This window comes from Spermophilus citellus, assembly GCF_964194105.1.
Source record: "Spermophilus citellus genome assembly, chromosome: 2".
NCBI lineage: Eukaryota > Metazoa > Chordata > Mammalia > Rodentia > Sciuridae > Spermophilus > Spermophilus citellus.
In genome coordinates this window covers 197187679-197259767 of record NC_138183.1, presented here as the reverse complement: position 1 = coordinate 197259767, position 72089 = coordinate 197187679, and the positions used below count along the sequence as shown (strand labels likewise).

Below are 72089 nucleotides of genomic sequence, written 5' to 3'. Positions count from 1 at the left end.
ATTCAGTGAAATTTCCATGTATAAAATGACAAAACATTTTAAAAATCATAATTTATGTATACAATGGAACTGTGAATCATATTAACGTCTTAGGTAGATTTGATAGTATTCTATACCTTATTAGGACCAGTGAGTGAGTGTATTTTTGGAATATTCCCATTATAAATATGGTAATTTTGGTTAATAAACCCATATAGAAATTACTAAAATATTAATATTACCTTTTTTCTTTTTATTACTCTAAGTAATATATTTTTTGTTTGCCTGTGGTTCTACACCAAGTTGAGTCACAACATCCTATAATAGAGTAAGCATCAAAGGAAGATTGGACTTTTAATCATTTCAAGATGAAACAACCAAAGAAATAATCTTACTGCTAGAATATCTGCTAACACATCATTCTGTATCCCCATCCTATGAATAGTAACAGCTGGAGATATGAAAAGCCAATACATGTCAGAATGGAAAGAAATAGGCATTCATATTTAGTTTCTTATTACTAATAATTATACCAATAACAAGTACCATAATAAGACTATTTGAATCATTTGAAAATATGTACTTCAATTTCTTAGCTTTGTTTTATTTCATTCGAGTTCCTAATCCCCTTAAATTACCTAGATCATTAACATGGTGAAGTAACTTATTACCTATTTCATCTAGTAATACTCTGAAGTTGATATTGTTTTCTATTATATTGCTGTATTTTATTTTTATTTTATTTTTTAGGTTTTTTTAAGTGGCCACAATATCTTTATTTTACATTTATGTGGTGCTGAGGATCAAACCCAGTGCCTCATGCATGCTAGGCGAGCACTCCACCACTGAGCCACAACCCCAGCCCAGCCACAACCCCAGCCCATGTATTTTAAATATTCTTACAGATTAGATGACATGCCAAAGTTTTAGGAACTATTACTACATGATGGAATTTGGACATAGTTGTCTATTTTTGTTTCAAAATATGTGACAACTGTTTTCTGCTTTCCTTTTGTGTTTCTTTTAATGTGAAGTATTTAACTGGTAGGTGATCATCATAAAGCATTTATACATTTAAAAAGTACAAAAAATACTCAAAAATTAGGGATTCTAATAAAGTGTAAATATTTAGACTTGTATGTACTAATTTCCTCAAAATAGTATTTCTAAAATGATATGTACATAATTCATTTAATATTTTACAAGCAGCCTTATTGAGGTAAGAGTAATTCAGTTGGTAGATGTATGTGCACAGTGTGATGGGCTTTGAAAAATCTGTATAGTCACATAATCAGGATATAGAATATTTCCATCACTCAAAAGTGCCCTCATGCCAGGTGCAAGTGGTGCACACTTATAATCCTAGCAACTGGGAAGGCTGAGGCAGGAGGATCATGAGTTCAAAGGCAGCCTCAACAATGTCAAGGCACTAAGCAACTCAGTGAGACCCTATCTCTAAATAAACTATAAAATAGGGCTGAGGATGTGGCTCAGTGGTCGAGTACCCCTGAGTTCAATCACAGGTACAAAAAAAAAAAAAGTGCCCTCATACCTGTTTTTGGTACATCTTCTCCAAAAACCTAGAGAAGCTTGATTTCCCAGTTGCTAGTTATCTAATTTCTGTCTTATAAATTTGCCTTTAAAAGATAGTCATTTAAATCAACTAGTAGCAAATATATCTTTACTATGTTTATTATTTCATTTATAATAATATTTTGAGGTTCATTCTTATTGTTGCTTGAAACCATAGTTAATTTCTTATTTGTTGTTAATATCCCATTGTATCACATATAGGAAACTATTTATTCATCAGTTGGTGTCCATTGTACTGTTAGTTAATTTGATTTTGAATAAAGTTACTATAAATATTATACCATACGATTATAAAACATTTCCCCACATTTGGTAGAGCTTATTTTTTATATATTTTCTTTATTGTTATATGAGTTTAACATCCACCACAGAAAAAATTATCATAGTCTTCAAAATAAAAATTATTTTATGTTACCTATTACATGCCATACTATTTAGAAACACCATTAGTGACTCTAATTATCAATCTTCAAAGCAAATCTGTGGGTAAATAATAAGCATTCAATTTTATTTCTAAGAATATTGAGAAAAATGTATTTTAGATTACTAGAAAATAATTGGGGGACGATATGGTTTCAGAGTGCAAAAGCTATCTCTGCCTTTGTTCTACATATATATTCGCAGTGGCATTCATGTTATAAGGTAAGAATTTTAAATTTTATATTGACATACATGTTTATTTTCAAGGGAGTTACCAGCTCACAACATTATGTAATAGTTAACATTTTCCTCAGCCATTATCCTGTACTATATTCCTACACACTAGGCTTAGCACTTTAAGCTGTACTGGTAGGTGTGGGAAGTTTTTGTTCATTTGTTTTTTCTATTGTTATCAAATGACCTTATTTATGATAATAATTGTCTGCACTACTAACCTTCCACTTAAAGGTCAGTTTATGCTACTGAGCTTAAGACAGATCCTTGCTGTGGTTTAGCAAAAAAAATCATTTGAATAACCTGTCAACCTAAAGTTGATCCTCTGTGCTAGACTATTCCTCTTCTCCTCTGTTCTCAGACCCTCACTTCCACACGCATCCCCCAACACCCACTTTAAAGAGTACCCTGACATGCATTTGAGGACTCAGTGAGAGACTGGGGCCGTTCTCTGGCATATTATATCACCTAGATGACCCATGCAAGATCCCACCTCCCTTCTAAATTTGTATGGAGCTTTATCCTTTCAACATCTTCTCTTTAATTTTGACTGATTATTTCTCTAGGATACATTTACCAACCCTGTCCGTAATCTTGATACTAACTCTTGGAGTGCTGAAACCTGATCTACTTTTTCTTTTGTGATTAAATATTTTTTAATGGTCCTTGGTCACAGCATCCTTTGCCCAATTTAGACATAGCCAAGAAGGTATCTATCTTGAAAACTTCACAAGAGCATTTGCCTTGATTTGTGTTCCCTGTAGTGCTGTAAAGAACTACTAGATCTCTTTGCCCAGCAGCACTTTCACTGTTTTGCTGTTGCTGTTCTTTATAGTTATACATAACAGTAAAGTCAATTTTGACATATGTATACAATCAGGGAGTATATCTTACTGTCATAAGACCCCCTACTGAACATGTCCTGTGGCCATTTGCTCTCCAATGGACTGAGACTTCACACAGGGAAATTTCCTTAAGGTATATAAGTGGGAAAGGGGGTAATAGTGTCTCTCTGATTTTAGTTTTATTCTCAAAACACACTGGATTTCTATGTTTTTGTACCCTTACAATTTAAATGAGGACTGGAAAATGTACAGCTGAAACAGGCCTTGAAGACCATGTTTTCTTTATTACCCTTTACCAATATGTGTCTCTCCCAATATGATGCTGAAAGAGTTCTGCTGCTTTGTGTGTGTGTGTCTGTGTGTGTGTTTGTGTGTGTGTGTTTAAAAGAAATTTGCTTTCAAGCCTCTTTTTTCTCTATCTTATTTCTTTTTTATAATATTTATTTTTTAGTTATAGGTGGACACAATGTCTTTATTTTACTTTCTGTGGTGCTGAGGACCAAACCCAGTGCCTCACGAGACATGCCAGGCAGGCGCTCTACTTCTGAGCCACAACCCCAACCCCTCTATCTTATTTCTACTGTCACTTTCTAATAGAAGCATCTGATGACAGTTAGGCTTTAAAGGAAAAAAATGAGTAATCATCAAAAGGTACAATATATTTCCATTTCAAAAAATTCAGCATATATAATTTATATTTTGTATATGTGTTATATATATATATATATATATGAGTATGTGTATCTCTGTATTAAATTATATCTGTCCTGATAATATGTCACAATATTGGCAACTTCTACTCATAATATAATGCTAATTCATTCTTGGCATATATTAAGCATTTTTTCCACTTTAGTACTTTTAAAACAACTTCTAATCCCAACTGATCTTGCAAATGTGCAAACAAAATATGATTACTATATTTATAATTGCTTAATAATATTTATAAAACATTTATTATTTTCTAGACACTTCTATAAGTGTTTTATATATACTTCCTTACTGTAGAATAAATGAGCACATAGATAATTTTCCAAAATCTCTATAAATAGAAGCATTGGAGCAGAGATTTATTATGGAAATCTGCTCTTTATCATAAGCTTACATTTTGTTATAATACATAAATATTTATTTCCTGATAAGCTACATGAAAATGGTTGCACTGAATAAAATTAAGTTGCATGAGTCTCCATAAGTTTAACTTTGCTCCTATATGACATCTGCACTATTTAGTCCTGTAATTTCTGCTTTCACTTCTTGATTTTTTTAACAGTATCTTTTCTGGAATACACTTCCCTCCCCAGTTTCCACCTGACATGCCTAAAGTAGGCTCTAAACTTAACTTAAAGTGGCAGGACATACACATGTTGAGCACTTTTAAATAAAGTACTGTATTGGGATTCCAAAGCAAGGACAGGAGATGATTCTGAGTCATCGAGATCCTAAAACAATAGTTACATAGTACTGGGATCCATTAACAGGTCTTATTCCTTTTTTTCTAATTCTCTGCTGAGTTTTCTGGAGCTGGTATTTCCACTTGGAAAATTAAATCTCCTAGACCATCTTTGGCTGGGACCTGATTCTCCCATTCATCATTAGATCTCACAGTCCTCCCACATCCACAGTTGCAGCATCATTCCTCCCCTCTCTCTGCAAATCGCATTGTTTTAAAGACATAATATTGCATCTGGGAGTAGCCTTTCCAAAAATTATTGCCTCTAGAGCAAGTGGTCTATTTCTTTTAACTTGGCCACTCATTCAAACTAATATACTCTTATTTGCTTCTTTCTACTTTTTAATATGTGAATCAGCTCATTTCCAGGTATCTTTAGCTCCTTACCATCCTGGAGGATCGCCTTGGATTTAGTAATTTACAGACAACATCAAGAGATTATGCCTGTACCAGACACACTTGATGTTTCACAAGAATGCGTGCTTCAGTCATTCAATTCTATCTTCAAGTATAGAAATATTGATGAGAATTTGGGGCTAAGCATTAAGATGTCATGGCTTTGGAGAGTCTGACCTGCTTCTCTAGGCTCTTCGTAACAAGGAAAGTTTCTGTAACTTTTTTTCTGCCATGTAGGCAATGGTGCAGTACTCATACAAAGCTATCATGTAAACTTATTTAATGCTCCAGGAAGCTTGCACTTGTGAAATTATTCTTTATCTTATTAGATGTGTTTGAAAACCTGACAGAACTTATATTTCTGAACTGTATGTTACGTATGAAGTAGAGATTGGAGCTTATGGTGTGCCAATCTACACAGTAAGATATCTCCAAGCACTTGAAAATGAAGACTCTCCAAGACAGTGATAAGCATGGAAAAGCTCCAAGTATTATTTTGGCCTCAGATGCAGACAGTTAAGGACTAGATTTGCACTAAATGTGGAGAGAAAGTTTCATTTGTGAAATAAATTGCCAGTAGTTTTCTTATCTTATGATAACATTGTCTCCCTTTGTATCTGGGTAAAGCTGCCCACAAGAAATGATCTGGGAAGTATTTTCTTCTATAACATTTTTTGAGAAACAATTACTTGGCTTTCATTATATTTTTTTTTCTCCTACATACTTGATTGTATTCACCTTGTGAATCTCACTGAGCCTGGAAATGTTTTGTTAAAATGTTTCTAATTGCAATTTATTCTTTCTTTAATAATTTATTTGGAAAAAAGAATTATAATGAGTCTTTGCTTTGCATAATCATGTATTAATTTAATTTTTTATATATTCAAACCATTTCTTATTTTTCATGGTCCCATTTTGCATATATTTCTGTGTAACTATCACTAGGCAAAATGAGTACTTATTTAGTATGAGTCTAGCTCAGAAGACAGTGTTCTTCATCTTTCCTCACATATTACCTTCCTCCACTTATTCTCTTCCACCTACTCTGCTTCTTTCTCCCATTTACTTCTTCTACTTTGTGTTTGTATACTTCCTTTCTCTTCATTTTCCTTTTTATTTAAACTGGAATATTACTGGAGAAAATAAAAGTAGCTAATAGAAAATGCAGTTTAAAAAATAAATGAGTTGCAAGCACATATATTGTAGGAAAATAAGTTAATGAATATTTTAAAGTTCTCTGTGTGCATAGCTCTATGCTAAGAAAGGAAACAAATATAAGTCATAAATATAATTTTTTGAATTTAACTCATTCTCTTTTGTGAACCCATAGCTTGGACATAAATAACCACCTGTTAAAACATATCAGGATAAGAATTATGGGAGATATTCAATCACATGTCTCTATCAACATAAACTAAATGGCATCTTTAACTAGGAGGACAAGGCAAATACACATGAAGCTATAGTCATTAAGTTGCTCAGCAGAAAAATGTTATGGTTTCAAAAGAAATCTTGTTTTGGGGAAAAAAGTAAAAAAGCTTAAATCAGCAAAGTAAATCACCATAAATATCAAGCCATTTAGCATTTGAGGTCTTAGATACATGAGAAAATATGACTGGGCATATAGATTGTAACTTTGAGGATTTAGAAATTTTAAGTCAAGCTAAAGGCTTTGATTTAGCTCACTATGCTAAGAAAATATATTATTCAATAATATTTAATAATTTTCTAATATTTTTAAAAGTCTTAAGAAAAACATAATATGATCAATAATTAAGCTTTATCTTTTCAAAGCAGTCTTTACAAATATATTATATGCCTATTTTTTCATTCTTTTTTACATTTATACTCCTAGACAATTACTAATTACATATTTTATGTTTTTCTTCACTAATAAATTTTAAGTTTTATGATGTCTATGAGTATATTTTCAGCATCTAGCATATTTTGTTGAGCAAATATCATTTAAAAGGCAGCAAGATTGATGTGAAAGAAGAAAAGCTAAATGGAGTTGCTTGACAGACCAGAGCAGAACCAGAATTGTGGCCTTAACAGTGAAAACGGGATAGCATAGAAGTGGATGTGAATCAATAAATACTTTAAATGAAGTATACTGTGTCACAGGTGAATTAGGGATGAATAAAAGCAATGACATAACTTTCACAAATTGAGTTAAATAGTGATGCCACCAACCAACATAAGGAATAGAGTAAGAAATGTAGGATTCAAAGAAAGTAGAAGCTGTTGTTTAGAAAAAATAAATTCATCATATGTCTTAAAATATATAAGGAAATAAATCTGCTAAGTTATATCAAACCTGCATAGTGCACTGAAAAGGACTGGGCCAGCTTGAGTCTGTCTGAGTGACAGCCTCAGCTCTGTCATCAACCACCTGTGATGTTGATTGATGGATGTCATCACTCTGAACGCTATCCATTCAGGCTGGAGCAGAACTAACTTGTCTCTACATTCTTTCGCACATACAAACATCTAAAATTCCATCATGGATCTGGAGCTCACAGCGGGGGGAAAAAAGTGGATAGAATATTGAATTGTATTTTTTAGTTATACTATATAACATTCTCTTAGGTTCAAAAAGAAAGAAGAAAAAGGAGTAATATATGGGCATTAAATATCTTCTTTAAGAGCTGTATATATAGCACATAGACTAGTTGATAACAGTGTTAGCTCTTGATAATAAGCTGGACTGTTTAATTCAAAGGACTCATATTACTCACCTTGTTAAACTAACTTTCAAGAAGATTCTATGAGCTGTGTTCTGTGTTAACCATTTTATATAATTTAATCTTCATGAACTACTAGTTAGTTAAAATAAGAACCCAACTACATGGTTACTGATATGACTTTCATTTCATGCATTATAAAATTATAGCATGAACAGGTTAGGGTCACAGAGCCCAATGTCACAGAGCTAAGCAGAGATTCAAACTCAGATTTCAGATTCTAATGCACTGCTTCATTTATCATTCACAAGCAATCCCTTCTTCAAAATTGTTCTCTTTTGTTTTCCTTGATCTTATTAAACTATTGTCTTCCTACTACGTTTTTCACAGTTCTGAGTCTTTTGAGCCTTTTTCCAGGGCTATTATTGCTACTTCCATTATATTATTTTTCCTCCCTTCCTTTTTCTTTCCCTCATCCTCCTCTTCCTTCTTATTCAATTTTACTTCCCAATTGTTATGTGAAAACAGATGTGAATTAATATATTAAATCTTCTGTTATGGGCCAGGCTATATGGGCAATGACCAAACAGACTCCATTTACCCTAAGTCTCCATATCATGTAAGAAATGCTTCTCCCCTGGGAAAGCCTCGCCTCCTTACCCATTAACAGTTACCTAGCATAGCATACCTGGCAACACAAAATAGCAATTTTTATACAATGTAAATTGTTCTCTTTGCTATCCATTTTTCTTGAACAATGCACCTTGTCAGAGATTGATTGTCTGGACATTAGTAACCATTCTCTAACTTGTACTCAACTAGGGTCATTTTGTCCCACTTACCTTCTGCTTGCTTGCTGCTATGCCAACCTGGAAAGTCCTATGGGAAATACCAATGTACCCATTGCCTTGTCTTGCTAACTGCCCAATCCAGCTTCTCTACCTGCTTGCTTACAGCTACATCAACCGTGTAGTTTTTGCCTTTAAATATCCTGAAATGCTCAGGCTTGGGGCTATTCCTTGCAGAGACAGTTATGGGTCCTTTTGGGGAGCAGTGGCCGGCTGGTTAGCTAAATAAAGACTTTTCAATTTGGACAGAATTAGGAATTGGTGTGTTTTCTGAGTGACTTGCCCCACAACACTTCACCAATATTGACTTTAATTTTAAAAAACTAGTGAAGGCAAAGTCTGATTACATTGAAAAGTGTTGGTTGTGTGACAGCTGAAAACTTCAGTGGTTAGGAGATTGTTGAGAAGATTGGCACTGATGTAAGGAACATAGTATCTGGGAGGATCAAAAGGTATTGGCCTGTTTTCTTTTCAGTGCATAGGAAATGACTACACTGTGTTGATTTTTCTTAAGAGTGTGGTATGAAGAAAACTTGGAAGCAAGGAGGTAAAAGGATAACTTTTGGAATTAAATCCCATCATGATAAAAGATCATTCAATGTGGTTATTATGTTGTTGCTGTTTCTTCCTTTGAGCCAAAATGGAGTCTGAAAATGAATTTAAAAGTTACTTTTTAATACCAAGGGCTGTTACCTTTATCAACTAGATTATCTGCTAGAGATATGTTAAAATGTATGCACTGGAAAAAATTTTAAGTCTCACATTTGACCCAAATCTATATAATACAATAAAAGTAAATGCCTATTAAAGAGTACCAAAGATCATTCATTCAAGAAAGAAAAAAAAGAAAGAAAGAGAGAGGGGGCTGGAAATGAAATACAGTTTGAAGTTTAGTGGTAGAATATTTGCCTAGCATGTATGGGCCCTCATTAAAATCCCAGTACCAGAGGAAGAGAGAGAAAGAGGAGAGAGAGATATGGAAGAAATATCAAAGAGAAAAAAAAGTATGTGAAGTACAAAATAAGGATGAACAAACTATTGTGACTTGTGAGGGCTTTTCTTTTGTTTTCCTTGATCCTATTAAAGATGAGATGAGATAGAAGAAATTTCTAGAAGAGACCTAAGGGGACCCTGTGAGACGGAGAACTTGCATATGATGAACTAAGGATAAACTGATTTTTCAAGAGGAAAGTTCAGTTTTCTGAGATCAAGAAATAGTGAAACAGAAATAGAAATAGGAGCGGCACAGTTATCCAGCAATTAAAGGAGCATTCTGAGTAGATGCAAAAGGTATTCCCCAAGTTGAAAGCAATGTCAAAGAACCAAGAAAGAACAGGTTTGGTCCAGCTAATTTTCTCCTCTTTAATCTAATTCTCATCAGGTAAGTTTCTGTTCTTGTTTCTGCCAAACTTTCTTTTCTCTGATTTGCAGTCACATTTCCCCACTCATCATCTTCTCTATTGCTCACTCTGAATTATCTTTCCTCTCCAAAGTACTGACTACACTGATTTTTTTTAAAGAGAGAGTGAGAGAGGAGAGAGAGAGAGAGAGAGAGAGAGAGAGAGAGAGAGAGAGAGAGAATTTTTAATATTTATTTTTTAGTTCTCTGCGGACACAACATCTTTGTTTGTATGTGGTGCTGAGGATCGAACCCAGGCCACACGCATGCCAGGCGAGCGCGCTACCGCTTGAGCCACATCCCCAGCCCACTACACTGATTTTAAATGAATGTTTATTAATATATCAAAATCAACCCTAGAAGAAAACAGAAATGACCACAGAAACTAGCTTAGATATCTACTAGACCAACATTCATAAAATAACCAGACATGGCATAGTCCCCAATGTGGGCTTTCTTTCTTACCTTCAGTTGTTCACCTCTGATCTAGGAATCATCCAGACCTTCCATATCTTCTTCTAATTCATATCATTTCTCCTTTCTAATAATAATATTTATCTCATTAAAGTAACAGCCTGCTACAACTTTGGATTACACTAAATCTACAACACTGGCAGAGGAAGCCATAAATAACTGGGAATAACCAAATTGAGAAACTGATAATCCTCATGCAGTCTATTGCCCATGTGCTTTTTACTTACCAAGACTGAAATTTTCACTTAATACTCTCCTTTGGCATTTCCTTTTTAATCCTATTTATGTTTCTCATAACCTTGCCTTTTAATTATGAGAAACTGACTTCCACTTCCATCACACACCTGTTCCTATTTCTGTTTTGAATAAAGGGAGGCAAACTCCTTTCTGCACTTAATTTTCCATAGACATCTTTAATTAGAAAGCTGAAAGTAATAGAAGAAACAAAGCAGAGCCCATGAAGTACAACCTAACAGAATCTCAGGAATCTCTCTTCACTTTAAGGAAGTCTAACCTGTGATTGATAGCGGAACAGCAAACCCCAAGCTCTTGTCCTGTTTATTATCAGTTTGTAAATGCTCATCTTTCACATTCTAGTATAATTTTTCCTTATGGAGACTGGCTGTTATCAAAGTTAAAACTACACTTAAATGAAACCTCCATTAGCTTAAAGGAATATGCACTAGCTGGGTAATCAGAAATGACCATCAATAACAAGTATCATTTCAAGAGCATGGAATAGGACTCCATCCCAGCCTTGGATCAGCTGAATCCACTGCCAGGGGCAGTTTCTGTAACAGGGAGAGGCATGGCAGGGAAAACATCACAGACCCTTTCCTCTGAATCAGGAGTTTACTTAATCTGAAACCTGAGGGCCATGGGATTGAGTCTCTGCAGGATGCTTTGCCTCAGCATAGTCTAGGACACATCCTATAGATTTATTTAAAAGCAAACTACTGAAAGAAGAATTTTGCATCTAACTCAATTGTTCTTTGCAGGCCAATGTATATTCTTTGGAGATAAAAGCTTTTACGGTTACAGGAGCATCTGAGCAGAATTTAAGATTAGAAATCATTTGACTGAGAGAGACAGTTTTCAATGTATGGGATGGGTGCTTGTACCACTTTATCCACATCTCTTACTTCAGTTGTTCCTCTAACAATTCAATCAGCTGAGGTTTTCATCATATTGGTGGTTTTTCTCTTTGTAGTATAATGGTGTGGATTTGTTTCCCAGGGAATGGGATGAGAGATGATGCTTAGAACAAAGCAGTATTCAATGCCAGCCTGGAAGGAGTGTGGAGATGAGAAGTATGACAGCCTCAAACCGAGATGTAACAGCTGCATCGTCATAGCCAGGCCTTAACTGAGATTTTTAGTAGCCTTAGTAAAGCTACCCTGAACCAAAGTAGGGGGTGAGTCAACATCATCAATGTATTCATTTTTATACTTGGACAGGAGATATATGCTAAAGAAAATTTGGCAATGGGTATATCTCATGATCCACGGAAATGTTAAGCAATAAAGATAGTGCTTTGTGACAGTTATTCCTTTCAGTGTCTCAAAATTTTTAGATGAAAAACGTGTCAACATAGCGGCTTAAAATTGACTCAATTGAATATATATATTTTTTTGGCTCTTGCAGAAGGACTAACCCGGGGGCCTACTAGCACTACCTACCCAGTCACTCCAAGGCCTGGGCATTGTCAGACAAGCACACTTATTTATAGTTTTGATTGAGCCAAAGTAAGTAATGGTGGTCTGTGAATCAGGCTCAGCTCTGATTCTGACTTATGATCTATGTCCTGGGCACCAATCTTTGTACACCTTGCCCATCATCCCCCTTTCCCTAACCTTTCACCCCTTGAATATTCTTAACCTTTGTTCTGAAGGTCCATTTAATTTTGTAGGAGACAGTATTACTTTAAAGGCATAAGCAGAGAACACATAGTCTAGGACTAATCACTTCCCATTACAAGGACTGTTTTTCCATGTACTCTACTCATTTCCCTAAGAATTATGAGGCATTCCAGTATGCTTGGGGAAAGGTACTTATTCAGGCCATGTTGATCACTGGGCCTGTTTCCTTTTATACTTTGGGATGTCAGGGGGGGGGGCTTTGTTTGTTTGTTTGTTTTTGTTTTGACCCCAGATACTTTTCTCACATGCATGCAACCACAAATGACTGGGTGCATTTCTACAGACCCCTTTGTCTGTGAAGCTCTCTCTCACCCCCCTATGAACTCAATACTTTGATTCCCTTCATTCCTCAGCAATGAATTGTCATCTCTGTGGGTTTATAGGCTCTGTCTAGGTCCCCCCTTCATTTACCTTGACCTAAAAACTCAAAGCAGGGAGATGCAGTGATTGTAACTCTCAGCATGTTTGCTTCCCTATTTCTAAGAGATTATAGTACTTTGTTGCCAGATATTCATTATTTTGAAAACAGTTTCTTCATTTATTCATTATTTATATACTTTTACTGTTTTAGGTGGAAGATATACAACCCTTCTCCATTGACTAAAACTGGAAGTTCCCATTTATTCCTTATTCATTAATCAAACATTGATTCCTGTTTGTATACCAGCTGTCTTAGGCATTTGGGATAACATAGGAAATAAATAATAAAACTTTGAAAAGAGTGGGAAAAGTTACAATAGGAAATATATAATAAATCTTGAAAAGTGTTATTTCAGGAAATAGAAAAAGAGGGAGCTCTTCCAAATTCATTCTATGAGGCCAACATCACCCTGATTCCGAAACCAGACAAAGACACCTCAAAGAAAGAAAACTACAGACCAATATCTCTGATGAACCTAGATGCAAAAATCCTCAATAAAATTCTGGCGAATCAGATACAAAGGCACATCAAAAAAATTGTGCACCATGATCAAGTGGGATTCATCCCTGGGATGCAAGGATGGTTCAATATACGGAAATCAATAAATGTTATTCACCACATCAATAGACTCAAAGATAAGAACCATACGATCATCTCAATAGATGCAGAAAAAGCATTCGACAAAGTACAGCATCACTTTATGTTCAAGACATTAGAAAAACCAGGGATAACAGGAACTTACCTCCACATTGTAAAAGCTATCTATGCTAAGCCTCAGGCTAGCATCATTCTGAACAGAGAAAAATTGAAGGCATTCCCTCTAAAATCTGGAACAAGACAGGGATGCCCTCTGTCACCACTTCTATTCAATATAGTTCTTGAAACACTGGCCAGAGCAATTAGACAGACGAAAGAAATTAAAGGCATAAAAATAGGAAAAGAAGAACTTAAATTATCACTATTTGTGGATGACATGATTCTATACCTAGAAGACCCAAAAGGGTCTACAAAAAAACTACTAGAACTAATAAATGAATTCAGCAAAGTGGCAGGATATAAAATCAACACGCATAAATCAAAGGCATATCTGTATATCAGCCAAAAAACTTCTGAAACGGAAATGAGGAAAAACACTCCATTCACAATATCCTAAAAAAAAATAAAATACTTGGGAATCAACCTAACAAAAGAGGTGAAAGATTTATACAATGAAAATTACAGAACCCTAAAGAGAGAAGTAGAATAAGATCTTAGAAGATGGAAAAATATTCCCTGTTCATGGATAGGCAGAACTAACATCATCAAAATGGCGATATTACCAAAAGTTCTCTATAGTTTAATGCAATGCCAATCAAAATCCCAATTGCATTTCTTGTAGAAATAGATAAAGCAATCATGAAAGTCATATGGAAAAATAAAAGACCCAGAATAGCAAAAGTAATTCTAAGCAGGAAGTGTGAATCAGGTGGTATAGTGATACCATATTTCAAACTATATTACAGAGCAATAGTAACAAAAACAGCATGGTACTGGTACCAAAACAGGCAGGTGGATCAGTGGTACAGAATAGAGGACACAGAGACTAATCCACAAAGTTACAACTATCTTATATTTGATAAAGGGGCTAAAAGCATGCAATGGAGGAAGGATAGCATCTTCAACAAATGGTGTTGGGAAAACTGGAAATCCATATGCAAAAAAATGAAACTGAATCCCTTTCTCTCGCCATGCACAAAAGTTAGCTCAAAATGGATCAAGGAACTTGATATCAAATCAGAGACTCTGCTTCTGATAGAAGAAAAAGTTGGCTCCGATCTACATATTGTGAGGTCGGGCTCCAAATTCCTTAATAGGACACCCATAGCTCAAGAGTTAATAACAAGAATCAACAAATGGGACTTACTTAAACTAAAAAGTTTTTTCTCAGCAAGAGAAACAATAAGAGAGGTAAATAGGGAGCCTACATCCTGGGAACAAATTTTTACTCCTCACACTTCAGATAGAGCCCTAATATCCAGAGTATACAAAGAACTCAAAAAATTAGACAATAAGATAACAAATAACCCAATCAACAAATGGGCCAAGGACCTGAACAGACACTTCTCAGAGGAGGACATACAAGAAATCAACAAGTACATGAAAAAATGCTCACCATCTCTAGCAGTCAGAGAAATGCAAATCAAAACCACCCTAAGATATCATCTCATTCCAGTAAGATTGGCAGCCATTATGAAGTCAAACAACAACAAGTGCTGGCGGGGATGTGGGGAAAAGGGTACTCTTGTACATTGCTGGTGGGACTGCAAATTGGTGCGGCCAATTTGGAAAGCAGTATGGAGATTCCTGGGAAAGCTGAGAATGGAACCATCATTTGACCCAGCTATTGCCCTTCTTGGACTATTCCCTGACGACCTTAAAAGAGCACACTACAGGGATACTGCCACATCGATGTTCATAGCAGCACAATTCACAATAGCTAGACTGTGGAACCAACTCAGATGCCCTTCAATAGATGAATGGATTAAAAAAATGTGGCATTTATACACCATGGAGTATTACGCAGCACTAAAAAATGACAAAATCATGGAATTTGCAGGGAAATGGATGGCACTAGAGCAGATTATGCTTAGTGAAGCTAGCCAATCCCTAAAAAACAAATACCAAATGTCTTCTTTGATATAATGAGAGCAACTAAGAACAGAGCAGGGAGGAAGAGCAGGAAGAAAAGATTAACATTAAACAGAGACATGAGATGGGAGGGAAAGGGAGAGAAAAGGGAAATTGCATGGAAATGAAGGGAGACCCTCATTGCTATACAAAATTACATATAAGAGGTTGTGAGGGGAATGGTAAAATAAACAAGGAGAGAAATGAATTACAGTAGATGGGGTAGAGAGAGAAGATGGGAGGGGAGGGGAGGGGGGAATAGTAGAGGATAGGAAAGGTAGCAGAATACAAAAATTACTAATAGGGCATTATGTAAAAATGTGGATGTGTAACCAATGTGATTCTGCAATCTGCATTTGGGGTAAAAATTGGGAGTTCATAACCCACTTGAATCTAATGTATGAAATATGATATGTCAAGAGCTTTGTAATGTTTTGAACAACCAATAAAAATATAAAATGAAAGAAAAAGTGCATATGTGGGGTTGGGGGATTTCAACCAACAGCCTGATAAGGAAAAAAGAACAGAAAAATAAAACATTTAATGAGACCATACTCATTCAGATTAACTAGACCTATGTTCATAAAAAAATGTTCAGCATTTCAATGTTTTAAAACTGTATAATAATGATAGTGGGCACTTATAACAGCAGGTTAAAAAAGAGACCATTTCTAATTCTCAACTCCACAGAAAGAAAGTTAAGAATCACAGTTCAAAATTATTTACCTCACAAATGGACATTAATGAGTCATTTATCAGGAGCAATTATTTGTAAAGCAGAACTCATCACATGTTTTTGATGGACAGTAGAGGAACAGTGGTCTCATGCTTGAATTATGATAAATGGTAAGAGCTCTGGAGTATTGAGAGAAGAAACTTTAGCATGGCTTAACTCTAAGTAATTTGTTTTTGTGGCATCTCATTTGTGTCACATTAAAACCACAATCTCAAGAGAATATTTAAAACATACCCCTCTGGCACCTTCCATCTGTAATTCTCTACTGATTATAGTCACTTTAGTGTCAGACAGACACCTCTATCAAAGGTTTTTAGCAACTCCTAACAATGCACCTTTTCATCACCTGAGCCAAAGAGGGTGAGACTGAAAGAGAACTGTGCTGCTGAACTCATTTACCAACTTGTGCTGAGGCTTCTGGTTTCATGGTGAGGAGATTACACAGTGTGTTCACTAAACAACAAGGATAGGGTACTGCCTTTATGAGTTGCCTAACTCAAGGTTTCCTTCTTTTTCAATGAAAAGTCATGGAAGAGATTTTGGAAAAGGTGAAAATAGAGTCTTCATTGAGAAACCAAGAATAAAGCTAGAGGAGCTAAGGTTTAGCAGATGGGGAACCCTAGTGCACAAGTAAAAGAAAATGTGCTGTTTGGGCCTGCTGAGAGATTGGAAAACATAATTTAAAAGGATTTAAACTCAGTGGAGTAGGAGAAGGAGATGGAGGGGGAAGGAGGAAGAATAGGAAAGTGAGGCGCTGTGGAATGAAGTTGACCAAATTATGCTATGTATATTCATGAATATACCACAGGGAATCCCACTGTTATGTATATCCACAAAGCATGGATTTGAAAAATAAATAAAGATAAAGAAGATCATTATAGGATTGAAAGTGGAACAGGAGAGGGAGGAAGGAGGAAAAGTTGAAGTACTGGGATTGAAGTGGAAAAAAAGTATATTCTGTACATTTGTTAATATGGCAAAATGAACCCCATTACTAAGTATAACATTAATATACAAATTTACAAAAACGTTTAAAAAGGAGTTTAGGGGAGGTTAGAAGTGGGAGGTACTAGTTAGCTAAATGTCTTTGGATCTCCAAGTATAGTGGGAGGAATATCTTTTTGACTAGAATGGATAACCTACCCAAAAGGTCAATGGAAATCTGGGCAAAGATAGCTTACAATTGAGTAAGTTGACAAATTCTAGAACATTCTCTATCATATTATAAACATCTCTTCTTCTACTTTCAGGTTTAGTGACATATGTTGTTCAGTTCTAAATACTCCTAGAGAAAGTATGGCCTTGAAATCTTTTTATACATCAGAGTTTAAAATGGATCTTTGATTACTGGTGAGTTTTATGTCTCACCATATTTATGAAGAATATGCTACAGTAACACCCTCTAAACTATTGATTTATTTGTTGAAACAATATCTACTATGGGCCTCATATGTCCAAGCAGATCTGAAAAATCCTAATTGATCTTTGACGTCTACAGTCACAATTTCAAAGATATTTAAAGTCCCATTGGTTAAGGGAAACTCATTTAGGTAACAGGCAGAAGATAATATGTAATAAGTGTCAAATAGAGGAATGAAGTAGTGATTTCAGTAAGAATTTAATGGGGGGAGGAATTCTTGTGATATGAAATAATCATAGGACTATACCAATTGAATGTTGAATATATACTGATCTTTAATCTTTTTATTTAATAGCTGTCATGTTTAGATAAGTCCTGGTTACATTTGAGTATGTGATGAACTGATGCACAAAAATTCTGGTATGAAAATGAGTAAGTCATACGCAACCCATTTAGGTTAAAAAATAAAATTGGTAGAAACAAAAGATATACCCAGTTAAGAGAGCCAGGGATGTAGATATAGGAAGTATAAAAATGAACTAGGAAGTGATAAGAACCAAGTGCATCCTTGAGTTTTATGCTAGTGTTTGCAAGATGTTGATAATGGGCTTGATGCTGCCTGTGTAAGCAGTGCCTGAATCAGTGCAAAGAACAGAGGGAAAAAATGAGTCTAAAAATAGTGAGTGAGGTTCAATGTGTTCTGAAGGAGATAAGCAAAAGGAGAACTGACTATATGTGTATATAAGAATACTTGTACAAAGGAATGAAATTGCATGAACATACTCTACATACAAAGATATGAAAAATTGTATTTCTAAATGTGTAATAAGAATTGTAATGCATTCTGCTGTTGTGTATTTAAAAAAATAAAATCAATAAAACTGAAAAAAAAGAATTTGTAGTATGTGTATCTGTGCATGTTCAAGATGGGTGTGGTGATATGGTAGGTGAGAATTTCATGTTTAAAGGAAAATTCTTCTCTTAATGTGCTGAGAAACAGTGTGATAAGTTGGGCAGTATTTGTAGTGTGTATGGACACTCCAGTCTACTGTGCATTATGACTTTTTTCTCAGTCAGCTAAGTGACTCTGATACTCTGTGTGTCCAGATGGTAGAGTTGTATTAGGCTTATTTGTCCTCAGTATTCTAAGTTGCTAAAAATATAGTCATAGCATGAAAGCATGCAGTATTGCATGGCAGGCAGGCAGTGCTGAGAATGTCTGCATAGAGATTGATTAGATCAAACATAGGTCTACACATCCATGAATGGAAATCAGTAAATAGTAAATAGTGGCATTTTCTCTTCAAAGATATATTTACATGTAAAATATATTTTTTTAATTTACATAGTTCTAAAATGGTTCAGAATTTTGCATTTTGGCTGGGAGGGAAAAAATGGACTAGTTTCTTGCCAGAATCCTTTGTGCTTATAGCCCTTTTTCTGAGGGGAAAAAAGGTTCATTAACTTCTGTTTAACTTTTGTTCTGGTACTTCTGGACGTTTTGTCATATTTTTAATTGATATTAATTCTTCAAAAGGCATTGGGTTCGGATTCATGCTCCTCTTGTTAAGGGATTATATTGGTTAGGTACTTTCCTTCCTACCCCTTTCTCCATATTAAAATCTAGTTCCATCAGTATTTACTGTTTCTGTATATAAAATTGCAATTTTAAAGTATTTAAATCTAAATGTATTCAACCAAACTTAATTGGTATCTTTTCTCTCTTCTTTGTGGTATAAAAACACAAAATAATACCATTTCTTCCAATTATGCTACCTTAAGACATTTATTAAGATATTGGTATTTGTTGGTTTCTAATACATTGCCTCTGTATTTTGGAAAGAGATATTTCAAATATTTTCAAGAAATTATTGTTGTTTGATACTATTTTAGCATCAGCTGAGAAATTATAATGCCCACTTTAATTTCATCATTGTTATATATTGATGAAGATGGAGCTGGAGAATATCATGCTAACTGAAATAAGCCAGTCCCCAAAAAAACAAAGGCCAGATGTTTTTTCTGATATGTGGGTGTTAATTCACAATTGGGTGAGAGGGCTGAGTAAGAATAGTGTTACTTTACATTAGGTGGTGGGGAGAAGGTATGAGTGTAGGAAGGATTATAGAATGAATGAGACATTATTACCCTATATATACCTATATAACTATAAGACCTGTGGGATTTTATATCATGTACAACCAGAAGAATGAGAAATTATAATCAATTATATATTATGTATCAAAGTGCATTCTATTGTCATGTATAATTAATTAAAACAAATTAAAAACATAAAAACAATAAAAATAACAGAGAACCCAGAAATTCATTGTTATAGTGAAACGTATCACTTAAAATTTTTTAAAGTGAATTGGGGTTTATGTGAGTTATTGAAATACCCTGTTGTCTATTTTTACAGGAAGAAATATCAGGAAAACCACACATATTTCCAGATGCCTGAGTGTTCACAGGTATGATACTAATGGAGGAGAAGTATTACAATGTCTTCAAGAGATTTTGCAAGATGACTAAAAATAAGGGTAGACACAAATATAATTAAATAATACCAAGAAGGAAAGACATGAGAGAGTGATTTTTTTCTAAGAATTGTGATAATAAATAATATTCTCAAGTTTCATTTTCACTTGATCAATGTTTGAATGTTCTAGATCAAAGGAATTCTCTTAGCTCTTATATTTTCATAGCAGTTATTCATTGACCTAACTGCAAATAGTCATTCAGATACGTTTGAAAACTTTCTAAGGATTAATTCCATAAGGTAAACATATCTAGGATTAATATTGCACTGCAGGAGTCAGATGCATTATCTCTTCCTATCTTAAAATTTATGATTTTTTTTCTTGCAACAGGAACATTTGAAAGCTGCTCTGGGCATGATATGGAGCTTACAAACAAGAGTTGGTTTCAGCCACCTACTCTACTTCTAACAGGCATTCCTGGACTGGAGTTTGTACAAATATGGATCTCTATTCCAGTGGGCTTCATGTACCTAGTTGCCCTCCTAGGAAACTGCACCATCCTCTTTGTTATCAAAACCACCTCCATCCTTCATGAGCCTCAGTACATCTTCCTGTCTATGCTGGCAGCTACAGATGTGGGTCTATCTTTATCAACTCTACCTACAGTACTCAAGGTCTTCCTCCTGAATCACAGGGAGATTGAGTTCCATTCTTGCCTGGCACAGATGTTCTTCATTCATACCTTCTCCTCCATGGAGTCAGCCATCCTGCTGGCCATGGCTTTTGACCGATTTGTAGCTATCTGTGACCCGCTGCACTACACTGTGGTTTTAACTCCTCCTAGGATTATAGGAATAGGGCTCATAGCTGTGTTTCGGGGTGTGCTGTTGATGGTGCCTTTGCCAATCTTGCTCAAACGATTGCCTTTCTGCAAAGGTGTCATTCTGTCCCATTGTTATTGCTACCATCCTGATGTGATGAAGCTGGCCTGTGGCTCTGTGAGAGTTAACATCGTCTATGGACTGTCTCTAGTACTCTGCTCCTTTGCAATTGACTCTATATTCATTGTCATTTCATACATCTTGATTTTGAAAACAGTGCTGGGTGTTGCCTCAGGAGATGGTCAACTTAAGGCACTTAATACTTGTGTTTCTCATATCTTCACTGTCTTCATCTTTTATGTGCCCCTCATTGTGTTGGCCCTAATTCACAGGTTTGGTACGTTCACATCTCCTCTTCTCCATGTCACCATGGCCAATCTCTTCCTCTTTCTGACTCCTGTCCTTAATCCCTTGGTTTATAGCCTAAAAACCAAACAGATAAGGTCATCATTGCCCAAGATACTCAAGAGCAGGACAGACTTTATGTAGTCCCATATGGCCTTAGTCAAAGAGACACCCTGACCTTCTCTGCCCTTTGATCTATCTGCTTCTCTAGGGAATATGTCATCACTTCAAGATATGGTTTTGCAAGAACTGATATATTTTCTTGTCTGCCAAGATGGTGGTGTCTTGTTTATTGTCTAAGAAGAAAATTACCACACTGTGAAATGGTTGTATTTGTAAACATCAGTGTGTGATATGTGTATTTCTGTTTTGTTTTCTCTTTTACAGAAACACATGAAATGGTGTACCTTGAAAGTCTGTTGAAACTGAGCAGTTAATGACCATCTTATGGAAAATAGCAATGAAACCAGAACTAGGCAGCAAAAAGAAAAAAACATTAACTTGTTTTTATAAATTTCAAATTACTCTTCCAAGGAATTGTCCATTAGCATAAGTGAAAAATTTGAAAATTAGGGGAGGTAAATATATTTTTGTATTTTTAACTAGAAATGATAAATTTAAAGTTGATGAAAGTTTATCTACCATTTAATGTGTCAGTGGATAAACAATAAGGAGATCTATTTGACTTTTTGAAAGTGTAAAATTATATCAATATTAAAACTTAATACAAATGTCAAAAAACAATTTTAAAATGCAAAACACTAGCTTTCACGTTACTTTTCCAGGACTACACATCTATATTTACTTAGCATAGTCAGGCCAGGTCTTTTTCATTTGATGGGCAGGGAATAAACTTTAGGAGACAAGAGTTCATTGTTTGAAAAACACTAAATTTACGTTTGAGGATAAATTCAGAGGATACAAGAGTACCTAATATGGTATGGAGAGAAAAAATGGTCATCTGAGAAGAAGAGATTGTGTATATAAGAAACCACCCTGTCTTCTCAGTTGGAGTATTATTCTGATTGAACCAATGTTCTCAGAAAAGGTAGTATCTTGTGTTTTCCCTCTTCCCCTTATTTTTAGAATGTAAATTCCACAAGGGTGGGTAAACTTGCCCTGTTGTTCAAAAATGCATTCCTGGTACCTATATGAAGCCCTGGAAAATAACAGGTGGAAACAAGTACTGTTTCCTGAACATGATAAATTCCTTTGTGTCTGCTGAACTGCTAGACTTTCTCCTTTCCTCCCCCCACCCATCTTCCTCATTTCCATAATTCTTTTAAACTAATCGATATGTTTCTTATTTGCTGAAATCTGGGAATATGAAGATAATTCAGAAAATTGCTTTAGTTTTGAATAGAGTCTATGTGGAAAGGCAGAGAGTACATGATGAATATACAGTGTCCATCATAAAGCTGAGGTCAGAGCACTATGAGATGTATAAACCAGGCTGTAAGAGTCAGAGACTAAAATGAGGAAATGAAAAAAAAGTAAAAACTAACAGATCTTAGTCAGGGGAAAGTGGATTGAATATATTAAGCAAAATTAAAAGTATGTGCAAAGGCATGGGAGTAGGACAGAGGACTATACCTAAAGGAGGTACAGGTAATAGAGTACAACTACAGAAGACAGCTTGGAGGAACAGTGGCAAAGGATAATAGCAAGCGGTGGATAAAAGAGCTTTAGTCAGTGTTTTACATTTATTTATTTAATTTATTAATTGGTATTAACATATATCAATTATATTAAAGTCAATATTCTATTAGCCAATTTCAATATTTTTTGCAGGATGTTGAAGTGCTCTTCTTGGGTTGGGTTAATGTCTACCACCTTGATACTATTTTCACAATAGTCAAGGTCACTCTGATGATATATTAAGACATTATTTCATATATATTACTTAGCATTTTGTCTATTATTAGATTTTTCTTTTTGGAAGTCTCTTGAATATTTAATTTTATTATTTCTTCTATTGTATTTTAATCTTTCTCCATCTCCCAACCCCTCACACACACACTGAGAATACAGGGGGAAACCAACCTAAAGGATTTTGCCTATTCTCACAGCTACTCAATATAGCACAGAATGCTTCTGAAACCAAGCAAACAATTCTCCAGTGGATACTAGTTGGATATATGTTAATTTGATTCAATTCTGACACCATCTGTCACGAGATAGCATCAGATACCAATGAGCAAGGGCTCAGTCCCACAAGACCACCGCACTCAGGATCATTGGGTCAACAATGAAATTTCATTAACAAAATGTTGGTTGAAGAACTGGGTAGTGTAGTGATTCATGCCTTTAATTTCAACAATTTGGGAAGCTTGAAGCAGGGTAGTATCTTAACAAGATACTATCTCAAAAATAAACATAATAATTAAAATAAAAGAGCTAGTGACATAGTTCAGTGATAGAGTTCCCTTGGGTACAATTTCCAGTTCTGATATATATATGTTTTTTTTCTTTTTAGAACTTACAAGAGGATCTCCAATGATGAACATTTTTTTCCTTAATAAAGAATGAGAAGTGTATATAAGTATGAACAATACAAAAATATAAAAAGAATCTGAACTAGCATGCATTGTTCAGAGAACTAAAGATTTTTTAGTAAGAATGGGGTGTGAAAGAAAATGGGAAAAGGTCAGATCATGGACAGCCTCCCATATCATAAGCATTAAGTTAAATTTGTCATAACAGACAAAAAAAGATTCAATTGCAAAAACTCAAAGATTCAACATGATCATATTTGTTTTGCAGTTTATGGAGCAAAGTAAGCAATTGTTTGAGAATGAGTTAATGTTAAGTGAGAAAATTAAGAAACTAAAATAGATGAAGAAGGAAACATTAAACTAGTGAAGTGAAACATTGAACTAGTGAAGAAAATATAGAAATGTAAATGAGTGGACACATTTAAGATATATTTAGGAGACATAGTGAGTGAAACGTGAAGAAATGTAGGAGGTACATAGAGATAATAAGATTCGTTTCACTATAGCAACATAGACATTCTAATCATAATTTACATACAATAGGAATTTAATAAAAGGAAGAATTTGGAGCAGAATTTCAATAATTTAATTTTGACTGAGTGCTCACACCTATGTGAAGATCATAAATGAGTAAAAATTTCCTCAATGATAATATAGAATATGTTCCATGTCTGTGGAGAAAATAAAAAGCAGTAAACATAGTAAAAATGGTACAATCTGTAGGAAACTTGGATAAACAACAATTTTAAAAAATATGGATTTTCATATCTTGGTGGAGGAGTTGGAAAGAATTTTATTGTATTTGACTCAAATCTTGGATAAACAGAGTAATATACAAAATTATTTATACATTTTCTACTATGACCCAGGTACCTGTAATTTGAAATAGTCAAAATAATATGGAAGAATTTAAAAATATAATAAAACATATGGAAAGAAAATAAAATGGAAAGTTAGAATATATGGTTGGAGATTTGCTAAACTCTCTGGTCTTCTTGAAAAATTGTTGAATTATAAACTTTATTAGAAAATATGGAAAAACATTAGAACTATCTATGACAAGGAGATGACATGAATTCTCTAGCCAAGTATTTCTCATTTGTTTCAACTTTGTTCACAAAATATCTCAAAACACATGGTAAGTAGTGTGGGACAAAGACAATATTATGAATACATAAAAGTATAATCTTTATTCATAAATTGTAATTTAGAAGATTTTCTCATCATATTCATATTTATATCCACATCCTATATCTAAAATTATAGCAATGATATTCAATTTTTAAATAATTATAAAACTGAAAGTTCTATTTTCCCTCATTTAAATCATCTTTAACTTTTCTAATTCTTCATGCTTGCTGGACCTTGAAAGATTTTCTCAGAGCAGCACGGATCTGTTTGGTCTTCAGACTATACACAATTGGGTTGAGCATTGGGGGCATAAAGAGGTAAATATTTCCCAGGACTGCATGTGCCAATGGAGAACTTTTGTGGCGGATTCGATGCATTACAGTTATTGCCAGGAGAGGTCCATAATAAATAAACACAATAAAAATATGAGACAAGCAGGTATTGAGTGCCTTCATCTGTCCTTCTCTGGAAGCAATACCCAGCACTGCTTGGAATATCAGAACATAAGAAAGGGCTATGAGGAGAAAATCAATCCCAAAAGAAAAGATGACCAAAACCAGACCATAGAAAATATTGATTTTGACTTGACCACAAGCTAGCTTCATGACATTTGGATGGAGACAGTAGGAATAGGCGAGCATCTGGCCCTTGCAGAAAGGCAGCCTCTTTAGCAGGATGGGCAATGGAGTCATGAGTGCTACACCCCTCAGCAAGGCTGCCAGTCCCATTTTGGTGACTCGTGAGTTGGTGAGTATGGTGGTATATTGCAGGGGGTGACTGATGGCCACAAAGCGGTCAAAAGCCATGGCCAACAGGATACCTGAGCCCATGGAAGAGGATGTATGAATAAAGAAGAGTTGAGTGAGGCAACTATCAAATGCAATTTCATAGAGGCCAAGGATAAAGACCTTGAGCACAGACAAAAGGGTGGAGACAGAGAGGACAATATCAGCCCCAGCCAGCATGGACAAGAAATGGTACTGAGGCTCCTGTAGACTCCTCTCAGTCCTCACCAAGTATATTACTGTGCAGTTTCCTGCCATTGTAGTAATGTACATCAGGCTCAAGAGTGGTCCCAGCCATAGGCGGGCACCCACCAGCCCTCGGAGGCCAGTAAGAATAAAAAAAGAAGGCTGAAATGTTGTGGTATTGAATTCAAACATGAAAACTGTGAGGAGCCCTGTTCAAAACAGTTTCCCAGAAATGGATCCTAAGGAAGAAGAAAAAAGGAAATGTCAAATTCAGGAGACGAGTAATTTGACTAAAAGAGCCTAGTGAATATTAAAGTTTAAGGATGAGACTGAATTAAGAGTAAAATGACATTAATAATTCTTATACCGAGGAATAAAAGTGGTTTCCCTTCTGAAACTGCTGTGGGATCAGTTACTCTGTTTACTAAGAATCTCCACACAGACCTAAGCAAGTTAAACTTGAAGTGAAAATGAGTAGAGTACCTACTACTAACTATTCTAAAGTCAGGTCCAGAAATTATGCAGTGGTAAAAGCAACTCTGTTGTAAAAACACAGGCTGCTTAAGACTCTCTTAGGAAAAGAAAGTGAAGAATAAGTGATCTTGAACAGCAGGCTAACCAGTGCTTCAGCAAGGTTATAGAGACAATCTGATCATTTCACCTATAATTGCAATCTTTTTGCTATTTGTTTCCTCACACCTGTAATATAAGACATTCAAATTATTTGTGATAAAAAGTTATATGACAAAATATTTCTCCTTTGAGCTGAATTCCCACTCTAATTACACACTAATTTTCTGTCGTATATTAGTATACTTTAAACTTTAAATCTATATTTACATATATATCTGCACACATGTAATATACAATATAGTTTAATCTTTCCATATTTATATCAAATTGTTATACATAAGATGGACAGATATACATATCATATGTGTGTCCCTTTATTATCCATAGTATGATCTTTACCTCTATGGTAACAATTTCCTATAATTTTCAAACATACTCATATGTTTTATCTGAGTAAAGGGAGCTGAAAGGGAGCTCTAATAATTATTGTCACAGAATAAGAAGCTTAAATTCCTATTGGAGCAATTCTTAGTTGGGCCAACTAGGATGTGTATTCACCAGCTCTAACAGTCATCTCACCATTGGTTACTTAAATTCTTTGGGCTTTTGAAAGTAGTTGACCCATTTCAATTATTTTGTCTGTGGAAACTTATCTTTCTTGACTTAAAAGATTACATTCTCTTGATATTTTCTTGTTTTAAACAATACTCCTTAGACATTTTTAAGGTCTCTCATTATCTGTGAGAGACTCTGTAATTAGTATTACTCAATCGCTATGTTCCTCATATCAATTAAATTTTGATGTTAGTTGCTTTTAAATATATATATCTTGTTTTTTTCCTCGTGTTACTTTCATGCATTTTGAATTTAACGTTTGTAAAACTAAAGTCACTTTCCATATACATAATTAGATGTCTGAACTGTCTCCATGATAGAGCCTTATAATTATCTATAACATAGCCCTGAGGAAATCATCATATCTGTCCTAGATTAATTAAATACATTACTACAGACACTCATATATTAATGATGAGAATACATTTCACTTGCTGGTCCTATAATTTCACTTTCTCTTCATCAAGTAATAAGTGACCAAATGTTCAAAAAATGGTATCATTTAACAATGTAATGATCCAAAAATGTCAACTTAGATAAATAAAAATTTATACCTCCATATTCTAAAACACTAAAAAAACAATTTAAATGACATGATAAAGAACCTCAAATAAATAAAATTATCTATACAAAAGTCTTCATTTTTCTTTAATCTCTTCCATATATATACATATATACTACATATATATGTATAAAGACAAAGATGTATATCTATGTATGTATATATACATCTTTGTCTTTTATCCCTCCTAAATTCAAACAAACATACACTAAATGTTGAACAAAGAAGAGAGAGTACATTCATTGAAAGACTAATTTTACCATTTTTCTTGGGCAAAGGGAATGAAAGTTATGAGATAAAACTTATTTGTAATGACCAGGCTCAAACATGCATAGGGAAAAGGTTTTAAGAGAGAAGACACCTGTTCCATAGAATCATAGAGATTTCCCAACTGGCATGATTGGTATGCACAAAGATTGGGGAAAGCAAAAGGAGAAAATAGAATCATAGATTTGGAGTATTTGAAATTTTGTTTACTAAGTTGACTTACCAAATTGTTTTCTAATTGACTTAGAAAAATAATATTCACCTTTATTTCTTCCCATATCCCCTCCCCAGTCTAGTTACTTAGAGATATGTAGAATAAAGATCAGGATGCTGAGGTGCCTTCCTTAAAGATATTGAAGAAACTACCCAGAAGAGATTGATAGCATTAGTGCTATATCACCTTTGAAGGCAAAATAAAGGACTTAACCACAATGACCTAAAGCCAATTTCTGTCCAGTGCACTCTCATATCTACCATTGTCAAATAACTAAATTAAGAAGGAGACATGCCAAAGTTAATAGTTAACTGAAATAAAACTAGTGGAAGAAATTTGTACAACCTTCTTACTAAGGCAACTAAAGTAAACACAGTGATTCAATGGTAAATAAAAATAAACAATGAATCCAGGTGTGGTTGTACACACCTAGAATCCCAGCTACTTGGGATGCACAAAAATTGGGGAAAGCAAAAGGAGAAAATAGAATCATAGATTTGGAGTATTTGGGCAAATTATTAAAACCCTGTTTCAAAAAATAAAAATAAAAACATCTGGAGTAACTCAGTGGTAGGTGCTTGTTCTGGGTTCAATCAAGACTGAAAGAAAAAGAAAAACAGATAATGAAGTTTTTAAAGTTACTAGAAGTATAGAAAAGCATATCATCTAACTCACAGGAAAAAAATGTATGTATTAGAAAAGAAACTTAAAACATAAATTAATATTCTCAGATATACTTAGAAATATAATATTTAAAAATAATCCATTCATAAAGCAACAGGATACCATGTAAAACATTATCTGGTACATGGGCTTGTATCAGAATTTTTTTTTCTGTTGGGCTTATTCAAACACTGAAGACTGAGGCTCAACCCCAGGGTCTCTCATTCAGTAGGCCTGAGAGGGGCCTGAGGATTGATATTTCAAACAATATCCCTGGTCATACTTATGTGGCTGGTTCAAGGACCCAACTTTGAGTACCTCTGAGTTAAACAAAAAATCTGAAGAAAAGAAAACTTCTATGAATTCAATCTGGACAATTAGAACACAAATAAATAAAATACCAATTACAAAAAAGAAAAAGAAAAATGATAAAATAAACTAGAGAAAAATAAATAAAATCATGGTCACACAAATGAGAATATATGAATATGTTAAGGAGGTATAATATGTGATTTCCTAAAGGACAGAATACTGACATTGAAGGCAGGATCACTTAAGAAATTGTGTAAGAAAGGGATTCTTGATATCAGCCTGAAATGATACATAGGTTTAACAAAGAGAAGGATAGAAAAAAAAAAAAAAACACCCTTATTACACTTGAAAACTCATTGGAAAACAAGAACATCTTAAGTGCTTATTGATAACAAGACCACATAGAAGAAAATAAAGGAAAAGGGAAAAGTCCACAAATCAGAGATAACTAGATAGATGCTATTATTCTCATTATTAAACCAGGATTGTAGAAACAGTAAAATGATTCTTCCCTGTGTTCTCCTCCTCCTCCTCCTCCTCCTCCTCCTCCTCCTCGTCCTCCTCCTCCTCCTCCTCCTCCTCCTTTTCTTCTCCTGCTCCTTCTTTTCCTCTTTCTTCTTCTTTCTTCTCTTATTCAATCAAGAATTCTGTAGACCTCTAGCTACCAATTAATGTGAGGAAAAAATACAGATACCTTGAATTTGATAAAAATAAAGGAGGGCTGGGGATATATCTCAGTTGGTAGAGTGCTTGCCTCACATGCATAAGGCCCTGGATTAAATCCCCAGCACCACAAAAATAAAATAAAATAAGGAACTTTTATCCAAAGTCATAGATAGAAGTTCATTAAGAAAGTGGAAGCACATTTAAGAGAAAACATTGGCCATCTCTAGAGTGAGACCTTTTGGGGTAAAGCAAGGAATACACATTCAAGGGAGAATGGGTGTTCTCTCCAGGGGGGTGTGGGGGGTTAACAGCCATGAAAGTTTTGGGATATATATGCTGGAAAAAAAATATTAAAGAATGTTTTCCAGAATATGAGTCTGGAAACCAAGAAAGAGAAATGAAAGATGCATGAAGTGGGATCCAGGATTCTCAAGAGAGGCAAGAAGTGATGAGTATTGCAGAGAGAAACCAGAAATATGCATGATTGAGATGAGAAGTCAGCAAACCGTCAGATGAAGCAAAATGTTCCAAAAATAAAAGATGAAACAAGAAGAAGACATCTTAACAATACATTAAACATCAAAACTGGCAGACAGCATATGTGGTCATGATAATGGAAGCATGTTTCTTTTTCAATAGGATAGGATATTGTTTTGGTTAGAAATTCCATATAAGACTAGGAGTGTAGCTCAGTAAGCTCAGTGGTGGAGTATGTGCTTAGGATGCAGGAGGCCTTGGGTTAAAAAAAAAACACAGAGAACTTGCACAAAAAATGAAATCTAAAATGATGATAAATTAAATAACCAAATATTAAGAAAACTAATATATGGTATAATTCCTGGGAACTTTTGGAATGGAGAAAAACTAATGATTTTACCCACATTTACAAACTTTCTTGTTGCACAGTGATTGCTGTATTAGAATCTCACAGAATAACATTTTTTTCCCTCAAACAAGATTCAGTGCTACCTAATAAGAATTTTAGAAATTAGATGCAGTCAATAGAAAACACAGAATATTTCAAAATTATTCATAAAACAAGGGGTTGGGGTTGTAGCTCAGTGGTAGAGCGCTCACCTAGCATGTGTGAGGCATTGGATTTGATCCTCAGCACCACATAAAACATTAAATAAAGATATTGGATAAAGGGCTGGGGATGTGGCTCAGCGGTAGCGCGCTCGCCTGGCATGCGTGCGGCCCGGGTTCAATCCTCAGCACCACATACAAACAAAGATGCTGTGTCCGCCGATAACTAAAAAATAAAAAATATTAAAAAAAAGGACCAAAAAAAAAGATATTGGATAAAGAAAAAACATGGTTAAAACCAGCACAGCCAATGCAAAACTAAATTTAATAAATAAGAGAGAAAAAGAAGATTAGAGGAGATATAGTGGAAATTTTAGAGGTAAAACTTATCATGGTGAGGAGTAAAAATATACAACTAAGTAAATATAATAATAAAGAAAGATTTACATATAATATTTAAATATATGAATAAATTATGAGAAAAAATTCAAGATATAAAAATATTTTTTGAGGTTAGGAAAATAAGCCTATATTTCATTATTGCTAACCTAAAGTCCATGAATTTTTGTTTATTCTCATTTGTTACCCCAATGGAAAATTGTTAATTTTTTTCAAAATAAGCACTATTATAGGTTAATATATGGCAAGAATGATATATTCTGATTCATGAAAAGAAAAAAAGTCAAACTCGTAGGCTGGAAATTTACATTTTTTCAAATCTAGCTCCTCTTCTCCCAAATTTTACTTTTTCAAAAATAAAAGATGTGCACCCTTCTTAATGCCCCCTGAATCCTATAAACATCAGACTTTCCTATCTTTCTTATGCAACCTGGTGTCCCTTTCATAATGTCTCTGCTATAAAATATTCATGTCTCTTCTCTTTTTGAGTTCATTTGTTCATCATTTCAATCACTTATTAAACGTTTATTGAAATCACACTGTATACAAGGGATTGCTCTAATGCCCTGAACACATGGGAAAATAATTCATTATTTTCATGACATTATTATTAAAACTAATTTATATAAAATCTCGAGGGGGGCTGGGGATGTGGCTCAAGCAGTAGTGCGCTCACGTGGCATGCGTGCGGCCCGGGTTCGATCCTCAGCACCACATACAAACAAAGATGTTGTGTCAGCCAAAAACTAAAATAAATAAATAAATATTAAAAAATTCTCTCTCTCTCTCTCTCTCTCTCTCTCTCTCTCTCTCTCTCTCTATCTATCTAAAAAATAAAAATAAAGAAATAAAATCTCGAGGTGTAATCATATTTATATCTGTAAGTTGAGCCAAATGATCTTTGCTCAATTTTATCCTTAAAAATTTTCAAATCTCTGAAAAGTAAACTAAATTTAATGGAGTTTTTCAACATTGTTCAGTCATTGCTACATAGAATAGAATGCTTTTACTAGACATATATAATTATTATCCTAAAATGTACTGAATATCAGAAGATAAATTTGAAAGCATACAGTTACTGATTGAGATACCATAACCATTTGCAAGGGAAACCACACTTTTACTTCTTTGTTCAAGAGCTTCTGATACCCAATGTACTCTAAGTCAATATATTATGGAGCTGAGATATTACTTTTAACTTTCTGAACAAACCTAGATTTCAGAAAAAAAACAAATAACAAAAGTAATTTCTACCCTTTGATTATGTGTCCTCTCTAATGAGGTATTATATTAACATGAAGGTATTGTGTTAACATGAAGAGGTTGCCACAAGTGCTTGGAATGAAAGGGAGAAATAAATTATCAGGAAATACACAGGAAGAATTCTTATCAAAGGAGAGACCAAGGGACTTAGCTTTAATGCATGTGGTAGATAACAACTGAAAGAAAAACTCAGCTTAGTGAATCAAAGGACCTGGCTGAAATAGTTGAGGTAAGGCTGGATATAGTTTGCAAGGATCAGGTTGTAATGAGCCTAAGAAAATCAATAGACTGATGATATGATTATGTTTTCAATTCAGAAAGTTCGTTTCCACTCCTATTTGGAGAATGACTTGAAAGGGAAGAACTGTAAGAAAAGAAAAACACTTTGAACCTATTTTAGTTTCCCAGGAAGGAAGAATCTGGGTCAGAGTGTGTTTGATACTATGAATAAAAGTAGATGTGCTCAAGCCATATTTTGGAAGAATGTGGATGTGATTCTTTAATCCCTGGTAAATCACTAAATCCTCCTGATACTGTTTAAGTTTATATCTAACAATGTATAAGTCATTTCTTGGAACTGTACCCCCTCAATATAACCTTATGGTCTTATGTATGGGCAGATGAATGTCACCCAGGAGCAGACCAATAAAATAATATTTATGCTTAGCATATTATTCTCCATCTATACCCTAGGTAGATTCCCAAGCACACAAATGTTTAGGTTTACCTTGATGCCTATGACTGGAGAACTTGGGTGAGGCTGGCACTGCAGTTCCATCAACTGAATTTTCATGGAAGTACTTATTGCTTTGGATAATGATCCCAGTGGAATTTTGTGAACACTCTCTCTCTCTCTCTCTCTCTCTCTCTCTCTCTCTCTCTCTCTCTCTCTCTCTCTCTCTCTCTCATAAAATTCATATATAAAAATACATATATCCCTAATGAAGCAATTGTTCTTCCATTCCAAAAATATGTGTGTATATTGGCTGAGAAGGGGGTTGTTTAGGAATGTGCAATAACATGGTCATCAGGTAAAAAAAAGTTAAAAAAATTCAGAGATGATTGCAACCAAAGAAAGCCAGTTATTGCAAACATCAGACATGAATGAATTTTAATTCTTTCGGTGAATAAGAGGAAAAAGATACTCAAGTTTAAGATAAAACTCATTTCTTGATGAGTTATGATAAACAGCTATAAACTTTGAATCATTAATCAATGCTTGATTATAAATCAACCAATTGATACAATTTATAATGAGTATAAAATTCATTTAAATTTCAAAGGATGTAGAGGAATCATAATATTTTTAAAATGAAGTTGGAAACATTATAAGATTTTAAGCCTTATTATAATGCCTCAGGAATAAAGACAGAACACTAGTAACATTAGGATAGTTACATGTATCATTGAAACAAATTAGACTGTTCATATATAGATTAATAGATATATGCCTAATTTATCCAACAATAGTATCAGGATAATTCAATGAATAAAACTGATATTTTCAAGAAATCTTGATGGTTAAACAAGACATTCATATAATATGTCATAATTTATGTTATATAAATGGAATTTGTGGTTTATATGGCATTAGTTTAATGTCATATAAAAATTAATTGTAATTGCAACAAGACCTAAACACAAAATTTAAAATCATAAAACATCTAGTAGATAGCCTCATAGAAAATATTTTTGATCCTTGATTGTGACTTATTAGAGCTTAACATCATGAAATGAAAAAAGTAATAATTTAGACTTCATCAAATATTTTTTAATTCCTTCCTTTGATAAACATGATTAAGAAAATGAAGGTAAACCATGTACTGAAAGAAAGATATTTTTTTAAGTGACACAAAATAAATTCAACATTGTCAAGAGCATTGTAATGTTGAGCAACCAATAAAAAAAGAAAGAAAAAGGCCACATTAAAAAATAATAATAATAAAAATAAATTCAACACGGTAAGTGCAATCAAAACCATGAAGTCATAATGGAATGGTTGGAATAAAATAAGCACTTGATAATACTGCTTTAGTTATTATTATTATTGTAATTAATTTTCTTTCCAAATCAATTGAAGGCACTGAATTCACTTTTTTTTCCTATTGCTTTCTAGCATAAATAATTGTCTGTTTAGAAATAGCACCCAACACTACCACTCTTCTTCTATCTTGACCTGAGTTAAATAGCTTTGGGTTTTTCCTGAATGTTGAGTGTGAACTATGGAGCATGACAGGCTTGCTTTATACCTTAGGAAATGCCAATTCTAAGATATTTACCTAGAAAACCAGTCAGTCTGAATTTAATTTGTTAAAATATAATTTTCATAACATAGAGCTACTAATATAAATGCAAAAATGGTATATTTCAAATATTAATTTGTTCATTAACAAGGGAACTGTAATATGATAATAAAGGAGAAGAGCTCTGAGGAACAGGGTTTTGAACAAAGGTAATTTTTATAAATATTCAAGTAAGCTTGCTAAGTTAGACATAAAGTGAGTTAATGCATATAAGTTTATATCTAACAATATAAATGTCTTGGAACCACAGTCCTTCAATATAGACATTGTGGTTTCATTTATGGGAAAGAATATTAACCATGAGTAGAGTAAGACTAATAAAACAATATTTATGCCTTAATATCAAAGAGCTTTTTAATTCTTAGGAAACAAAATTACTATGCTTAGCTTTTTTTGTTAATTTGTTTGTTAATAATAGAATACACCAAAACTAGTAAGCCAAAAATATGTTTGATAATAAAGGTGGAGGGAATTGTTACTAACGAGTAAAATAAGAAAGGAATAATGTTTGATAATATTGAATTTTTCATTTTATAGAATAGAATTAAATAAATGGTCCAATCCATCTAAAGAGAATATTCTATACCCTTAATCTGCCTCATTATTTCATATACAGGTTAAAAAGAGATGTAAAACAAAATACTAAAATAGATACCAGATTCAAAGTAAAGATTTTATGGTCCTAAAGATCGTATTAAGCATTCAGCACAATTAGATTTTTATTTATTTCTGAAGCTATATCTCATTTACTTTTACTTTGTTTTATACTAAATTCTCATAATTTAGATAGGTATTAGCTTCTACATATATGGGAAATATGATTACCACAAAAAGTTTGGTATTTCTTCAGTGTAGCAACACAAACATTAAATAAACAAACAAGCAAACTTTCAAATTACATAGTTTTAGAGTAAAACCTGAAGGGGAAAATTGTATTCAAATAAAGCATGAATGGAGGAATTTACTGGAATATTCATAGTATTGATCTCAAACACACCATGCAGAAAAGTGAAGGGTTTCACAAAGGAAATCTGCCTCCAGTTTTCAAAAAATTAAAGAATTGTTGAGCAATGGTCCCCAGATCTCTGCACTCATGCTTAGAGAAGTCAAGAGATGCCTGACCAGAAAGACTCACCAAAAGAAAATGATCAAACTGGACCTTAAAGGATGGAAAACAGTTTTACAGACAGAATTTCATTTAATAGTTTTAGTGTGTTTAATATTTATCAAATGTTCTTTTACTAAGAGCAAAGATCATTTTTTTAATTAACCCCCTCTATTTTGTAAATATCTACTAGAACACAGGTAAGTAAATGATTTGGATTTGAAACCAAATTTTCATAATTTTGTTTACAGATTTCAATCTTCTTGAATGTTTTTGACAAGCTTTACTTCCCTCTGCATTCATATACCAATTCAAACCAAACCCTATCCCAATAATTATGTTCTCTTCCTTATATTGTTGGTGTTGTATGAAGCAGGGTCTCTCTAAGTTGCAAGAGGCTGTCCTAGAACTTGCAATTCTCATGCCACAACCTCTGAGGCACCTGAGATTTACAGGTGAACACCACCACACCTCATTTAAAAATATTTTTGAGTGTTTTAAAACTTTCTTAAAGCAGATTTGAATACTTACTGGTTCTACTAAATGTTTATTTATTTCCACAGATAATTAAGTCACTCTCTTTCACTTTCCTCCAACCTTGAATCTAGCAGGACAAGTCTTCATTTGTTTAAGACTCTAAAACAGTTGGCCCCAGAAGAAAACACACCAATTCATTTTTCCTCCTGGGGAAGTTACAGAAGAGGGATACATCTTTTTTAATGAAGTCAGGATATGAATATCTATTTTAATATGAAATTGGAAACAAAAAAGATTCTGAATTAAGTATGAATTTTGACTGAAGTATCAAGATGGATAAGAATAACCATTTCTCAGACTCATGTTATTTTTTCTCAGAATGTTCCTTTATCTTTTGTTAATCATTAGGATGTTCTGAACATCAATCAATATAAAATATACAGTCATAAATTCATCATCAGTTTTGGATTTTTAGTGTTCCAATTTAAGCAATGTTAGAAACCAGGAATCATGTGACATCAGTACTTCTCTATAAAATCAGCCCTTGGGGCTGAGGTTGTGGCTCAGTGTTACAGCGCTTGCCTGGCACATGTAAGCCACTGGGTTCAATCTTCAGCACCACATAAAAATAAATAAATCAAATAAAGGTATTGTGTCCATCTACAACACACACACACACACACACACACACACACACACACACACACATATATATATATGTAAAATCACCCTTTTCCTGATCATTTATAATCCAGAGTTAGACTGTTAGACTTAACTTACTTACAACTTAGTTGTGATGATAATGTATTTTCATTTAACTCATAACCCCTCAAAATGAACAAGGCTTCTATTGCAATTTCTCCTTATTATTACCAGTCATCGTTCAGGATCACAATTATTATAATGAAAGCATTTTGCCTTTCTTTCTTTTCCACCTTAGTTCGCTTCTTAAGGGAAAAATGCCTGAGCATTTTTTCATATTCAAATGCAAGGGACCTAGCATGTTATTTGGCACATAGATCTTAAATAACATGCTGCTAATATAATTGCACCTTCTGATACAATGAGAAAATCTCACTCCCCAGCAACAACACGTTGTGCCCAAAATCGCTTGCGCAGGGCAGCTTGGATCTGCCGGGATTTGAGACTGTAGACGACAGGGTTTAGCAGTGGTGTCATGAGGAGATAGGCATTGCTCATGGTGGTGTACAGAATTGGGGACGTTTCCTGGGTGTAACGATGCAGTACTGCAAGGCTGATGAGAGGCAAATAGAACACAAGCACTGTGCACAGGTGGCAGGCACAGGTTTGCAGTGATTTCCAGTTTCTGTCTTGGATTCCCAGTTTCATAACAGTGCCCAAGATTTTCATGTATGAAATAAGAATGAAGATAACATCCACTGCAAAGGTGCAGAGCACACAGACCAACCCATAGACACTGCTGAAAGTAACATCCCCACAGGCCAGGTTCAGCATATCTGGATAGTAGCAGTAAGAGTGTGAGAGGATATTGGCCCCACAGAAAGAAAATGTCCTCAGGAAAAAAGGCAGAGGGGCCAGCAGAGTGGCACCCCGAATGAGGGCAGCTCCACTAAGGCAGGCAACAGTGTAGTGTGTCAAGATCCTGGTGTAATTCAGCGGGGCACAGATAGCCACCAAACGGTCAAAAGCCATGGCCACCAGGACACCAGATTCTACGGAGGAGAGGGTGTGGATGAAGAACATTTGGGTCAGGCAGGCATCCAGACCAATGTGGTGGACATCAAACCAGAAGATAGCCAAGACACTTGGCATTGTTGACAAGGAAAGGCCCAGGTCCGTGAGGGCTAGCATGGCTAAAAGATAGAACTGTGGTTCATGAAGATTCTGTTCTGTTCTGACTATAACCAGGAGAAGGACATTACCCACGAGAGCCACCAGGTACAGGAAACAGAAAGGAATGGAGATCCACATATGTGCAGGCTCCAGACCAGGAATACCAATGAAGAAAAAAGTGGGCCAATTAGACGTGTTATTAAAATCCAGCATGGTGAGATGTAGGTAGGACTGCAGTCCAGGATTCTTGCAAACCTACAAAAGAGAGATCCAGTGTCAAGGAAGTGGAAAAACAAATTGGAAGTAAAATATATATAAATATATATTTATATGAAATTATAAGATAGGGAGAACTAAAAAAACGAAAGCCAAATTTTGTGAGTGAGGATGTAAGACAACTGGAATTCTCATATATTGCTAATGGCATGCAAAATCATACAAGCCTCTTTGGAAAAAATTTAGCAGTTTCTAAGTATGGATTTATCATTCAGGTAATATTACCCACTGATTCCACACTTAGGAATTTACCCAAGGGAAAGGAAAACACTTATCAACATAAAGACTTATACAAAATTATTCCTAGAAACTTTACTTAAGGATGTATGTAGCAAAGAACTGAAAGGAAATCAAATATATATTCATTATTGAATGGATAGACTGTGGCAGATCCTATAATTTAAATTTCAAAAGGAAGAAATTACTTATGGTTGAAACAGCAGGACTTGATCACTTATGCTATGCTAAAGAAAACAAATACAAAACACCGAATGCTATGTGATCTCAGTTACATAAGTAAACAAAGTATAAAGTGTTTGATTACAAAGGGAAATGCACAGACATTTAGAAAGATGAAAATGTTCCATACCATCATGATTATTTCCATGACTTACACATTTAAAAATCTCATCAAATTTTGCTCTTAAAATTGGTAAATTTTATTTTATGTAAGTAATAAATCAATAAAACTGACCAAAAATAAATATTTCTTTGTCTGAAGAATGGCTTCTTAATAATAATAAATCCATATTCATCAAAGTATATTTTTCGGAAATTTTCCCTAATTTCTGCCTTTCAATTTATTCATAAAGGAATACATTGGGTGTGTGAAATAACTTGACTCCCATTACCAGAAATTCATTATGTCAGGGCTGAACCCCAGACACTAGTATTTTTCACCCTCCTGTATTTGACTCTGATATAGATTGTTCACATATCATAAAGAGCTTCATGACCTCACTGATATTATTGTTTAAATATTATCTTGTAATTTTTTTTCTCCATTTCAAAGAACCCTAAATCCCTACATGCATCCCTCTGTCCTACAAATGCAAAGCTGTCTTTGGACAAAAAGCATAAAATTCTATATTTCTCTTTGGTTAGCTTCATCTCTACTGGTTATCTTCTGGGCAATTTGAGTTCTCTCAAGTCTTCAGTTAACACACTTACTCTCATACTCAATCCAGGTTACCTTTTCTGAATATATATTTTATTTTCCTGAGCCATGGACATCATAGCCCAAATGATTCATGGGGAATTCAAATATATGCCCTAAGCATATGGGACAATTTAATCTTTCTCAAATCTTACAACTTTCTCTTGTGTTTACTCCAGAAATATTATCGATGAGCTAACTATTCAATTAATGCTTGTTTATTTTTGTAGTTCTGGGGATCACACCATCAGAAACCAGAATATCTGGTATTGAATTACGACCCTACTTCTTACTTGTAATTTTTCTTTGGTTAAGTTTTCTCTCTGGGCCTATTTCCTCATTTATAAAATGGGAATGCTATTGTGTACATTCCCCAGGCTTCTAATGAAAAGCATAAATACTATTTAAGCAGAGAGAATTACTAATAAATCAATCCATTATTTTTCATTTTTATCATCATTGCTTTAAAATTAACTCTGATCTTTTTTTTTCTGGTATCTGTCTAAAATATCCATACAATTATTGTGAGTGCATATCAGAGCTACATCCTTAGATTTTATTAGTTTATGTTTTTACATGTTTGCTCAAGCCAAGTACTCTGACTCAATTGTTGGATTCTCCCTCCATCTTTCATAGCTAGTGAATTCCTGATTAGTATTTAACTAATCTTTCATTAATCACAGATTTTATCTGCTCCAGACAGTATTCTCTGATCCTTTGACCTAGAATTAATAGTCTTATGAATATTTTTGGTACCTTTTCATTATTCTATGTTTGATCATCTTTCTTCCCTATCATTTAGTCTTCAGGTATTTGAAATCATAATTTTTTTGTTACCCTGAGATTTTTTTTCACAAAAATGTTAGGCATTATACATATTATGATAAACTACTTTTGTGTAAAGACATGATTACTACCTTAGCTAAAAATGACTGAAATAAGTTATTTGATTTTATTGAATCCTACTTACCTTTTAAATAAATTTGTAATAATGATACTCTATGTAAATGTGGTTGTGAGGATTTATTCTATTAATAGAACAAAAGTCAATTAATTCCCATTTGTATCTGAGCTTTCACAGTACTCAATTCAATACAAATATAAACATAAGTGAATTATTGAAATTATAAAATAAGATCCCACATTAATTTCACTAGAAATCACAATGAATCATTAAGAACAACAAAATTATTTCTGTAAAACAATAAAATCTCATAGTTTTTATAGTCCAAAATTTCATAAACTAAATTTAAGTAGTATAGAATTTCATAAGCTACATACATATATGATTTATTGAAATTAATAGTATAAAATAATAGTATATGAAAGAAATTTTATATATAACTGAGGTTCTGCATATTTATAACTGAACTTTGCATGTATTATGTATTATCTGTACTTTTGAGAGCATTGTGAAAATGTAAAGTCATATATTTTATCAAGTTCCTGGTAACTAATGGTAGGTTAAATATTTGTTGGATTTTAAAAAAGAGCAGAAGCTATAAAGACAGAAGTAGATACAGAGGAAGAAAAGCAAGGAAAAAAGTTTTTTAGAAACAATAATTAAGAGCACTTCATGTCTGGCCCATCTCCATATCTAGTGGTGAAGTTGAAACACATTTACTAGATCCTGGTACTTGAAATTCTATGAAAAATAAACTATTGTGTTTGTTAACATTTAGGTACTGAATGTATTATATATGTGTGTATGTTTACTGCCTTAAATTTTAAAAAGGATATTATACATATTCTTATAGAATTCCTTTCAGTGAGACCCACTTCCATGGATGAGGTTAAAGCTCTAGACTAAATAATGTTATTAAAATATCTCATATTTGTACATAAGCATGTATATAAACCCACTCCTTCATATATATATATATATATATATATATATATATACATATATATACATCTGCTATGCATGCACCTTAGTTATTAGCACAAAGCTTCTTACTTTACAGTAACTTTAGTTTCAAGCAACTCCTTCCTTCTTTCTTGTCTTCCCTTTCTTTTCTATTTCTCCTGTTTTTTTATATGTTTATGTTATAATATGCATATTATGCTATGTTATACCTCCTTATATGAATTTCTGTATCAGGTGGGTTCTAAGCACTGAATGAGAAATTCAAGCATAAGTGGAAAATAGAATAAGCCTTATGGAAGATTACTATTATTACAGTTTAAATATTAGCTTCATCACCTCATGTTTGTTCAGCCCAAAGGGCCACCTGACCTTTCTGAGAACAACATTCCTTATTGTTAAAATATGTGAATCATAACTATTAATGGGTATTTAGAATAATTAATTAAACATAAGACAAAAAATAATCTTAATTGAAAAACAGAGCTTATAAAATATCTGATTCAGAGGTATATATCAAATTCATATCTATATCTGGATCACTCTATTTAATTTTAGATTATAAGTAAATCTTCACTAATACATTAAAATTTAACAAGAATTATGAAGAAGCTTCAGTTGGGGAAAGACACACAGAATTACAAAATTGCAGTGAGTTTAAAGAGACCCTAAAAATATATAGTCATATAATATAAGTCATTGAGGGTTGCAGTTGAATATCAACAAGCCTCAAAGCACGAGCAGAAGTGTTCTTCATGAAGATGAATTTTGTGTATTTTTGAATATTTTAATTTGCTTTTGAATGGTCATGCTCACAAAATATAATCCCCCACTAGATTATACTGGAATTTGAAAAGAAGATGACAAATATCACTAGTAGGCGTAAGTTTAGTATTTAGATTGGGAAAAGCTATTTTTCTTAATGGGGGGAGAAAAAAAACTCTACACTTTACAAAAACATAGGGTGTTCTCTATAAGCATTCAAAACCAGAGCATGTTGATTTATTCAAATCTAATGCATGCTTGCAAATTATATTCATGAGATAATGGTTTCTGGACTCAGGAGAAAGCTATCAAAAGAAAAAACACAGTCCATAAAATTTAGGAATCTTTAGATTTACAAATTCAGCTTTTACAACATAATATGCACATAGTACATTAACAAACACTCTAAATAAATTGTTGATGAATACAATAACTATTACATTATAAAACCCAGATAAAATGTACTAATACTTTAAACTTATGAAACACAAAATTCTCCCAAATAATTTAATCCTCACAACACATTCATCTTAACTCAACATTATCCACTTGTGTTGGTCCCTTTACCCCCTGGGAAACTAGTTATTATTGTTATTTTTCTGTTGTGAAATTTTAAAATCTTAATTTTAATATCATTTGGTTATTTTTGTACCAATTTACTTGAATGGACAGTCTCAAGGTTAAGATGGTACTTGGTATTACTTATCTCTGAAACTCTTCACTCACTGAACAATGTGTGTGGCCTTTTCAGTTTGGATGTATCTGCCCTCAGGATTGTCCTTCCCTCTAAGAAGGAAAGTGGCGTCTTACTTGAAGCATTTGATAGTGCTATGCAGACCAGCCAGAGAGGGATTCCCAGGAGCATGAAAAGCCCCAGTGAGATTCTAAAAGCCTTGGGAATTCCTAACTATCCTAGCCAAGCTTAGACTTATTTTTCCCCAAGGAATCTGAGAAAGGAGATGACATATCTCAGGCATTATATTTCTTAACATGTCCTATTATATTCAAGGGACAAAGAGCCATCATTTTATCAGGTACAGTAGGTTTGATCTACTTCTCCATTTATTGTATGAAAAGTAAATTGGAATGAAAACATAACAGAAGCTTGAATAAGATCAGTTGTTTAGGAAGTGTTTAGCTATGCAGCAAATAAAATAATAGATTTTATAAAGTACTCATTAGGAATACGTGCACACATATTGTCAAAACTTCAAATATGCAGGACCACTTATATAATTTTGGAGCAAACATTACAGCATTTTTCCCCAGAGGTAACATGACAAACTTTCTAAAAGGAAAATAAAATATGTTAAGGTAATTTGGTACATGGCATCCCCCCATTATTCTATATCATGTATTTTTCTTCTCAAGAATTTATCAAAAGCATTTTTCCAAGGCAATACAAAAGTAGCCTTCCAAGTTTTAAATCATATAACAAACACTAGTTTAAATCATATAACAAAGATATAATATAAAGAATTAATTATCTCCCAAATGATTTTTCGATTTTTTTTGGATTTTATTTGTACATTGTGAATTTGCTTCTATATGAGAAAATGCTCAAGCTAACCTGCTGAACCAAAGTATGTCAATTTTGCATATTTATATGAGGCCAAACTTCTTCCAAAAATGTTAAATAGATTATATTCATGAAGATCCTTTTCTTTTGCATCTGCCATTTTCCAAAATATTATAACATGCTAAACAAAAGCGTGCATTCTTATTATATTAACTTATGTTATTATATTTATTATTTGTATGAGAATTTTGAAAGTATATTGTTTGACATTTGTTCACTGTTATAATTTTCCTAACAAGACATTTTAAAGCAATCAAATGATATATTTAGATGCAGCTCTACCTCATGTCTACCTTTATATTTTAAAAGAGAAAAGCTGATTATATTTTCAGGAAATATGAGTCCATGTGGGTAGTTGGGGAATCATTACTAAATCCAAGCTTCCAAACCATAACATCACCCACAAGGACCCTTAAAATTATTCCTTCTCTTTATATCCTTTTCTGTTTCTACCTCTTCAGCGAAAAAGTATTTTGCATTTAAGATTAGGCTAAAGAATATTAAAGAGTGAATCTAATAGTTAATTACCATTTTTAGGGATCAATTTTGAGGTATAATTTAAATACAGTAAATCTCACAGTTTTGAGGTGCATAGTTCTGAGTTTTTATATCTCTGCCTAAAAAGAAACACCAATAAAATAAAATTGTTAACATTTTAATCATTTGAAAATTTTTCTATGTGCTGCTATGAAGGCAACCCTCTTCTAAAAAGCCCTGGTAACCACTTTCTATCACAAGTCTAAGAGTGTAAAAACTGTTCCAAGCTCTTCTCTGAAACTTGATTTTTGACATTTGAATTTATAGAGTTATATAGGTATACCATGTTTTTTTAATTTTACATGTAATTAGTGACTAATTGTGCTGAACACCTTATCAAATTATATTTTCTCTTAATACCTATTCTTTGGTAAAGAGGCTGTTAATATTTTTGTCCATTTTAGTATGGTTGTTTACTTTCTTATTACTGAATTGTGAGAGTTCATTATAAAATTTAGTCATAGATCTTTCTGAAAATAAGTCTGTGAAAATACTTAGCACCCTGCTCTTTGTTTTTTAGGGATTGGCTAGCTTCACTAAGCATAATCTGCTCTAATGCCATCCATTTCCCTGCAAATTCTATGATTTTGTCATTTTTTATTGCTGCATAGTACTCCATTGTGTATAGATGCCACATTTTTTTTATCCATTCATCTATTGAAGGGCATCTGGGTTGGTTCCACAGTCTAGCTATTGTGAATTGTGCTGCTATGAACATCGATGTGGCAGTATCCCTGTAGCATGCTCTTTTAAGGTCTTCATGGAATAGTCCCAGAAGGGCAATAGCAGGGTCAAATGGTGGTTCCATTCCCAGCTTTCCCAGGAATCTCCAAACTGCTTTCCAAATTGGCCTCACCAATTTGCAGTCCCACCAGCAATGTACAAGTGTACCCTTTTCTCCACATCCTCGCCAGCACTTGTTGTTGTTTGACTTCATAGTGGCTGCCATGAAATATGATATGTCAAGAGCTTTGTAATGTTGTGAACAACCAATAAAAAAAAAAGAAAAAAAAAGAAAATACTTAGCACCAATCTCTGAATTACCACTTCATTTTCTTAACTGAATCATTCATTAAACAGTTTTAATTTGTGAAAAATAGTAGGTTATTTTAATTTTCCATATGTTGGTGACTTGTATCACAATCTAGGAAAATATTTTCTAACTCAAAATACCAATCTTTCCTGATATTCTTCCAGAAGTTTAACACTTATAGGTTAAGATCCATGTCTATGTTCTGTTTTTGTTATAATAACTGTGGTGGTTTTACATTGAGTTATACCATCAATTCAGTTGAAAATCAGTTGAATATATATTATACATATATATACACATATATATACACACATACACACATAATTTCAAAATCTTCATACCTTTTTATCTATCTGTATATACATTGTTTCATCATTACTATACTATTTTAATTATAGCAATTTTAAATATGTTTAAATCATTAAACTAATAAATGATTAAAAGTTTCTTACATGAGCTGGGTGGGGTGGTGCACAGCTGTAATCCTAGTGGCTCAGGAGGCTGAGGTAGGAGTTCAAAGCCAGCCTCAGCAAAAGTGAGGTGCTAATCAACTCAGTGAGACTCTGTCTCTAAGTAAAATATAAAAAATGGCTGGGGATGTGGCTCAGTGGCTGAGTGCCCCTGAATTCATTCCCTAGTACAAAAAACAAAGTTTCTTACATGAATATGATGAAAGGACTAGGGATGTGCATTGAATCCATTTATATACAAAAAATCCTTTGATTCTTTTTATGATATTTTTATTTTTAGTGCCTTATAATTATACATAATACTGGGGTTTGCTTTTACATATACTTAAATGCATATAACATAGTTTGCTGTACTTTAATCTCAAGTAATATAGCCTTCTTACCCCTCCTCCTTTACACTGATGCCCCTTCTCTACTCTATTATTTTTATTTTAAATTATTTATTTAGTTGCCTTAATGGGGATTGAACTCAGGGCTCTTTACCAATGAGTTATATCCCCAGCCTTTTTTGTTTTTTAATTTTGAAAAAGGGTCTCCATAAGTTGTCAATGCTGGCCTAGAACTTGTGATCTTCCTGCTCAGCCTCCTGAGTAGCTTGGATTATAGTGTGTGCCACCGTGCCCAGCTCATATTAATTTTATATACCAGTACTGCCGCAGCCGCAGCCCGGCTGCAGCAAAATAACTGGGGGGGTGTGACGAACAACTTGTGTAGATTGATACAGCAGGAGTGGGAGCCGTTTATTGTAGGACAGGAGGGTATTTATACATTCCACACAGCTTATCTAATTAACATAAACTAGATACAGCAGTCAACCAATAAGGAATCTCCACACTTAATGGCTCGCTGGAGTTACTTCACAAACCATTCCCTCTGGCAAAATTCCAGGCGCCATCCAGACTTGTTTACAGACCTTAACACAGTACCTTCACCTTTAGAAAACATTCTATTTATATTTTTAAATTGAAATGTATTTTAATTGATACATGACATAAAAATCGGCATCGTTTTTGGCTAAGTGACAGATTCCACAGACATTTCATTATTGGGAGACGGAACACTTGTAGACCAGTTTTCTTGCACACCAGAGTAACTAACCTGGATGAAATAGACAAGGTTGAGATAAATTCCATAAGGCTTTTAAGTAGATCCCTCAAAACAACATTTATCCTTTGAAGTTGCTATACTATAGAGACATTCTGACATCATTCCTTCAGACCATCTCAATAACACACCTATGTCTGCTCTCTTTCAAATGAAATTTGTCCTGTCTACTCACCAAAATTATTAATGAAAACATAGAATGAAGTGGTGCTATTAATAAGTTGAATGTCCACTAAGGGAAAGCTTTCTGGTCCAATTGAATATTAAAGGATTACTTTTTAAAAAGGGATTATTTACAATAATAAATTATAAATCAAGTCAGCATCTGGGAGCTCAAAATAAAAAAGAAATTAGATCTTGAACCCAGTGTGAGACTTGGCTGAATCCTATAGTTATTAAAAGCTCAAAACAGGAAATCTAAGAGTGGTGGGTTTTGAATCATGATGGGCAGGGGGATTTAAATTAGATCCAAATTTTATTACTTGCACTACAAGGAAACACTACTGTGACATGGTCTTAAGAGTGTTTCAGAATTAGATGATCAGATAGTATACTTCTAGGGTTTTGAGGTCTGGATTCAAGTAGTCTACGGTACCTCTAAAAGTGTTACTAAGAGTTTCATTTCCCCAGATGTGAAGATTGAACATTTGTCAAGGCAAGTGTAGAAAGCAAGTTTTATTTAAAGGACTGGAACCCAGACATACTTCTCCACAGAGAAGCCATCCCAAGGCTGGGTATCAGAGGAAGTGGAGGTGTCCTGTCTCTTTTATACTTGTTAGAATGCCTTTGTTCTCATGCCCTTCTTCTCCCCTCATTGTGTGCACCTAACCAGGGACAAAAGATAGATGAATCAAAGGTAAGAAAGCCCTCAGAGGGTGCCTCTGAGTGTCTGCCCAAAGGCTCAGGGAAATGGAGGATCTGGGAGTGCTTCAGTAACAAGCTTTTGGGAGGAACATTCCCTGCACTCCTTACCTCCTCCCTCCCCTGTACACTTATTTTTCTGAAGGTGGCCAAACTATATATTTGAACACCTCATCTACGATGTGCCTTCAAATTTCAACATTCACCTCTATAAGAGCATCTTCCCCATACATCCTGTCCCCAATTTAATCTATACTTTTCCCAAAGGTTATAGAGGCTCCACAACTTTGAGTAGGAAAAAAAAATTGCCTGAGCTGGAGTGTAGCTTAGGGTGACAGCACTCACCTAACATGTGTGAGGCCTTGAGTTCGGTTTTCCAGAATTGAAGGAAATAAAGGGAAAACAGGAAGAAGAAAAAAAAATTATATAATTTATTTAACTCTAATCCACAAGACAGTTAATGAGATAAGTTACAAATGTAATGAATTTTTCAATATGAGTGCTTTCAATTGAACAAACAAAAACAACAGCAAAAGTACTCATAAAAATGGCAAGCTCCTCTTCCATTTTGGATAATGAAACTTTATATATGGTACTTCATTTCACGTACATTAATGACTTCAATTCTATATAGTTATTACCAAATGAATACAGGTTGAAAATGACCAGTGAAGATAGCTGGTCTATGATAAACCTAGCCTAATTCCCTCTTAAGATCAGGCATCATCTCCTCAAAGTTATAAAAGGTTCATTTCTGTTTTCTGTAAAATATTAGGATTTCTATTTGGCCTGGCCATATTTTGCTTGGAATGCTTGCCCGTGCCTTGAACTCACCCATGCCTGGCTTTCCCTGACCCGATAACAACCCTCTCTGAAACCTCAGCTGGTTCTCATAAATTCTGGTGTTGGGATCTGGATTGACTCCCTAACTTGAAATGTTGAGCCATTTAGATCATTAATCTACTATCTGCTTTTGTATTATGCTTGTCAAAATTCTGTTAGCTGATGTTCTCAAGACATCCCTTTAACATACACTTTTTGCAGCTTTTTGAACTATAAAATCTCTTTGTTGGGGAGCTGGGGCTGCTGGTCTCTAGCTTGTGTTAGGGGAGTCAGCAGCTGATCAGCTTCCTCTCTGTACACAAAAATACAAGCTTGTTTTAATTTGTTTAAAATTGGAGTTGGTGGTCTTTTCTTTGTGTAAGGGTTTAACAGTCTACTCACAATTGCACTTAAGTGATGGCCATGATTTTCTCCATGGAGCAGAAAAATAAATACTTTGCATCAAAGAAGAGATATTTTGCCAATAAGAGTCAAACCATACAAATTGTAATTTTCATCTTATTTTGCAATATATTTTGATTGGAGGATATATTGTAGTTCTCCAGAGAAACAGAAATAAGATGATAGACATAGAAATATATAAAAGGAGATTTATTAGAGGAATTGGCTTACATGGTTATGGAGTTCAAGAAATCCCACAATATGCTTCATGGGAGCTGGAAAACAGTTTAATCAGTTCAAGCAGGAAGGTCTGATAATTGGAGGGCAATTGTATAAATCTACATCTGAGTCTGAAAGCAAAGAACCTGTGCACCTATCACCTGAAGATAGCAGGAGAGGTGGATGGCTCAGCTCAGGAAGAGAGAGCACATTCATCCCTTGTCAACCTTTTTGTCCCTTGCAGACTCAATGAATTGAAGGGCACTCCACACCACCAGGAAGTACCATCTGCTTTACAGAAGTTACCAATTCAAATGCTAATCTCTTCTCAAATGAAAAGTCACATAGTTGTGATATTTTACCATGAATTTGAGCATTTTTAGTCTGGTGAGGTTAATAAACAAAACCATCACAAAGGCGAACAATGCTCTGGATCATGAATAAGCTTTGCATTCTAGTTATCTACATATTAATTGCCTAACATGGGGTCAATAAATCAACATAATTTTAGTTTCTCCAAGCATAGCATTGATTTGTCTGCTGGAGGGAAAGAGAAAAATGTGTTTCAACATGTGAAAATGTAATCAATAACAATATACAAGATTGCTTTTTTAAAATTTCCAAACTGAATTCATTATAAGGAGGATCTATTGATATAGTCATAATATTCTTAGCTGAATTTATTAAATTTTGATCACTCCTGGGAATATTAATGTGTCTGTGAGTTTGGCTAAGCTAAAAGAATATGCCCATATTTTTATATTAAACTAAACAACAGAAAAGGTTTCTAGACATAAGGGTATGTTCATGTGTTTGTGTAAAGTAAGTACTGTGTTTCATATTTGAAACACATAATGTGAATTGAACAATACTACTGTTCATTTTTTTAATGGATTTTATTTTTTAAATACATGACAGTGGAATGAACTACAATTCTTATCACACATATAGAGCACAATTTCTCATATCTTTGTATATAAAGTATGTTCATGCCTATTCATCTCTTTAAAGGTGTACTTTGTTTTTTTCTTTGCATTACAGTTCTTATTACACATATATACCACAATTTTTCATATCTCTGTTTGTATATAAAGTATGTTGACACCCAATTCGAGTCTTCATACAGGTACTTTGGATAATGATGCTCATCACATTCCACCATCCTTGCTAATCCCCTGCCCCTTCCCTTTCCCTCCCACCCCTCTTCACCATCTAGATTTTATCTAATCCTCCCATGCTCCCCCTCCCTACCCCACTATGAGTCAGCCTCCTTATATCAGAGAAAACATTCAGCATTTGTTTTTTGGGGATTGGCTAACTTCACTTAGCATTATCTTCTCCAACACCATCTATTTACCTGCAAATCCCATGATCTTATGCTCTTTAAATGCTGAATAAAATTCCATTGTGTATATATGTCACATTTTTTTAATCCATTCATCCACTGAAGGGCATCTAGGTTGGCTCCACAGTTTAGCTATTGTGAATTGTGCTGCTATAAGCATTGATGTGGCTGTGTCCCTGTAGTATGCCGTTTTTAAGTCCTTTGGGTATGGTTGGAGGAAAGGGATAGCTGGGTCAAATGGTGGTTCCATTCCCACCTTTCCAAGGACTCTCCATACTGATTTCCATATTGGCTGCACCAATTTGCAGTCCCACCAGCAATGTATGAGTGTTCAAAAAGATGCCTATGATGCAACAAACTTTTGAAAATTCCCAAAACATATAATTTAAAATTGGGCAATTTCAATATGTAGGTAACACTTGTTGTTTTGTTTGTTTGTTTCTTTAAACTGACTTTAGCTCTTACTGAATGATTTTTCTGTCACTTGATGTAAAGCAGTACATTGTACTCGGGCCACTTATGACACAGAAATCAATGAAGTAGAGGCATCAAATCAAGAAAAAGAGATTTCCCAGGAGATCACTGTCCCCAAGAGACAGCTGCATGAATAATAAGAAAGCTCAAACCAGGTTACAGGCATTCTTGATTTTGATCATTCAAAATAGTTTTTTTTTGCTTATAGATCTCTCACAAATACACTTCACTAAGATGCCAGGTAAGAAAAACATGGTTTCCCTATACTTTGAACAGGACTAAGATCAAGGAGACTTTTAAATAAATTATTAGTAGAGCAATTTTATCATGTAGTATAAGGAATCACCGGGGTTTAGATGATGTTTCTTTCTGTGAAATTGTCCTTCATTTGTCTTCTTCAAAGACTTGAGGTATTTGAACAAATGATATTGAGTCAAATAAAAGGAATTATTCTTAATGTAGTCCTTACCAGAAGAACAGAGCTGCCTTTGCCTGTGAAAACACTGGATATAAGGTAACTTCATTCTTGCAAATACCCTTGTGATGAAAAAGTATAGATTCTAAAAATGCTTAAAAACTCATGGATAAGAAAAGACATTAAAAATACACTTGACACAAATCCCTTAACAATGGAAGACAGTGATTTGGACTAAGCAGGATGTTCTCTTATCAATGGAACTGGACCTTCTAGACCCCTTCTCACCTTTTGTGTCCTTATAGCAAATTTCAATATTAGGGGAAAAAATGCTAACAAAGCTTCTGTGAATAATAGCTATTTCCTTACGTCTTAAAGGTCATGTATAAAACTGCTAATCCTTTTTTATTTTTTCTGAAAGTCTCTTCCAAATTGACAAGATTAAGATTTTGAAATGTTCAATAACGTGCCAGGTGAAAGTATAAACAAGTGGATAGGATCATTAAGATTCTAGTCTTCCTTGATACTAGGGAAAGGCAGGAGTTTTAAAGGAAATATTTCTATTATTATTATTATTATTATAGTCTTTCTCTAAAAATTTCCCCTGTTGAAAGATTAAACTAAGGTGGGATTTGAATGGGAGTAGCTAGGAAATGATCAGGTCACCACCAACTAGGGTCTATATACCCCATCTGAGAATAGGGTTTTGTATACCTTTGAAAAGTCCTGCTAACAAAGGACTGTCATTAATGACTGAGGAGAGATGAGCAAGTGGGATATTACTACAGGTACATATTTGTAGGGCTGGCTTGGTGTTTGTAAGGATGACTGCCTATACACATGAAGATCAAGTATGTAATACCTACTATCATAAATACAGAATGTGGTGAGAGGTGGGCTCAGAAAAACTACCTGCTTTGCTCTCTATGCAAAGGAGAGCCATTGTGTCCAAAGCTGATTTTATCTTGATAACATAGAGTTTGAAAATGACCTTATCTCTCATGTATATTATAGTGGGATAATGGACAGGTTTCTCATGTCTTTAATAAAAGCAGCTAATTATATCAAAAATAGTACTCAGAATGGAGTGTAATTGTAAACTTATAAATTTTTTCTGGAATTTCCCATCTACTATTTTCAGACCACAGTTGAACATGAATAACTAACCTGGGGAAAGTAAAACCATGGATAAGTGGGGATACAAACTATGTTAATAAACATGATTTATACTGGGCAGATAGAGAAAATAATTAATGTTTATTGAATATGTGGATGAAGAAATAACCTATACTTTTATTGAATTAAATCAATAAAATCAATACTAAATAATATTTAATTATCCAAAATTAAATATTTGTTAATATACACATATACATATATACAATGCTAAAAAGTAATTTTTAAAAATGTACCTAGATCTTATTAATTAAAAACTAAAAAAAAGAGTTCTATAATAGAGTCCCTGAACATAAATTTTTAAATTAAGAATTTATTCAATATTTAATATTTTCTTATTTTAAAAAGTTTTATTTGTTACATTTTCAATTTTTTAAAAAAATATATTTACATTTGATAATGAATAAACTGTGTGTTAGAGGGTTATTTAAATTTTCTATCTATAAACTATGTGTTGCAGGGTTATTTAAATTTTATTTCTATAAAATAGTAAGTTTTTGTTGTTGTTGCTTGTTTTTGTTTGTTTTGTGAAGTTGGGGATGAACCCAGAGCCTTATGCATGCAAAGCAAGCATGCTACCAACTAAGCTATATCCCCAGCCTATAAAATTTTAAAAATAACAAGAATTATTTTTATAAAAAATCAAAAATATATCTAAAATATAAAAACTGAATTATCTTACATGAATAGCAATTATTATTATTATTATTATTATTACATTAAAGAAGTTCAGGAGTATTATATCAAGTTGACAAAAGTTTTTATATGCTTATTTTCATTTCTATACTTATCACATGAAGAAAACATGGCATATTAAACATGTCCATAGACTACAGTTTAGATAGAATTGTCTACTTTGCATCATTATTAACCAAGGCACTAAGAAATGTCCTGATCATGACCTACTAGTATAACAGTGGTCAACTTCACTGTTTGAATATAGCCCTCTTTGCTCTAAGGCTTATTTTTTAAAGGACTTTTTTTTTTTTTTCTCTCTTCTCTCCTCTCCCCCTCCCTAACAAGATTAGGGAGACAGTAACTTTAACTGTCATTGTAACTGGCCAGCAGGTAGCTCTTGCAGTGTGAATATGCCAAACAAAGAGACTATTCATGTTCAAGTTGTGGTGAACAAGGTAGATCAAAATGACATGAGATTTCATAATGCTACTAAGGATGAAGTGTAATTTTAAACTTATGAATTATTTCTGGAATTTTCCATCTGACCATGGTTGACCATGAATAACTAAATCTAGAGAGAGTAAACTGGGATCCTTTACCAGAGCACACCTGGAATGCAACCCTTGAAGTTTCTTTAAAAGCCTTCTGTTTACCCTGATGAGCAGAATCATAGCCTCTGGGACAGGAGTCCCCTATATTTCTCCTTTGTTAGCAAAGCAATAAAATTTCTTTTTCCTTTTTCTCAAAATTGCGTCCTCTTTCTTGGATTGGCATTGGGACAAGAAACAAACTTTTAGTAACACTAGTGAAAACACCATAATAAGAATAAATTTGGATGGGTTTTTAAAAACAAGTTCACTGCAGTCTTCCCCACTTACCTGTGGCAGGTACATTCAAAGATTCCTAGTTAGTGCTGAAACATGTTTGTTTTTTATAGAGAAATAACTATGATAAATTTAATACTTTTTTCATTTTAACTACGTACTTATCATGGACTGTGGTCATAAATTCTGGGATTCTAAGTGTGAAAACAAAACTAGCAGAAATTTACTTTTTCCTCTTCACAATTTTGCACAGAGAAGTTTTTTGTTTGTGTTAATCCTAAATCTTAGCAACTATTAAAGAAATTCCAACATGTCACTTAAAGGGACCACTTATAGCTTCTCATCAACATAGCAAAATTTCCAGCATCACTACTCTTGCACTCTGGGGCACTAAGTAAAATGAGGGTTATTTCAACTTAGCATGGTCATTCAGTGACAAATGATCTGAAACTTACTAAGTAACTGGCCATCAGGTAGCTTGTGCAGTGTGAATATGCCAAACAAAGGGACTATTCATGTTCAAGTTGTGATGAGTGAAGTGAATCAAGATGGCATGAGATTTCATAATGCTACTCAGGATGGAGTATAATTTTAAACTTATGAATTATTTATGGAATTTTTCATCTGACCATAGTTGCCCATAAATATCTAAAACTGAGGAGACTAAAACCATGGATAAGTGGGGAATACACTATTTAAAGTACTTTATTTATTTTAGAACTTTCATTTTCAAGCATTACTATTTTAATTAAGTGACTTGGGTGGAATAAATGTCAAGATTTCAACTATTAATTTTTTTTCAACTCACACTATCTGGAGAGTTGAATCAGGAAGGTCTTGTTCATAGTCTAGAAGGTCAGATGCTATACAATTAAAAAAAACATTTAATCTCATATTATACACCCATCATTGTCAGTTTAGAATGAGAAACATGATGAGTAGTATATTAAAGGTTCAAATCAAATTTTAACACTTGTCTCTGGGAAAACACATTCAATTTTAGAAAAGGCATGCAGCCCTGGCATCTTGCTTCCTGTTAATGGCACCAACTCTGCCTTCTCCACCTTCCTGGTCACAGGCCTCCCAGGGCTAGAGTCTGTGCACATCTGGATCTCCATACCGTTTTGTGCCATGTTCCTTATTACCTTGACGGGCAATGTGAGCATCATGACAATTATTTGGCAGGAGGAGACCCTCCACGTGCCTATGTATACCTTCCTGGCCATGTTAGCTTTCTCTGATCTGGGCCTGTCCTTCTTCACCTTTCCCACCATGCTGAGGATCTTCTGGATGGATGCTCGAGAGCTGACCTTTTCTGTTTGCTTCACCCAGATGTTCTTTATTCACACCTTCCAGGATTTTGAGTCAGCCATTATTCTGGCAATGGCCTTTGACCGATATGTGGCCATTTCTCACCCATTGCATTATTCCTCCACTCTTACCAATAGCGTCATTGCCAAGATAGGTTTGGCTATTGTTGTGCGAACCTTGAGTGTGCAAGTGCCTCTCCCCCTGCTCTTGAGGAGGCTGTGCTTCTGTCACTCCAACATACTTTCTCACTCCTACTGCCTGCATCCTGACATCATAAAGCTGTCCTGCTCTGATACTAGGATCAATAGCATCTTTGGACTGTTTGTGGTACTCTCTACTATGGGACTTGATTTTCTCCTCATTGTCCTTTCTTATGTGTTGATTCTGAACACTGTGTTGCACATTGCATCTCACAGTGGCCGCCTCAAGGCTCTCAACACCTGCATCTCCCACCTGTGTGCTGTGAGCCTCTTCTTCACACCCATGATCTGCCTGTCTATGCTGCACCGCTTTGGCCCAAGCCTTCCATCCCACATCTATGTGACCATGGCCAACATGCACTTCCTCATTCCCCCTGTGATGAACCCCATTGTGTATGTGGTGAAAACCAAGCAGATGCAAGATAAAATTCTGAAATTCTTCACTAAAAAAACCTCAGAAAAACCCGAAGTCATATTTATAACATAAAACTTGGTAAATGAATATAGTACTAAATGACTGGCAATCCAACTCTTTTTTTCTGATACTTTTTAAAAATTTATTTCTATGTAGATATGGAGACAAAGATATTAAAGATACCAGTAATTGTATTTTTACAAACTGAACAAGGTATGATTTTCTCTTTCATCCTTTTCATACTGTTTAAATTCATCATTTAAATCTCCTTTTTGCAATTGCTTTTTATCTCGGTTTTTTTTTTTTTAATCTCATGACATGTCTGTATCTTATGCTTTCTGGAAGAGAAGGTCTTCATTAGATTATGTTGATTCATCTTTTAAATTCAACATTTGTATAGATTATATCTACATGAAGCTGGTCTTTATTTCCTTTCCACAATTCTTGCAGTGAAATTATTTGTGACTTCTTATAGAGCAGCATAGATTTGAATAGCTATGGTGAGTAGCATATAAGAGATTTCCTAGTCTGGTTAGATGAAAAAAAAAAGTTGGGATAATTAATTCTTGAAAGTTTTCTTATGAAAATCCAATTAATAAAATGGTGTAGTTGTTGGTATGGCAGACACTGGAACTCAGAGGACAGAAGACTAATTTCTAAAGTTCTCATAAAGCCTGATGATAATTTTCCCACCTGTATCTTTTTTGTTGTTGTTGTTAAGGCTTAGATATTAGGTGTCCCCCAAAAGTTCATGTGTGAGACAAGGCAAGAAGGTTTAGAGATGAAATGATCTGTGTTATAAGAGGTTTAACCTACTCAGTATAGTAATCCTCTGATGGGGATTAATACGGTAGGAACTATAGGCAGGTAGAGTGTGGCTGGAGGAGGTGGGTTCCCAGAAGTGTGCCTTTGGGATATACACTTTGTCATTGTTGAAAGAGCTCTCTCCTTCTCTGCTTCCTCATGGGATGTTCTGAGCCACTCTTCTTCACCACACTCTTTCACCATGATGTTCTGCCTGGCCTCAGGCCCTGAGGAATGGAGTTGGCCTCTAAGGACTGAGACTAACCTTCCTCTTCTGATTGTTCTTGTCAGGTCTTTCGGTCATAGCAGCAAAAAAGCTGACTAAAACAGAAATTAGTACTGAGAAGTGGGGTCATTGCTGTGACTAATCTAACCATGTGGTTTATAAACTTTTGGAGCTTTTTGGAATATGTGAGAGGACTTTTGGAAGTTTAGAGGTGCAAGCTGGAAAAGCTTTAGAATGTTGTAAACGGAGCTTAATGAGCAATTCTGGTGGGAGTTCAGATCAGAATGCCAATTTTACTGTGGATAGAAAAGAGTGGGCTTATGAGCTTTCAGAGGAGAAAGACTCTATTGGAAATTGGACTGGAGGTCATTCTTATTACCTTCTGAATAAGAAGTTTTCCTCATTGAGCCCATGTCCTGAGACTTTCTATGAGGCTGAATTTGAAGGCAATTGACTTATTAATCTGCTGGAAGAAATTTCTAGGCAGCACACACTTAGGTGGTGGCATGAATATTGCTGGAAGCTTTTAGCCAAATTTATTGTGATATTCAGGAGCACAAAGCAGAGTAGAGAGATCTGAAAAATTTGCACTTGAAATGTGGGAGTAAAATGGGGGCTTAGTGAAAGGAAAGTAAGGAACTGAGAGACGGGCGAGCAAGAAATGAAACACGGAGACCAGGCAGAGATACACAAGAGAGTTTATTTGTCTGAGCTGACAAATAAAGGCCATTTCTCCATAGACAAAGAGGCTTTGGGTTCACGACTTTTATGAGGGTGGCTCAGGGATTACAGCTGGGCGGTCCCAATGTGGGTGATTAAGGCTGGGGTTGGAATGAGGGAGTGGTGAGCCTTTCTCAGAAAGGCCCTTGGGTGGGGAAGGGCCTTTTCCTTAAAATGGCAGCTGTCACTTAAGATGGGCACCCAGATGCTAAGCAAGGACCTTACACTTAGGAAGTTGAAGTTGTTAAACATACTACCTCAACTCAAGCAATACTAAAGACTTTGCCCAGAGAAAATAAGAAAGATGGCTTGAGGTATTGGCAAGACCATACCCATCTCAGGCTCAAGAGAGTAAAAGTAAAAAATTATTTTGAGAAGGGATCTGTGGGGCACCCTGCTTGCACAGAGCAGCCTAGGAAGTTTTTTCACCCTGCTCAGTCTCCCACACACTCAGAGGTTGCTGCAGCCAGGGTTCCTAAAGGCTTGACTACTGCTCAAGATGGCAGCAGCCCCTGGTGTCAACCATGTGGTGCTGGTTTTGCAGGAATGCAGGATGCTGGAGTTAGGAAATCAGGGAGGCTTCCACCAAGATTTCAAAAGGGGTCAGGCAAAGTACAGCAGGGTTAGAGTCTCTTTAGGCAGCCCCTGAAAGAGCTGGACATGTGAGGAGGAAGCCAAAGCGGCAGATGAGAACCTTGAGATTATGAAATGTCAGTATCGTGGAGCATCTGCTGAGGAAAGCTGCAGAAAGAAATCATAAACAAGCTATGTGTACTGCCTCCAGTTAAGCCACAGGGGCAGAGCTACCCTTTGAAGAGAATATCATGATGCCATGTGCCCTAGATGCTAAATGTGGAGCTACAGTGCTTGATGGCCCAGCTGGATTTTAGACTTACTTTGGTCCCATCTCTTCTTTTTATGTCCAAATGTATTGCTTTCGGAATGGAAATTTTCACTCTGTACCTTTATATATTGCACGTATGTAACTTACTTTTGATTTTTACAGGGACTTATGCTGAAAGAGTCACTTGGGATTTGCCTTGAGTCTCAGAGAATACTTTGGACTAGAACTTTTGATAATGCTAAAACTGCTAAAACTATGAGGGCTTTTGGAAATGGACTAAATTTATTTTGCATTGTGAGTTAAGCATGATATTTTGGGACCCAGGGAAAAAGGTTATGGTTTAGATATTAAGTGTCACCCAAAAGCTCATGTGTAAAATACTGCAAGAATCTTTAGAGATGAAATCATTGGGTTGCAAGAGGTTTAACACTAATCAGTGCAGTAATCCTCCGATAAGGGTTAATTTGGTGGCAACTACAGGGAGGTAGTCTGTGGCTGGAGAAGGTGGGTCCCTGGAGACGAGTCTTTAGGGTATATATTTTATCCTTGTTCAGCAGAATTCTCTGTCTGCTTCCTTGTGCGATGTTCTGAGTCACTTTCCTCTACCACATTCTTCTTCTATCATGTTCTGCCTCACCTCAGGCCCAGAGCTATGCAGTCGATCATCTCTGGACTGAGACTTCTTAAGACATGAACCCCAAATAAACTTTTCCTCCTTTGATTGTTCTTGTTAAGTCTTTTTTTTTTTCACAGTAGCAAAAAATCTGACAAAAACACTTTTCCATAAAGAAGAATCATAGCTGCATCCTTGACCTGGTCTTAGAGAAAACTCTTAAAATTTGCAATTATCCAATAAAAAATTATTTGGTCCAAAAGAATCGACAATGATTACTGAATTACTTAAACCATAACTAATCTCTCTTACATGTAAGGTAGACATCATGCAGAAAATATTCTGTCCTCTTCCAAATTAAATGGCTCTGATGGCACTGTAAAAGGACATGTGTTTTAGGCTTAATTCAGTATAATGATATGTTGCTACATTTAACACATCTCTAATAATTATGAAGTTACCAATATGCTTAAAATATGTATGCAATTATGTACCATTTTCAATCTATGCATATTATAAATTAGTTTTGATAATCCTATGTGCTACACTTTAAATAATTTTCCTCATTATATGTCTATTTATCATAACTGTTCTGTTTACTGTTTATCAATGGACTCCTCTATTGATTAACTAACTTTTCTTTGGAAATTTTTACTTCAGAAAAAAATACTCAAAGCATTTTTGCTTTAATAAAAGTAAAGGAATATTACATTGCAATATAGGTCACAGAAAAAAAAAAAGGAAATCCCAAGTGACTCTCTTGGCAGAGTGTAAATTTTCCCAAGTAATCATCTATATTATGATCACCACTATTTTATTTAATATCATTACCATCAACAGGATGACAGGGTCTATTTATACCCAATAGCATAATGCCCAAATGCTTTATTTTTAAATTTAGGTGTCACACAGAATGTACAAAACAGCAGCCAAAAGTGTAACCAATAATTTTATTTTCCAAGATTATTTTATGAGATTAGTTTCATAAAGGGGGAATGTTCTGTGAAACAAAGCACTTACTGGTCCTCCAAATGTTCAAAAGGCTCTACTTACCTATTGACTCTTCTGAATCATATGGAATATTACATTTGGATGAACTATATAAAACTATTTCTATCTTAAACTTTGAATAAATATACATGGAATAATAAAAATTTTCAGTAAATTAAAATTTGAAATAAAGAACTAGTCTCATTATTTCTTCCAAGGTTTTATATGTTCTACATATTTTGGTCAAAAAAATTTGAGTCTTAAAATCCATCTTGCACAGGGTAAGATAACTGATTTTTGTATCATGTGTATGTTTGAAGTGATGTTCATGTACTAAATATCTACTTTACCCTTGATTTCGTAAGGTCTTGGAGGCAAATTAAATTTACTGTGAATTTTAAAAAAAGTTTGTATCCTCAAAGTAGTTTGTTTTCCTGCTATTGTTATTTAAATAAAGGCAAGAGAAAACTGACATTGAATGATGATCTCCCTTCTCAACATCTGAGGAAAAATCTCCTTACTAATAAAGATTTCACCATCTTGGGAAGTCCATTATGTAACATCTATAAAAACCTCTTCTGAATTTGTTGTTTGTCTGCTCCTTATTTTAGTATATTTAAAGTATGTTACATATGAGTATTCAATAAGAATATTTTTATTATCTGGGATCATAATGATTCTTAAGCCACACTAAAACTAGTCATTTTACACACAAGCTGAATGAATGAATACATTACTAATACATATTCAGTGAGGGCATGATATATTCCTGAAAACCTGTCATTTTGCTCAATGTCCTTTGACCAAACTCTGAGCACTAATTCTCCAGAATACTAAAGTAGTTGTGGAGTGATGATGTAATTGTTCATACCCAAAGCAGTATCTTAGGATAAACCAGGTTAGTAGCATGTGTACAGTACCCATAAAGTTTATTGTGTGCAACTGTTGCCTAGAATGGGGTCTTCACATGCAGGTCACCTAACAGATATGTGCTTATGTAACCAGCTCCCTTTAAGAATTCTGGGCTTTGAAACAACTTCCATAGACAGAGATATCTCTCATCACAGTTCAAATGACATTTTCAGAAAAGAGTAAATGGTGGAACACCTGCACCTGGCTAAACTTTTCCTGTGTATACTTTTTATCTTGCTGATACAACACAGTTTCCTTTGCAATATTAAATACTAGCCATGAATACTCTTTTACAATGAGTTGGGGAATCCGTTTAGAAAATCACCAAATCAGTGTGTGCTATGGCCAACTTGAGATGGCTCATGTGCCCCATTTTTTACACAGTCTCTACCTCAATTTCCCAGCAGTTCTTCTCTAGCTCCACACCTACTGCAAGCAAAACTGGCCCCTCCTATCATACTCTCCTCAACTTTAAAACAAAATCCACTCTCATTCCATACGTTCCTAACAAGTCCTTTTAATCTCCACAACCACATTCCTCAGAAAAATGTAAGAGCTTACCTTGAAGAAGGTTGTGTGAAAAGAAGGGAGAATACCAGTGAAAAGTAAGCTGTATGCCAAGAAAAATTAATAAGAAATTATTTCAGATCAGAGACCATTTATTAATATTTTCATTCATAGACATAGTGTGATGGGCTGGGCATGGTGGGCATGCCTGTAATTCCAGCTGATCAGGAGGCTGAAGCAGGAGGATCACAAGTTGAAAGCCAGCCTCAGAGATGGGAAGGCACTAAGCAAATCAGTGAAACCCTGTCTCTAAATAAAATACAAAATTGGGTTGAGGATGTGGCTCAGTGTTCAAGGTCCCTGAGTTCAATCCCCAGTACCAAAAAAAAAAAAAAGAGAAGAAAAGAAAAAATCATAGTGTGGTGAATATTCCATTCTGACCCACATGTATCATAATTAAAAACAACAACAACAAAACTCTACTGGATTAGGAAGAGAGGAGTGCTTTGTTTAGAGGATATAAAGGACCTGTATGTGTGAAGTTCTAAACATGGTGTAAGATATTTCTTGGGCCAGCAGAGCTAAGGTTGATGGAATGACTTCTTTCTCTAAGGAGCTGAGATAGTCTTAGACTGGGAACAGAAGAAAGGAAGCTTGAAGTGCAACTGGTTGTGTGTTCCAAGGTTATGTAATGTATTATTCTCGAAAACTAGTAAAGACCCACAATGATGGCAATAGCCAGCTCTGTCTGGCTCATGTCCATTTGTTGCTCTGAAAGCCTGTACTACAGGGATTGGCCGGGGGCTCCAGGGAGGGCCAGACCGGGGATTTATAAGCTTGTCACTCAGCATTACATCAAGGCAGGGAGCCTCATGAGGCCCCAGCTGCACCACCATTAACAGAGCTTATTTCCTTTCCTTGGAGTCTGGTAAGTGACAGAAACACTTTAGGACAGGTTAGCTCAGATTGTGTCACAGGTGTACCAAAAACGAAAATCAAAGGAAATCATAAGTTAGCCCAAATATGATTCCAAATTATATATGAGAATCTCTGAGGCAGAAAGGGCACTTGTTGGAAGCATACAGAATTTATACTCTCCTTATAATATAAATTCTAGTTTGGGGAAACAACCTCTGATACTTCTTCTCTGGCCCAGACATCACTTGCTACTGCTCTAGGAGTTTAAGACCAAATGTAAGTCAAAATAGATTTATGCATAATTTACATTGGAAATTGACAAATAGCTGATATAGGAAAGAAAAGAAAAGGAGAAATTTTTAAAAAAAGAAAAAAAGGAAGAAAAGATGAAGGTAGAAATAAAAAAATAGACACGTTTATTAATCCTCATAGAACCTTGTAACAGAAGCAACACCAAATACTCAACAATGAGACTTCCAAGACAGGGAGTTAGAAGGAGAGTTTATATCAGAAGAAACAGCATTTATCTTAGGCTGTAAGATTCACTCTGAAAATCAGAATAACTGCCTTTACTCTCTGAAGAGTTTATGCAACTTTATGGAGTTTACAATAAATTCCAACTGCCTAGAATGCAGGCTATATAGCACTATGTCTCACATTTTTTAAAAAACAAAAATTCATAGAAGTTGCACAGTATTAAAATTGCAGTCACTGTTTAAAAAAGACATTCACTCAGAGTTCATGATGATGAGATGGTTAAAAATGAAATGAATAATTATTATCCAGTTTGCCCTACAAAATCTGGCTTTGTCTAAAGATTTTATGCCTTTCATTCTTTGTTAATTCTGCATTTTAACATTTATGTGTGAGGAAAGCTGAACATTTTATAAGCCATCTTTCATCTCCATGTGTAGATCAATGTCAAAGTTATATTGCTTCTCCTTACTAAAGATTAAAAGACAACCATTAAGCCTACAAGAATCATTTTAAGACAACGAGATTAAAAGAAGTATCCAGGTGGCTTATCTTATCAGAAAAGAAAGCAGGCTGGGATGATTTAACATAGTTAATAACTAGGCACTCATTCCCAAGTGAGGGCTCAGAACACTTCTTCATCATACTCAAAAGGCACTGCAGATAGGTGGATGTCCTTAATTACTCAAATATCACAATTGAATGTGTGCTTTCTGAGATGCTTTTCCCCTTAGGAATGCTACAACGTTAGTTTAGCAGAAGTGGAACAAGTGAACTTGAAAAATACAACATTTTGTTCATGAGTTTTTCTCTACCCAAGTTCAAATAAAAAAGAAAACATTTTCACTGCTCTCTTTGTGACTGAAATTATCTTGCCAAAAATTCATGTGGGAAGAATAATTACTCCCTGTCCTTCCACATGGAAATGGAAAATACTGGAAGAAATGCTCAGGTAAATGCTTGCTTGCAGCCTCTGCTTAACTGTGTATGTGAAGTTCTTAAACATTCAGCATCCCAGCTAGAATACCTGTCTCTCAATTTTTAAAACTAACACAGGTGAAATCCTATTGTTCTGATAACTTTGCTCTATCAAAAAATGCCTTTACATGCATCCCTGCTCCTCTAGAGTCCAGATGTGATAGGCACTAAATTATGTTGAAGAAATTAATTACTACCATTCATAAAATACAGCGTCTGCTCATTTCTTTTCCTGCTCTCCCATCTCAGGTTACTCTCTGCATCTCTAGTACCCCTCCTTCTTCCCACTTACTAGCATATTTTGGGGAGCCTTTTCCACCGGGCAGATGAAATCTTGCATTTGACATATGACTAGGTGTTTTGCATAGCTTAAGACCTATCCCTGAACTGACTCATATTGTGGGGTGAACCAATACCCTGCATCTAAGCTTATGAGTGTGGGAGTGGTGGGTGCTCTTTCTTGTATTCTTAAAAGGTAAAGCCAAAATAGAGATTTCTCATTTGATATTTGATTTCTCTGTTTGATAGCTTGCCACATATGTTAAGCCTGACCTTTGGACTTTGTCCTCTAATAAATTGCATATATATATATATATATATATATATATATATATATATATATATATTAATTGGCACTAGAGATTAAATCCGGCAGTGCTTTGCCACAGAGTGACATGTCCAACCCTTTCTATTTTTTATTTTGAGACAGGGTCACACTATGTTGCTCAAGCTAGCCTCAAACTTGCAATCTGTCTGTTTCAGCCTCCCCAGTCACTGAGATTCCAGCTGTCCCACCAGGCTGGACTTTTCTACTCTTGCCATGCTTCAGGAAACTGTTTGCTATGTAAGTCAAATCCATTTTTAAAATTTCTCCCAGAACTGCTAAATAGCAAATGCTTCATTTTTTTTTCATGAATACAATAGCAAGCTTTCAACATTTTTGAAAATTTCAGTTTACTGGCAAACGTTTTTAAGGTAGAAGGAAGTGTTTTCCAAGCTTCTAAAAATACATTGTAGTTAACAGTTTACTGGTAAACCTGACAGAGGCAGAGGAATAAATAACAAAACTTATCAATGGCCCATCTCTTCTTCTGTGGCCAATATTCAAAGCTTTTCTCACAGCATCGAAGATGACTCCTAATATCCAACCTCCCTGACTCCCTCTAAAGGTTTATTCACAAAAACTGAGTTCTTTTCTATTACTTCTCCTTTCTCAAACATGATAGGCTTGCCTCTGTTTCTTATCTTCTTTATGGGTGATTATGATTTTTTCTTTATCTATGATTTGTCCTATAATAAATGCCAAAACTTGTTTACAGTTCAGTGTAGACACTTGTTTCAATTTTGACAACTTTTCTCATCTTCCAGAATTCCTACTCTGGTTTCTTAGACCAATAGCTAACATATGGAATAGGGATTATAGATATTCTTCATAACTTTATTGGGGCAACATTAGAATTGATCAGCAGCAAACAATTGGGAGATAATGAAGAGTTTCTCATAGATGTCACATAATGGACATCCCAAGGTGGTGAAATCTTTATTAGTAAGGAGATTTTTCCTCAGATGTTGAGAAGGGAGTCACAATTCAATGTGGAATTTTTATAAATGACCAAGGTTTTCTTTGAGCTATATGTAATCTAATTTTCACACTTTATTCCTTTCTTTAATACATGTCCTTGTCAGAACTCAGGATCATTTTGAAAAAGATAAGTATGGACAGCAGGATGTAGATTCCCAGTTAAGACCACTTATCGGTCTTTCACTCAAGCTAATTTATGTATTTGTTCTATGTTGAGTGCTGGGTTTTGGACTTTCAAATATAAGATTTACATACTGTCTTCCGTTGTTACTTACATTATGACATTTCAGGAGCTCAGTAAATGTGTGATGACATTGAAAATATATTTTGTTTATCACTACAAAAGTATTTGTAATCTAATCTTTACCTTTTACCCTTCATTCATCTATTACAACTATCCCAGTACTTTAAGAGTGTACCATACAGGGGCTGGGGTGGTGGCTCAGCAGTAGAGCGCTTGCCTAGCACATGCTAGGTGCTGGGTTCAATCCTCAACACCACATAAAAATAAATAAAGTAAAAGGTATTAGGTAACTACAACTAAAAATAATACTTGAAAAAATAGTGTACCACACAGAAAGATTGAGAAAAAATTTGAATCAAGTGTGTGTGTGTATATATATATATATATATATATATATATATATATATATCCCAAACCATTCCTCATATCTTCCTGCCATACTTGGTATTTGTGATAACCTCAGTGCCTTTCAGAATAAAATATGTATCCAATAATAACAAGGATTCAGAGACTATATTAATCACTTACAATTTATACTCAATTCCCAAGCACCTATGAAACACAAGTCCCTTTTCTTGGTTTGTTTAGAAACCTACCTATATTCTGGTACTGAAAATAATATAGCTCATAAATGTGGGATCTATGTTTTTCAACATGAAATTATACTTAACTTTCAAGCTTTTAAATATCTTCAAGATGAGGAAGGAATTTTATTATTATTTATTATTTATATATCATTACTTATTATTAATAACCCAAATATGGTATTGAAAAAATAGGACAAACCATTAAGAAGAGCATCAGCACTTTTTGACAGTCAAAACCTCTAAAGAAATGAAGTTCAGTACTGTGAGAAGACAAAGGGCAATATTAACCTGAGGGCAAGAACGAAGGGCATTTTGTGCTGTACACTAGGTAAATGCTGTGGAAAAAAGAACAAATAAAACCCAGCTTTTTTTTTTCTTTTACAATTTTCCTGGCTGATTCCTTCCCAGAATTATGGCGATTACTAAAAATAGCAATGTCAGCAGCTTTTTCTTCATATTGATGGATCTCCCCGGACTGGAGAAGGCTCACTACTGGACAGCTATTCCTGTCTGCTCCATCTATGTTCTTTCAGTGCTGGGTAACATCACCATAATGCACATTGTCAAGTCTGTGCCCCGCCTCCATACACCCATGTACCTTTTCCTCTCCATGCTGTCAATGGCTGACCTGGGCCTCTCAGCTTCGACACTGCCCTCGATGGTAGCTGTCTTTCTCCTGGGCCGCAGGAGGATAGGAGCTACACCCTGTTTTATGCAACTCTTTTGCATTCACACTTTCTCAGTCATTGAGTCAGCTATTCTGCTGGCCATGGCTTTTGATCGCTGCGTGGCTATCCGAGAACCTTTACGCTATGCCACCATTCTCACAACCAAGCGCATCTGGGCCATTGGGCTGGCTGTTGTGACCCGCAGTGTGACCCTCCATCTGCCCCTGCCTTTGCTCCTGGACAGACTGACGTTCCAGCCTGTGAGTGCTTTGTCTCACTCTTACTGTGTTCATCCAGATGTCCTAAGGTTGTCCTGTTCCAGCACCCTTGTCAACAGTGGCTTTGGGCTCTTCGTCATGCTCTCCACTCTGGGGATGGATGCTGTGCTCATTCTTCTGTCCTATGTGCTGATCCTGAAGACAGTATTGGGCATTGCCTCCAATGCTGAGCGGCTCAAAGCTTTTAACACCTGCATTTCCCACATCTGTTCTGTACTTCTATTTTATACCCCATTGGTTAGCCTGTCCATGATCCATCGCTTTGGAAAAAAGAAACTACCAGTTCAGGTGTACATGCTTCTGTCTTATCTTCACTTTCTTATGCCTCCAGTGCTCAACCCAATTGTCTACAGTGTCAAAACCAAAGAGATCCGGGTCTACATTCTAAAGATGCTCCACCCCAGAAAGCTCTGACTCACAGACATAAAATACTTTTGATGATTCCTGAATTCTAAACAAAGTCTAGATATAAACTTCTCAAGGAGGCAGAAATTGTGTTCTTTCCATTTGATTCATCAGTCGATTCATTATTTAAAAACACTAACTTAAGTCCAATGGGGTATTACTATTTCCCCAGCTATAAGAACCAAAACCGTTCAATGAAAAAACCATATTTCTCATTCTATAAAAGTCAACCTTATCCTTAAAATTCTCAGTAGTCATAGGATAAACTGGTAGACTATTAAGTGAATACACTGACATCTGAAAGTGGGCAGTTTACTAGAGTAGGATTTATTAACATCTCAAATCTGTTCCAGCAAAACCTCTAAAATCTTATAAGAAGATCTCATTTGGTTGTACTTTAATAAAATTTGGCACATATCTGTAATAAAAATGTTTTTTTCCTTCTTGTTTGCATAACTATAGATGTAGATTATACTGGAATATTAAACGGAACAAAATCACAAATATATTTAAAGGAAAAACTTTCATTTATTGCAAGTCTTACAATAATGTACATCCTTAAGCGCTGAAACATGAAAGATAGACAGAAATCCCCGTATTCTCAAATCATTGCTCCTTATTTCCTAACAGATACATGGAAAATTCTGTGTTTTCACAAACTACTAAAAGATGCTATAACTCTTGAATGACTCCTCTGTACCAGTCAATGGTACACTTAATTTGGGGGATAGGATTAAAGACTAAGTCAAGTAGAAATCTCAGAAGACCATTTTTATAAGCATTGGCTAGATTCTGATAAGTCAGAGTTAGAGAAAATGATTTCCTCACTTTTTCATAGTCTCTTTCTTCTTGGACTGAACTTTCAGCTATGTTCTCTAAAATGGAATTAGTCTGTATAAGAACATAACTACTAACATGTCAAGGAAGTGTTTCACTTAAGAATTAATACTTTGGATCAGATTATATTATAATGTTATTTGGGATGGTATGATGGAAACTAGAAAATAAATATATTGCCAAAATTTGATTTCCCTCTTAAAACATTCATTCATTAGAAATATGTTTATTCAAAAATACTGGGCCAATTTCTATTCAAAGTATAAAGAAAGCAGAATAGAATGCTGCTTCCTCAGTGTGAAAGGTTTAAATTATTAGGGGATAAAAGTTTTGTAAACATATAATTATCTAGTTATCAAAGGTGATTTTGTGACAGAGAGTTTATTTTATGGTGAGATAACAGCGGGTGGATCAGGGGGATTTTAAGAGACACTTCATTGAAGTGTAAGTTTTGATGAAAGACCAGCAAAATGAAATACTTATGCATGAAATATACAGACCTCCTTGATCAGATCTTATCTCTCAACTTATTCTGACATAGATTTGTACTCCAGAAATACAAAAATAGTTGAAGTGCTCCATGATATAATCAGTTTCTTACCTCTGACTTTAAGTTTGACTGTAAGTCGGCCTGTAGTATTCACATTCTTCCTCCTTTAACAGTCTTCTATATTCATGCCTGAACAAACCCTATTCACACACACATATGTGTCCCCCTCCACACACACATACACACACAAACAATATAATATCAATGCACTGAAGATACCGTTTGTAATCTTCCTATCACACTTTCTTCTCTTGGGTCAAGGAACCCTCCTTCATGATCTCATACTTGATGCATGTCTACTTTATTGGCATTTCATTTTAACAACTTTATTGAGATACTGACATAGAGTAAATTACCCATATTTATAGTATACAATTTAATAAATTAGACATATCTATACGCCCATGAACTCATCATCATAATCAAGATAATGAGCATATCCACCACCCTCATGGATTTCTGTTGTACTTTTGTACTTCTTTCCAGATACCCTCAGCCAGTCTCAAACAGGGAAAGTTTGGCTATACAGATTAGTTTGTATCTAGAACTTTAAATAAATGTATTCATGAAGTACATGCTTTTCTATTTTGTGGTCTTTCTTCTTTCACTCAGCAGGATTCTATTGAGGTCCATCCACATTATTTATATTTATTTTTGAATAATACTGTATTTCTCCTTCCATTTCATCTTATGGGCACATCATGATTTGCATGTAAATAAATTACTAAATGAGAAAATTGCCAATACAATTTAATTCATGAAATACTTTGTGGTCCTTAGAACAGATACAGATTCATAGCTGGTATTATTTTGTTTCAGTCTGAAAAACTTCATTTAATATTTTTTTTACTATGATTTTGCTCATTTCAACATCTTTGTTTTCTTCAATTATGAAGGAAAAATTTATTAGATTAGAATTATAAGTTGGCCAGGCATGGTCATGTTTATAAATCCCAGTGGCTCAGGAGGCTGAAGTATGAGGATGGCAAGTTCAAAGCCAGCCTCTGGAACTTAGTGGCACCTTAAGCAACGTAGGGAAACTTCTGAAAAAAATAAAAGGGCTGGGGATGGGGATGTGCTGACTGGTTAAGTGCCTTTGGGTTCAATCTCCAGTACAAAAAAAAAAAAAATTATAGATTACAAGGTGCTTTTTTTTTTCTCTCAGACCTGTTTAAAAATACTATTCCTTGTTCATAATTTCTTTCCATGGCAGAGGGATACCTGTATCCTATTTTTTACAATTTATTTTCCCATCAGCTCAACACCTGTATCTTCAAAATTGTTAATTTTGAAACATATTTACCAACTCTAAAGTACAGTTTTTTCATCTTTAACCACTGAGTCACAACCTCAGCCCTTTTTAGTTTTTAATTTGAGACAGGGTCTTGCTAAGTTTCTTAGAACCACACTAAATTGCTGAAGCTTGCCTTGAGTTTTCGATCCTCCTGACTCAGACTTCCAAGCTGTGGGGATTACAGGCTTGTTCACTGTGCCTGGCCCATTTGAGTTTTAAAGAACTGTCAGGCAGAAAGCCTAGACAACTATGAAGATAATTTCTTTTTACTATGATGAAGGTAATTTCTTTTTATTATGATGAAGGTAATTTCTTTTTATTCTTTATCAGAAGGAATTAAACCTATGCTTTATTTTCAAAATCTTATATACTGTATATATATTGCCTGGTGCTAGAGTTGTTATTTGTTAGAAAATGTTCAACATCTTTTGCTTTTTTATTATGAAGTGGAGAGTTTTGGAGTCCTATTTTCTTGTGTTGATAGTCTGGGATTTTGCATAACTAAAATTGAGTTTTCTGTTTTGTTTTATACTTACATTGTGAAACAGAGTAACTTACACACTTTTTTTATTACAATGAGAATTTGAGTAGGCTGCCTGTGTGTTCAATGCTGTGGTTAATTTTGTGATTTTTTTTTACACCTCCCTCTTATTGTGTGTTAACTTTCACAATAGGCAAAGCCAAGGCCAACATTCTTTTCAATGGAGAACAACTGAAAGCATTCCTTTTAAAAATAGGAACAAGTCAGGGATGTCCACTTTCACCACTCTTATTAAGCATAGTCCTTGAAACTCTAGCCAAGCAATTAGGCAAGATAAGGAAATTAAAGGGATACCAATAGGAAAACAAGAGCTCAAATTATCTCTTTGCTGATGACATGATCCTATATTTAGAAGACCCTCCCCCAAAAAATCACCACCAGAAAATTTCTAGAACTCACAAATGAATTCAGCAAAGTAGGAGGATACAAAATCAACATTCATAAACCAATTGTGTTCTTAAACTCTGATGATGAATCTGCTGAAAAAGAAATTAGTAAAACTATCCCATTCACAATAGTAGCAAAAGAATAAAATACTTTGAAATCCATCTAACAAAAAGACGTGAAAGACCTCTATAATTTTGTGATTTTTATTTAATTAGGGAAACATGTCCTCAAAGTTGAAAATTACTTCATTTTATTACTATTAAATCTTTAACATATACTTATAAGGAATAATAGTGACTTGTTATATAATTATATTACACATTTGAAACATTATATAATAATATTAAAATGATAGGTAATTATTTTACTATTGATAAATATTGACCTAAGTCATTTTAAAATTAATGTTATTTTATTTATTTTTAATTATTGAAAGCATAAAAAAAATTGTATGCATTATTGTGTACCGTGTTTTGTTTCTATACATGGATACACTGCATAATGTTTAAAATCTTAATATATTTACCTCCTCAAACATTTGTCACTTCTTTTTTTGGGAGGTGGTACCTAGGATTGAACTCAGGGGTACTCAACCACTGGGCCACATCCCCAGCCCTATATTGTATTTTCGTTAGAGACAGTGTCTCACTGAATTGCTTAGTGCCTCACTTTTGCTGAGGCTATCTTTGAACTTTCGATCCTCCTGCTTCAGCCTCCTGAGCCTCTGAGATTATAGGTGTGCACCACTGTGCCCTACCATTTGTCATTTCTTTAAGTTGAAAGCTTTCAAAACACTTTCCTCAGGTTTTTGAA

General features: G+C 34.5%; 2 protein-coding genes across 2 annotated transcripts; one reads left to right on the top strand and one right to left on the bottom strand.

Annotated features, from left to right (window-relative positions):
- Positions 1 to 20327: 20327 nt before the first annotated feature.
- LOC308641731 (uncharacterized protein) lies at positions 20328 to 67676 on the top strand (the record flags this gene model as incomplete). The annotated part of the gene is made up of 6 exons (XM_081280344.1): positions 20328 to 21274; positions 37815 to 37991; positions 42804 to 42928; positions 54995 to 55971; positions 61570 to 61631; positions 66725 to 67676. 6 exons carry the CDS (start codon positions 20328 to 20330, stop codon positions 67674 to 67676), a joined length of 3240 nt encoding a protein of 1079 aa, XP_081136470.1.
- On the bottom strand, positions 37251 to 38204 carry LOC308642062 (olfactory receptor 51G2-like; the record flags this gene model as incomplete). Its single annotated transcript, XM_081280665.1, has 1 exon — positions 37251 to 38204. One exon carries the CDS (start codon positions 38202 to 38204, stop codon positions 37251 to 37253), a length of 954 nt encoding a protein of 317 aa, XP_081136791.1.
- Positions 67677 to 72089: the final 4413 nt, after the last annotated feature.